General features: G+C 33.4%; 7 protein-coding genes and 1 long non-coding RNA gene across 16 annotated transcripts; 3 read left to right on the top strand and 5 right to left on the bottom strand.

Annotated features, from left to right (window-relative positions):
* The first annotated feature begins 6149 nt into the window (after positions 1-6149).
* Positions 6150-7025, top strand: LOC141711893 (NDR1/HIN1-like protein 1). The gene has a single exon (XM_074514591.1). The coding sequence runs from the start codon at positions 6340-6342 to the stop codon at positions 6967-6969; it is 630 nt and encodes a 209-aa protein (XP_074370692.1). The 5' UTR covers positions 6150-6339; the 3' UTR covers positions 6970-7025.
* Positions 7026-7761: 736 nt separating this feature from the next.
* On the bottom strand, positions 7762-10776 carry LOC141711892 (uncharacterized). The gene is made up of 4 exons (XM_074514589.1): positions 10662-10776; positions 9797-9935; positions 9387-9694; positions 7762-8159 (listed from the first exon to the last, which is right to left on the bottom strand). The coding sequence occupies exons 1-4, from the start codon at positions 10773-10775 to the stop codon at positions 8022-8024; spliced, it is 699 nt and encodes a 232-aa protein (XP_074370690.1). The 5' UTR covers position 10776; the 3' UTR covers positions 7762-8021.
* A 6346-nt stretch (positions 10777-17122) lies between these two features.
* Positions 17123-20552, bottom strand: LOC141713956 (uncharacterized). Its single transcript, XM_074517513.1, has 3 exons — positions 18061-20552; positions 17880-17982; positions 17123-17800 (listed from the first exon to the last, which is right to left on the bottom strand). Exons 1-3 carry the CDS (start codon positions 20550-20552, stop codon positions 17123-17125), a joined length of 3273 nt encoding a protein of 1090 aa, XP_074373614.1.
* Positions 20553-27893: 7341 nt separating this feature from the next.
* On the top strand, positions 27894-28850 carry LOC141711891 (NDR1/HIN1-like protein 1). Its single transcript, XM_074514588.1, has one exon. It carries the CDS (start codon positions 28051-28053, stop codon positions 28678-28680), a length of 630 nt encoding a protein of 209 aa, XP_074370689.1. The 5' UTR covers positions 27894-28050; the 3' UTR covers positions 28681-28850.
* A 6468-nt stretch (positions 28851-35318) lies between these two features.
* Positions 35319-35862, bottom strand: LOC141713955 (putative calcium-binding protein CML23). Its single transcript, XM_074517511.1, has 2 exons — positions 35553-35862; positions 35319-35473 (listed from the first exon to the last, which is right to left on the bottom strand). Exons 1-2 carry the CDS (start codon positions 35860-35862, stop codon positions 35319-35321), a joined length of 465 nt encoding a protein of 154 aa, XP_074373612.1.
* A 1046-nt stretch (positions 35863-36908) lies between these two features.
* LOC141711890 (NDR1/HIN1-like protein 3) lies at positions 36909-37897 on the bottom strand. The gene has a single exon (XM_074514587.1). It carries the CDS (start codon positions 37788-37790, stop codon positions 37077-37079), a length of 714 nt encoding a protein of 237 aa, XP_074370688.1. The 5' UTR covers positions 37791-37897; the 3' UTR covers positions 36909-37076.
* Positions 37898-40641: 2744 nt separating this feature from the next.
* On the top strand, positions 40642-51578 carry LOC141711888 (uncharacterized). Of its 9 annotated transcripts, XR_012571475.1 has the most exons (8): positions 40642-40838; positions 41861-42882; positions 43223-43306; positions 45156-45226; positions 46403-46753; positions 48177-48272; positions 48695-49006; positions 49081-49594. It is a non-coding gene; the product is annotated as an uncharacterized LOC141711888 (long non-coding RNA). The 9 variants fall into 9 exon arrangements; XR_012571476.1 differs by lacking the exons at positions 48695-49006; positions 49081-49594 and adding an exon at positions 51259-51578; XR_012571473.1 differs by lacking the exons at positions 48695-49006; positions 49081-49594 and adding an exon at positions 50828-51207.
* A 491-nt stretch (positions 51579-52069) lies between these two features.
* On the bottom strand, positions 52070-55620 carry LOC141711887 (protein SMAX1-LIKE 3). Its single transcript, XM_074514586.1, has 3 exons — positions 54191-55620; positions 53546-53774; positions 52070-53428 (listed from the first exon to the last, which is right to left on the bottom strand). Exons 1-3 carry the CDS (start codon positions 55384-55386, stop codon positions 52301-52303), a joined length of 2553 nt encoding a protein of 850 aa, XP_074370687.1. The 5' UTR covers positions 55387-55620; the 3' UTR covers positions 52070-52300.
* Positions 55621-64733: the final 9113 nt, after the last annotated feature.

Raw genomic sequence — 64733 nt, 5'->3', positions numbered from 1 at the left:
GGAAGAAAAGACTGCTGAGGATTTGACTTGGATTTGATTTGTGCGACTCTCTGTCGACCGGGCACAGTTTGGAACCGCAGTCCAGCCAATAATGAGTATCGTCACTTTCCGGCGATCGCCATGAACAGGTATGCCCGTGCATGGAATGCATTTATATGTGCTAATATTTTGCCTTCTTCACATGCACACGAGGTCACAGTTGAGAGAGCACAGTTGTTGTGGGGAATTCTGAATGAGGAATACTATGTGGACCTTGGTGAGTTTATCTACCAAGGAATTCTGAAGTTTTTGAGGGGAGCAAAGCATATGAACATCCCTTATGCATCCACGGTTACAAAGCTATGCCGAGCAGTAGGAGTGAACTGGCCGGCTCATGAGCAGTTGCAGTTGCCAGCAGCTCCGATAGATTCTGGCACTCTGAATGGGATGCAGGAGTGGACCGGTGGTGAGCCTGAGGAGCATGGGTTGGGTTATCGTCTTCCAGGAGGGCGTCCAGCACGAGGTGCTACTATGGCCAGGCCAGGGCGTGGTGAGGCTAGTTCTTCGAGAGCTCAGGAGGGTGCTGGGATGGGTGATGCCCAGTATAGGAGGCTTTCACGGCGGATGGATGTCATGTATGAGACGCATAGCAGATTTGCTCAGGAGCTCACCCTTGCGTTAGAGACTGCTTTTCGAGGCCTTGGAGCTGATATCCAGTGGTCAGTTTTTGGTGAGGACTCTGCATACCCGCCGCCTGATACTCCACCCACTGAGGGTAATGATGTGATGACTCCGAGTAGGTATACCCTGTGTTCCTTTCTACTACCTTCACTGGGGACAGTGAAGATTTTAAGTTTGGGGGTGGTAGTTAAGGAATATTTTGTGTGTATCATATAGCTGCATATTCATGATAGTTAGTTCATATAGTTGCATAATTTTTGCCATATAGTTTTTTTTTATATATAGCTTTATTTGTTTGTCATATCATATAGCTCATGTATATACCATGATCCCTTTTGCAATGATTTATCGACTGATTGTGATATTGATGCGAGTGTAGTGATAGCATTAAAGTGTTATTAAGTTGTGTAGGTTGATATGCATGCTAGAAGCACTTGTATTTTCACTAAGTCTTAGAGAATGCTTAAGGGCTAGATTGTTGTTATGATCTGATTATTTTCGAGGATAATCTATTTATTATGCTTAGAATTTGATAATAGGTTCTTAGTGGTAAGGCATGAAAAAGAAAAAAATGGAATTTGTTGCTAGTTGTGGCTAGGCGTCAAATGGCTAGTAGCCGGCTCGCATGTTATGCGAGTAGTCTAGGGTTGAGCAAGATGGAGCGAAACGCACTTGCTCAGAGAAAAAAAAAATTTGCATAATTGATCAAGAGTGGGCTCTTTGGTATTCGAGTTATTAAGTTCTTAGGGGACTTTGTGCCTAGTGACCTAAGGCTTTTAGAGTCTGGGATCCGCTAACCTAACGCTCGTTACATGGATACCATTGTATAATTTTGTGGATCTCACTCATTGCACGGTCAAATAAGCTTTTGAGTTGTAAATAAAAAGCACGATTCCGTAGTAAGCTCCAGAGTTCTTGTAGTGTTGTATATCACTTTGTGCCTAGAATTTTTATTCTTTGTATAATCGTAGGATTGCCTTGAGGATAGTCTAGTCATAGTAATTGGTCTAGTTCCAAAGCATATCTGTTAAGCATTTGCACACACCACGTTTCTGGCTGTATGTCTGTTTGCATGAGTTTATTGATCTTTAGTGTCTAACTGCATTCGTTGAGACGTGACAATTTGGTTGGTTAATTGTAGTAAGGGGGATCGTTGCATTTTCATATAGATTGCATTCATGCATATTTTTTATTTGTTTTGAGTCTGTGACGCTTGAGGACAAGCATCGATTTAAGTTTGGGGGTGTGATAAGTGGCATTTTATACCACTTAGAACGTCTTAAAATGGCTTAAATTGGTGTCTTGAAATCAAGTATTTTATGTATTTGATGCGTTTTTCTAGTGTTTATGCATTTCAGGGTATTAGTTGCATTTTGGAGGAGGAATCATCAAGAATAAGCCTTGGCATGTGTTCACCATTGAGAGAGGAAAAGAACGGGCAGATTACGGCGAAGAAGCGGAGCAAACCTGGAATTTTTCCAGTAGGGTCCTGCGCGCCCGCGCAGCAATGCTGAGCGGCCGCGCAGCAGCCTTGCGCGCCCGCGCAGAAATGCTGAGCGGGCCGCGCAGGGTTCGGGGGACAAATCTATATTATTTTAGACTTTTCTCTACATCTGGTTTGGACTTCCAACTTCTATGTAATCTGAGTTTTATGGGACTATTTATATAGGTAGATTTGAGACGTTTGTTTCACCAGAGTATTAAAGGAGATTATGTTTTAGCATGTGTTTTGCCAAGAAGCGAAGGAGATAATGGAAAGAAGACCGATTTAGTAACCGCAACGGAGAGGAAGCATATATTCTTGTGATTTCTTGTTTCGTTGTAACGTGGATGCTAGTTTTCTTGCTTTGACTTATTTACTCTTGATGACAGTACTCTGTTTTAATATAATCGTTTTAGTTATTATTTTCTTGTGTGTTTATCATGATTTCATATGAACCCATGATGGCGATAAGTTCTATTATGGGCTAATCGTGATCATGGGGTGCAACGGATTTATTATGGAATTCTTTAGTAATTGTTTAATATTTTAGTATGTGATGATTGCATGATATCTAGTATTGGTTGTGCGTATTCGTCTTATGTGCATCGCGAACATATAAGATAGGGTGTTAATCTCTTGTGAAGCGACGGTGGATCTTGAGATTTAGAACCTTGCCATGCTAGCATAGGTTCATGTACGTTGTGCATGATTAGTGGGTAACTCTAACAGTTTTATTTGCCCTATGTAATCAAAAAGGGATAACTTGTGCTTAAATCGTTGTGTTGTCAATTTCTGTAGACATATAGGAACTCAACATAATTGATGACTATTCAACTTCTATCTTAATTGTGGATGTTTGGTAGAATGGGTATTAGTACAATGAAAGTTGGCTTTTATCAGTTTCGTGTTATTCGATTAATATCATCACTGTCACATGCTAAAGGTAATAACTATGGCTATAGAAGGAAGTAATAATGAAGTTGTGATCTCATGAGTGTTTATTTATTGATAAATTGAAGTGTTAGTTAAGTGGTTTAATTAAGTAGTTAATTATAGTTAATATTTAATCAATAATTTTAAGTGTTATTATCTTAACATTGAGAAGTAGTCATACATTGGTGAGTGAGTTAAATTAGACAATAAATTAGTCTGAGTCTCTGAGGGAACGAACTAGAAAGTATTCTATATTACTTGCGAACGTGTATACTTGCGTGAATATTAGTGCGTGATTTCGCCCTAACAATGGTGAGTAAAGAAGACCATATTACTGTAAAGCAAGAACACATCGATGGTGGGTAGAACACGGTAGCGCAGTGATGGTGATAGCGAGTAGCAGCAAAGTAAAGCAGAGCATGAGTAAAAGTGAAGCAGAGGTGACTAGAGCATCAATGGAGGTGGTGGAGGTGATTTGTGGTGGAGGTGATGCAGAGAGAGAGTTTTGTGAGACCAGAGAGAGATGTGCGAGAGAGGATTTTGTGAGACTCAATTTTTTTATTTTTTTTGTTTTTTCTACTTTTTGTCCGATGAGGGTGAAAAGAATCGATACAAGGGGGGAAATTTTGAGAAGATTTCATTAAGGGGAAACAAAATGAAGGAAAGCGCGCCGAATTCTTTTAGGGAACTTTAGACATCGGTTGTTAAATAATCGATGTCTTCAAACAATAAAGACATCAGAAAAGTACGGAATGGCGTTGTTGCATGTTTTAACATCAATGACATCAGCAGCCGATGTCTAATGTGTGATTTCTATTTAACTTTTTCTTATAGTAAAAATCGTCGCGATTAATTTGTCTATATCTTGCACCACCGCAAGAAACCGCCAGATTTCCAAATCGCCACCGAATGGAAACTCCCACATCAAAATACTCTAGTCCGTCACTCCACCAAGATCCTATTGAACATGGGTTTTGATACCACTAGTTGTGCCGCGAGTGAGTATTAACTTCACATTAGTATGATTTTGTATGATTTGGACCTAGTCTGCATGGATTTGTTTTTTATTCACTCTCAAAAGACCATATACGTTATGGAGTTAATTGGCTCCTCTTTATTTATAAGAGATTTATCTCTATTTTTTTGATATTTTCAATATGATATTCGGATTGACACCGTACAACAGTACATTTAGATGTTTGAACTTTAAAGATATGTTGTAGAGTTTGTGTGAGCTTAGGAGAGGATAGTATCATGTAAATTTTGGGACTTAAAAAGATGAAGGAATTTTCTTAAAAAGTTTGTGGAGACAACTTAGGAATATCTCGACGACAACCAGGGCCACCACCATATCACATTTCCATTCCATTGCATCACGAGGTAAGGTATCCTTTAGTCGACCTTTGCCCTTGGCCTTTACGTTCAGTGGAGTAGCAAATTGCTCATCCTATCCTTCTACCTCCCGTTTTCACTTTCAACCTTTAACTTCTCCAAGTCCAATTATTTTTGTTCTTTGGTCTTTGCATGAGCCCGATCGAGTACAACCACAATTATCCATACTTTGCTTTGCTTAGTTATCAGTTTAGCATTGCAAAGAAACATGATCTGGACGGCTGTTATACAGTCCAGTGATAAGATCGTGTACAAAGAATTAAAGATTAGAGAGAAAATAAGAGTGTGAGGTAGAACATCAATTGTCATCTAACTAATTAATCAGAGACTTACACGGAGAAAGTGCCAAGAAGTTTTATCAATTGTGTCCCCCGCCATTTCTTTACTATTCTTTCATTTACAAATCTTCATTGTCATTGATGTAGTTCAGACTCTGAGTTTTGCAAATGTCACATCTCTTCTTAGCATATACCCATTTCATTCAACTTTTTTCCTTGCTTTTGTGCTATTTCATGCTAGAGTTCATAAGGTTCAATTTTGATCATGGATTCAAAAATTATAAAATGCTCATTATCTAGATTATGCAATGAAATAATTGAACCGAAGAATTTGAACTCGCCAATTATCTTGGTTTTTCAGGCACTTGTTTGCCCTTACTAATGTATAACAAGTTCTTTTTACAGCAACACAAACAAAGGGTAATTTTTATAGTCAGCGGGGGACCTACGGGTAACGCACCCAGCCTCCGTTGGGCGGAAATGGGGAGGGGAAAGGAAAAAGAAGGTTTCCAGCTTGGTGAAAATATTTGAAAGGTTGTGACTTGTGATTCGAAAGTGTCAGTGAAAGCCGCTACAACATGAATTATTTCTTCCTTGTTCGAATAAATTGAGCAGTATACTTATGAAGTTAAGTACTCTACCTATTTGATAAAATGTCCATTAGGAAAGTTTAAATATCTACATAATCTTAAGTTTTTCAAGCTGTACTCATTGTTTTTCTTTTGAGAAAAATTGACCAAAAAGCCAAAAATTCATCAAATGTCATGATATTGTTTATCACAAAGAAAATTGCGCTGGGCAATTTTTTTTTCGCGAGATCCGCCTCTGTGTATAGTACTTTCTTTTGTGGTTCATTTTACTTTGTCAGTGGTGTATAATATATATATATATATGCTGAGTTAAAATAGGGAAGGTCGGAAGGAATATCCAAGGACCCCACATTTGGCTGGGCAGAGACATGAACCTTGTTTTCATATCACTGGTGGACTGGAACCCAATTTGCAACCTACGTCCCCATTGCTTTTGGCTTTACCCTTGCTTTCTTATCCCCCTATAATCTGCTCACATTTTAATGGCCTCATTAAATATCTTTTTCTTCTTTCTGTTGCGGGTTGTATCACATATACGCAAGGGCACTAGCAATATCAGCTTACCCCCTGATTATTTAAATCAGGTCCTTTTATAACCTGCAGGATGCAACTTTTGGTGAGATTATAAATGTGAAGGTGTTATCACCGTCTTAATCAGTTCCTTGTTTTGAATTGTTAAAATTTATCACGAGTCTGTTGCGAAGATGTATTTGATTGAGGTGAATGGCAAATCAATATTACCAATTTACCATCTCGAAAAAGATGATATAACAGCTCACAATGCCCACTTGTCCTACAGTTGCATCCTTCATTCGTTTAAGTTGGCAGTAGGCATGCAACTCTCACAATTTATACATGTCTTTTTCCACTCTTGTTATACTATAATAAAGCTAAAGCTAGACGCATCATACACTCCACACTTCTTTCGCATTCACCTTTCTTTCCATGCCAAACCATTGAGCCTAATCAGTGAAATAACTACCACCCCCACCACCTATTCTCGATGTCCACAAAAGAGTGCAGCCACCACAAGGAGAAAGGCCATAATCGTATCCGCCGTCTATGCGCCTGTCTACTCGTCTTCTGCTTCATCGTTCTTCTCGTATTTCTGATCACATGGGCTATCCTACAACCCAAAAAGCCCCGTTTCATCGTCCAAGATGTCACAATTTACAACTTCAAAATCGCCTCCTCTCCAGACCTCTTCACTTCTAACTTCCAAATCACCGTCTCGTCTCGGAATCCCAATGACAATATAGGCATATACTATGACAAACTCGATGTTTATGCCTCGTATCGTGGCCAACAAATCACTTACTACACTGAGATACCGCATACCTATCAAGGGCACAAGGGCGTGAATGTTTGGTCACCATTTATATCAGGTACTAGCGTTCCGATAGCTCCTTTTATTGGTGAAGCACTGAGCGCAGAGCAGGCTAGTGGAGGCATTCAGATGACAATCAAAATTAATGGACGGGTCAGATGGAAAGTTGGGACCTTTGTTTCTGGACGTTATCATCTGCATGTTACATGTCCGGTTTATATTCCTTGTGATAGTAAAAATGATATTTTCAATGGCGAAACATCGATCAAGTTGCCGCTTTCAGCCAGCTGCAAAGTCAGTGTTTGATTCACTCAACTCTGTCTACTGATTCCTAGTTCTGAATCCACCCTCATATTCATATATCACTACAAGAAATTTGGCCATTTACGACGGTTTTTTTTGAACTGAAATCGTCGTAATTGAGCCATTTACGACGGAAAAAAATCGTCGTTTTTGGTCGAGTAGTAAGTTCGTTTTTTTCGTCACAAGTTAAAATTGCGTCGCAAGTTAGGAAGAAGGGGCCCACATACTCAATAAAATAATAAATCAACTTACGACGGAATTTATCGTCGTAAGATACTATAATACGACGGTTTTTTTGAACTGAAATCGTCGTAATTGAGCCATTTACGACGGAAAAAAATCGTCATTTTTGGTCGAGTAGTAAGTTCGTTTTTTCGTCACAAGTTAAAATTGCGTCGCAAGTTAGGAAGGCGGGGCCCACATACTCAATAAAATAGTAAATCAACTTACGACGGAATTTATCGTCGTAAGATACTATAATACGACGAATAATAACGTCGTAAGTTATATACTTACGACGGAAAAAATGTCGGATATTACTTTACGGGATAATTTTACGACGGAAGAATTCGTCGTAAGTTAGAAAGTTACGACAAAAAAACGTCGTATTTTAGAAGGTGGGGTCTACAAGCCGTGAAATGAAAATTCAAAAAAAAATATTTTTAAATATGAAAATTGATACATTACGACGGAATATATGAAGAACAACCGTCGTAAGTTTGTTTTTCCAGAAAAATTACGACGGAATGTTTGAAGAACAACCGTCGTAAGTTTCTTTTTCCAGAATAACCAAATTCTAATTTTTCAGTATCCAGCCATTTTCGGCTTCCAATTTAAATTCTAAACCTGCCAAAATCTTATGCAATCGCAAACTTAAAACAGACTCTAAACCTCACAATCAAGTCACAATACATAATTTATATTAGTTATACCGTAAATCCGTACTAATTCACAATCAAAAGTATAAATCAAACTAAAATTCAGTTTACAAACCAAATTCAGTTTACAAGCACAACTTGGTTATCTTACAAATATTCAAATACATAAAGCTAAAATTAACCCCTAATGACTGGACCACCGCGAGGGACATGATCATAAAAAGAACCGATCATGTCACGATCTTCATCAGACTCGGTACTCTCGTCATTGCTCTCACCATCATCTGAATCATCTTCGTTAGCTGGGGCCTTTCCCTATAATACACACTTTAATAAGTTAACCGTCGTATCTAATAAGAGACAAACTGCCATGCGAAGTAATAAATTACAGTAAATTGTTAAGACTAAACATGATCATATAAATAATAAATTCCTACATGATGCGAGTGGTGCTGCTAAATTTAATTCTGAATTAGAAACTTAAAATTAAAAAAATAATCAAAGTAATCACAACCTCATTGCCATCCATGCCGAATCAAATGAAAAACACTTGCCCTTGTTTTCACCAGATAGGCAGATCTGTTGGAGTCGAGGTTTGTCCCTCGAACAAGGGCCCTCACCCGCTAACCCAGGCTATTACTTAGAGTATAGACCTTGTGACACCCAGATTTGGTAGAGTTCAATCTAAGTATAATAAAACACTTATACTCTATTTTACTGAATTGTTGATGTTAATTATAGCGTACCTGAACATGAATTCAGTAATTAAATTGAGCTTGTATCTATTTATTAATTTCAATCATATGTTTGGAGTCGCGACTAAACATCAAGCAGCACCCGGATTAAGAATTACGAGTAGCATCCCAAATCATATTAAAGATGATTCACATTTTAGTATATTCAGACAATATTAAAATGAGGAATTACTATGAATTGTTTTTACACTTGTATACACTTACATAAACTTAGGGGTCGCATAATTTGGAAGGTAATAAGGTTATTTTATTTGTATGAATTCCAACTTTGGTGTAATGCAAGAAAATTTATCATCATTTTATTATGGATAAAACTAGTATCTGTACAAGAAGATCAGAATTAGGTTATGTGATTGATCACTGGTAGCGGTCCATATATAATTGTGTTAATTAAAATTTACCAACTAAGAATCCTAATTCCTACTCTCAAGTTTATATAATCATATAAATATATGATTAGGGATGTATTAGTATTTGGTTGGGGGCTAGCATGCACCAGAATTTTATAAACTTGGTATATTTCTCTTTGGGTATTTCCCCGCAAGTGTGCTTCTGGACCATATTTATGTCTGGTTTTTTACAATTTTAATTTGCATGAGGAAATGTTAATAATCAAGATATAGGAAATCAAGTTAATCTTTAGTGGGTGCTAAGCTGGCCTATTTAAGTTTTGAGTTAATTAGGTGGCCTTTATGTTTCCAGCTTCCAACAATTATTCAGGAGTGATTTCAAGTGACGAGGCATAAAAAAATTAATAAAACTAAATAAAAAATCAAATTGATCATACCTTGGCAGCTCCTGGTCCGTCAGTCTTATAGATATTATTTAGGACCTCCACCACAACCCTAACAATAGCTTGACGCGTCTCTCTGGTAATAGGATGGTTCGGAGGTAGTGAGGAGTCTCCTTCCACCACTCCCTGTGCTAAGAGACGAATCTGCTCGGGTGTTAACATATACTCTTCGGGATTGGCTCGAGCCTGGGCCAAGGTCTCATCCACGACACGCATGAACATTTCATCTTGTAAGCGAGTCAAAGCAGATCTTCCAGAGCTTCCTTCTCCTTTCCGAGGACGTGGCGGACGTGCACCAGGCTCTATAACAACATAATGTTGATATATTATCACTGGGAAGAAACTATATGTAACAACTCACGCTCACATATTTTAAACATTTAAAGTCTATAAAAGAAATATACCGTAAATATCAGAGGCTCGAACCCGTGGATGTCCAAGAATCACGTTCTTACGAACTCCACCCACCGCCTCTACCCAGCTCTGAATTTGGGTCACCTTAGGATCAACTCCTTTCTTTCCGCATATGTTAATGTAGCGCTCCTATAAATAAAATAATTAGACACTGAATCGAAAGAAAGAATAATTGTGCCGGCAATTATAAACATCAATAATACTCACAGTGGAATTGAATGGCTAGGGGTGTATTATTTTATGCAAATACACATCCATTTTAATTAATCACTTCTATGAGGCCTGAACAATTAAAAATTCTAAGAATTAAAAATTTTAGATATATAGCTATTTTTTAGATATTATTGAGGCCTGAACTATTTTATACTGAGTTTTATAATTAATTCAAAATCAAAATTCAAAATCGGAGAGTCTGTGTATAAATTAGCCTTAGCACATAATTTTGCTATAGGCAGGGCATCCATACAATACAGTAAATAATGGTGGGAATAATGGTGGGAATAATGCTCCGCCTCCCGGCTCTCCAACCAACTCAATCACATACTCTTGTCAAGATATCCAACAGGTGGTAAAACTTTGGTAAGAGATCACATAATTTTGATTTTTGAAGGCTCAGATATACTAAAGGCAGAAGGCAAGTAGACTATAACTTGACGTCTAGACCACATATGAACTAGTTAAAAAAATGAAGCACATAAAGGCACCAACTAAATTTTAGATATATAGCTATTTTTAGAGATTATTAATTTACGAAGATCAGATAATTTTGATTTTGAAGGCTCACTCTATAAATTGATATTCATTTTTTCGGAAGCTGGCACTACTATAAATTGATACTCTATAAAAAGAACTTACAATAATATTTTTGGCGTCCTCAGTAATCCAATCGCCCTTTCTCTCCTTGTCTTTCAAAGTGTGGCAGTCCTTATAAACAACAAGATGATCCAGGTTGCCATTGTGTGACTCCATATAATCCTGTTAAGAAAATTTATAACCAGTCAAATCAAAATTTTCAATTTCATGATAAATAAATGATAAATATTTATAATTTTGTGATTTTCCCCTGAACTAATTAATATAAATTTTGTAAACACTAAAAGGAAATCATTCATATTACTTTGCTGGGATAAGAGGCTGCTCATTTACATATGTGTATTATATTTAGTAAGAAATCTAAGGCTAAATTGGAAAGAGATGCAAGTCAAGAATTATGATGAAATGATATACCCGACGACGACGATCAAATGAACGGGCTCCCGAAGTGTGAGGCACTTTCACAGCTGCTTGAGCCTTCTTACCAGCATCAGACTTTTTCTTAAATTCTTCACTTACCCAATACTCCGCTAATCTGGACCAAACACCAGGCTTCATATATGGGGGCCTATGATCTGCATAAGTCCCTCCAGCTTCCGCGATCTTGTCGTCAGCCCTTTTCCTATCATCAGCAAGTGTACGACGCATGTTGTCTCGCATATGCACAAGTATGGAAGCCCTTGCCTCATCTTCAGTGGCAAATCTCGGGTCCCATGTGTAGTAGCGCTACAAAAAAAGATATAGTATAAGGCATAAGATAAAGGGGAACAACTATAAAATAAACACAATCTAATATATAAGAATATAACAAAGATGTGCAACATACCAAGAACTCCTCTATACACTTGTTCCAGAACCCAGGAGATTTCCTATCAATTTCTTTGATGCCAACACAACCATCTGGCCAAAACATGCGAATAATCGCCAATATATTTCGCAACGCCTTTGGACAATCAATCCTGAAATGGCAGCAATTTAGTCAATGATAAAGTTGAGGAACAGATAAAGATAGCTTAACTTCTCTCAGTAAATTCACCATCTCCACGATTGTATAGTCCACTAATTATTACATAGTTTGCACATTTTCAAATACTTGATATTTTGACAAATATACATCTTGTTTTCTTTCAAAAAAGGCAAAGTACCAGTCCTTTATTCAAGAGGTCAGGATATAAAGATATCAGCAATGAAAAGAAAAGAGAGATTTCGCTAGAAACATTCTGCTTAGTGATTTTTTGTTATGTAGTCATTGAATTTCTTGATGTCTGAAAGTGTATTATTAATTCCTTTATCTAAATTTAAATGCTCAATTTAATTTAGAGGTCCAGAAAGTTTGGTTTTAACATTTAAGAGTCTATATAAAGAGTTTGTCGGATATGCTCTAAGGGGATGAGTAGACTCACTTCCATGTGTTAAGATATTGATTGTTTAGTTAATTTCTTAATTCTTGATAACTCTTTTTAATTTATGATGCATCTAGTTTTATCTCGGGAACCCTTTTTCTATTTCCCTTAATCTGTTATAGTGAAATTTTTAGGTGGGCATTGTTTTTGGTGTTCTTGTTCTAGTAATTATGTTCCTTTTTCACTGATTTGCTGCATACTGTGGCCAAATTTTCACCCTTCTAAAGTTTCAGTATTAGTCCTAATAAGAAACCATTTTAAGATTCAAAAGAAATAATTAAATTTTAATTTTAATTACAATGATATACATTCTAGAATCGTTTCTAGCATAAAGATTTAAGGAGGGCCGACAACCTAACATGATATTAAGAACTCTTGTGATCGTCTCCGGTTCAAATCCTATAAATGTTATATACATCTAACATATTAAGTCCCTTCACTGAAATCTAAAGTGTTAGAAGAGTTTGATACCTTGATAAAGTTCTACATAGCAATGATATTACATGATAACCTACTGCATGTAGATATTTGTGTGAATTATTGTAATAAAAAGGGGTTTGTTTCATGCAGAATAATAATTTGGAATATTAAGATGCTAATCTGTAACTACCAGTATTTGCATAACTTAAAAGAATTTCCTAAACTTTCCTTGCTAGGCCCACTTGTGTTGTCCAAGGTTACATTACATGCTCGGGTTTGTGCAACATGCACTTTACTACAAAATTTTCTAGCTGGAATTATGTCCCTAGATCAGTTTTCTGCAGAAGATTAGGACCAAGACTAGTGGCTTAATTTTTTTATTATTTTCACATAATAGGTTCTTTATTACTATAACTAAAATAGTTGGATTAGCATTGTTACAGAGATTTTTGATAGGCATAGATTAAAATTTTATCAAAGGTTAATCTTGAGTTTCTAACTTTCTAGATGAGGAGATGTTCATAATAAAAGCTGAAATCAACAAATATTTATTACACTTAAAATATTTTCTTTGTTCCGGAGTCTAAACTTCTAGTGAGTAGTGACCTATTACTTCTGAAAACTAATAATGTGGAATATCAGGGAAGATTCCAGGGGCACAACATGCCGGTAATGGCGTATCCCCACGCTGACTTGAACTTGATTCAAGTTTGTTCCTGATCCCTGTAAACTCTATATCAAACACTATATCAATCTATATCAAGTACCACTTATCAAGCACATTTTATATAAATTGTCGCATAGGACCCAAAGAATATAATATTTTATATACCTGATAATTTTATCAGTACATTTTGAATCAGAGATGGAGGATCTCTCTTTCCCAGATCGCTTAAGTGACGTTAGATATCGACTGTGTAACATAATGTTGTTCTTTGTGTGCAATTTTTTAAAGATTAAGGATGCAACTAGAGTTTCAGGCATGCCAAAGCATATATATACATACATCTACTGATAGTTTACCACTTGCTTCCTTTTAGTCTCAACTGCTCAAGTCGTATGGAGAAAATATTTCATTTGCATAGGAATAGGATCTTGTAATTTCTGCTTATTTACGACTGAAAAATCTGTTTCTATTTTCTATTACACTATAAACCATTTCAAAAGTCTGATAGTTCGTGAAATGGAGAATTCAGTTTATTATATTTATTTCAGCATGCTTAAGAATAATCATACTCTTGGACAAAATCATAACAAGGCACACACATAAATTTCTGCGAGGAAGATGATGGGCAAAAACTTACTGGTTACCCGCAATCCGAACAACCTTCGCGACATCAGGGTATGTGCCAAATCCCCCCGGAGAGTATCCACGTGTCCTGTGATTGCGGGGATCAGAATCCACCCCAACTGGAAGAATTTGCCTCCCTTCATCATCCCAAAGAAGGCATTCGGAATTTTCTTCTTCATCTCTATGTCGACGCCGACGCCGACGTCTTCTCTTTGTACATATACCGCTACTACTCTGCCCCCTAACATCATTGTCATCTTTGCCCCCCCCCCCCGTTCATCACTATCATTATTATCCTCCTGATTACCGTTACCATCATTCCCCCCTCCCCGACCACCACTTCCACTTCCACTTCCACTTCCACTTCCACCGGTGCCATCATTCCCCCCTTCCTGACTACCACTGCCACTTCCCCCACCACCGGTTCCAAGACTTCGATTCCCATCTTGACCACTATTATTCCCCCTTTCTCGATCACCACCACTGCCACTTCCCCGACCACTCCTTCCACGACTACCACTAGAAGCCCTTCCACCTACACCCCTTCCACCTGCACCCCTACCACCTGCAGCTGTCCTCCCAGCCATCATAACTAAAACACTGAACCGCAGTACAAACAAAACAAACCATAAGAAGTAATTAATGAAAACATCAATTCTCCATAACTACATGCATATCTAGTTAAAATAAGTGCAATATTATTTTACCCAGTGAATAAATAGACACCCAGTGATTAATATCGATACCCAAAGATTAGTATAGATACCCAGTGATAGATTTACATATCCATCAACATATAGTTGGATTAAAAGTTGATTTTGAAAGGAAACAAGTAGAACCCAGTGTAAACACCTATAGGTAATACGACGATGCATATATATACATGCATGTGACCCATAGTTGAAAACTAACAACCAAATCGTAAAAGAAAATTAAGATTATACCTTGTAATGAGTACGACGACTGTTAGAATCATGATGCTTTGCAATTAGTGTGTGATATGAAGAGAAATCAAGATCACCTTTAGCTGTGAACTGATCGCACCGCAGCTTGAATATTGAGATAGAGATACTTTTACCAAAAAGTAAAAAGGGGAAAGCGGTTTATTTTAGGGTTTTAGTCGAAACAATGTCGTTTTTGCTTGTCACGACGTCGTATAGAGTATTGGGCGGTCAATTCAATTTTTCCCCAATTTTTAACCGCGAATACTTACGACGGAATCCGTCGTATGTTAATATACAATAAAAAGAATTTTAAGGGATTCGAACCCGGGTCTTTGTTGAACCATAAAGGGAGAGCAACCACTTGTGACATATAACTTTTCTAAGCATTACTGAGCATTATTTACATATACTTTAGTCATTTTCTCATTTAAAATTTTTTAAAATAATATATTTGATCACTATTTTAACGAAGAATAATTTAGTATGTTATACAAAAAATAGCTTAAATCTTTAATTTTTTTATACTTTACTAACATATGAAATTTTAAAAATAAACATAAATTTTATGATATTATATTTATTTTTGAATTATTTTAATCATAATATTATAAATATCACGATTGGACAAACAAATTTATGATAACTGAAATTTTTATTATTAAATATTAGTTAACATGTAACTAAAATATTGACTTCAATCTTGAATGTTAAAAAAATATTGAATATAATATCATCATTCACGTAATAATTAATGTGATGGCTTTTGATATTGGGTCATTAGGGTCTATTTATCGATAATTATCCAATGTCCTCTTTATAAATATTAGATTTAAATATTTGATATATATAAATCATATATTATTTTTATAAAATTATGTAAGTGAAGAATATGTTGTTGAATTGTTTTCGGGTTTAAATCGGGTTTAGAACGAATTTTAGGTTTCGGGGCGGGTATCGGTTCGATATACCTAAAATTCAAATCCACATCCATAATCTTTTGGTCTAGAAATAAGATCCAAATCAAAATTCAAATCCAAAGAATCGGGTTGGAGTAAATCCAAACGGATAGGAACGGGTCGGCCATCTATCGGGTCGGGTGAAATTGTCATCTCTAGGTTTAGTGATATGTACAATCATATAGTACTTAACACATGAATTTTTATTTGATATGATTGTAATATATGATCTGGCATAATTTTCTCATAGATCCTATTTGCTAAGTAAAATCGTAACAATAAACAACGTATGTTCATTCATGAAATAATAATTATAACATATTTCAATGTAGGATTTCTTACTTATGTTGTTAAAGTATAATTAATTATAATTTTTTTTGTATATTAAGATGATATAAATTAATATATATAATAGATTTGTCCGATAGGAAAAGGGGATTGAGGAAGCCTAAAGAACTATTTACGACGGATTAAAAATTTCGTCGTAAGTCTGGGTTTCTTACGACGAAAAAGTCGTCATAAGTAATCATTTAACTAACTTACAACGATTTTTCTAGTCGTAAGAAACCCAGGCTTACGACGAAATTTTTATTCCGTCGTAATATACCCAGAATACAGAAATTGCAGACTGTAACTTTTTCCCCTTGCTGTAATTTATTATCAAAATCTACATCACTAAACCACTTATTTCAACCTAAAAAACAGATTGTAAATCAAAATAATAAAGGAATCTTAGCAAAACACAAGTAATCACAAACCTTATATGAAAATCTTGATTGATTAATGAGAAATTCATCTTTATTCTTAAAAATTAGAAATGTGCCTATAATGATAAAATCTGTAAATGTATTTGCACAAACATATCACTTTATATATTGTTAAGATTTCCTAACCTTCAAATTGGTGAAAAATTTAGGATTACAAAAAAAGTTGAAAAAATGCAAGTAAAAAAGGAAAATTCATTTCAATTTATTTAAAATAACAAATTTACCTAGAACAATAAATCATCCAATATTTCTTTGCACAAACATATCACATTACATATTGTTAAGATTTTCAAATCTTCAATTTAGTGAAAAAATTAGGATAATGAAAGAAGTTGAAAAAATGCAAATAAACGGCAAATTCATTTTAATTCATTTAAAATTAAGAAATTTTCCAAGAATGATAAATCATCCAATTTTTTTGCACCAACACATCATATTATATATTTATAAGATTTCCAAAATGTCAATTGGTTAAAAAGATTGAATAGCAAGAAAAGTTAGTTGAAAATAGTGTTGGTGAGCCGAAAATCCATTTTAATTCATTTAAAATTAGGAAAGTGTCGTTAATGATAAAATTTCCAATTTTTTTGTACGAACACATCATATTATATATTTAAAATATTTTCAAACCGTCTAATTCATTAAAAAGTTGAAATTGTGAGAAATTGTGAGAAAACCGTCTAATTCATTAATAATTTGCCTAAAATGATAAAGTACATTTCTTACTCATCTTCACTTTCAACGTCAATACTATCATAACCATCTTCTTCTTCTTCTTCTTCACCTTGCCTTGCATTTTCTTCCTCTTCTTCACTTTCCACTTGTTTTGGTTGCTCTTGTTCTTCTTCTTGATCTTCTTCCATTTCATAGTGCGAAAAGTCAACAAATAACGACCTCGAGGAAAAATCTAACGCAATGGTATTTGAGACTTCTTCTTGAAGGGGTTTCACATCAACATCCCATGTTCTTTCACTGAACAATTGAGGTCTACATGTGATGATTGTGTGAATATTACTATCGGGATTCTTGACACTAGGAGCATAGTACACTTGTGTGGCTTGACTTGCTAGAATGTAAACATCATTTCCTTTTAGTTTTGAATTAAGATCAATTAAGAGCACTCCATTTTTGTGTTTCTTTACACCCCTAACATGATCATACCAATGACATCTAAATAAAATCACTTGATTTCCGCCACCATATGTTAGTTTGATAATCTCTTGCAAAGTCCCGTAGTAATTGCTTCCACTATCACCATAACAACTACCCTTCACAAGTACCCCAGAGCTTGATTTTCCTAGGTTGAATGAGTATCCGTTGACCTTGCATCTTTTGTAAGAAAGCACAAACGAAGCTGGGCCTTGCAATAGGTATTGAAATTTTTTGTAGTTGTTTTGTACCTGAAATGGAATAATCACATAAAAACAAGTATATAAATATATTTTTATAATTATATAATTTGTGTATTTTATGAAATACCTTATTTTGAAACCATGTTGCGAAATGTGCCTTTAGCATTGTATCCATCTCAGTATCACTCAATATCAATGTATGATGCTTGCGAACCTCTTCTTCGAACATACTGAAAAAAGTAATCATACCATGTTAGTGAAGAATGTTTCAAAGTTTTAATTATGAATGAAAATATTTTATTACTTACGTGATGTAGAATGCCACTTCACGCATGTTAGTAAGAACATAATGTGCTGCAACATGTAGGGAATCCACATCTAAATGGTAACCTGTATATGCTCCGAGGAGCTCTACCGGATATGTAAACGCCTCGAGTTTATGTGGATCCCGTGAGCGATCATCAACCACATTACGACCTAGCAAGTTGTGCGCTGTCTCAACTCCTGACTCAAAGTACATGGAACAGAAATGTGTCAACTCTTCATGTACATATTTTTCTGCAATGGAACCTTCAACTCGTGCTTTGTTCCCTACTTTTTGTTTCATTCTGCGTTGTAGTCTTTCAATATTATACATCCATCGTGATGGGACAGGGCCTCCGAGTCTGCACTCTTCGGGTAGATGAACGGGAAGATGCTCCATTGGATCAAACAAAGCTGGAAAGAATTTAGTCTCCAAAGTACAAATGATCCCAGCTATGTTTTTTTCCAACTGCCTAATATTTGATGCGAGTAGTGTAGTTGAGCACAAGTCCTTGAAAAAATTTGAAAGATCACAAAGTACTTTGTGTATGTCATCCGGAAGAAGTTCACGAAATGCAGAAGATAATAACTTTTGCATAAATACGTGACAATCATGTGACTTCATGCCTTGAAATTTCAACTGAGCTATCTTACAACATCTCTTCAAGTTTGATGAGCAACCATCTGGGAGTTTCAATCGATGTACCCATTTACATAACAATTTCAGCTGATCTCGGGTGAGTTCGTATCTAGCTCTAGGCCTGTGTCTACCATTCATCCATAACTCTTGCATGATGCCCATTGCCTTCAAATTTTCTCTTGATTTTGTGGTATCATTCGTTTTGGCACTACATAAAATAGTATGAAATATATTGTCAAACACATTTTTCTCTGTGTGCATAACATCGATACAATGACGTAGACGCAATGAATCCCAATATGGTAGATCAAAGAAGCTAGTAATATGTGTCCAATTGTGTGAATCCCCGAAGCCATCTGCCCTTTCTTTGCTATGTGGTTTCCCTGGTGGTGGAAATGTGATTCCAGCACACATGTTATGGACAATTCGACCTTTTCGTCGACTTCTTCGGCGTTTGTCTAGAAACCCCATATGTAACCCATAAAAGCTGGACTTCCTGCTGTGTGGTAGTTGCTTGGCTTTAACTTCACCCATACATACATGACAAGCCATCTTTCCGTGGGTTGACCATCCGCTAACCATACCCAACCCGGGAAAGTCACTGATAGTCCATAACAAGGCAGCCCGCATCATGAAATTGGTCTTCGTAGAAGCATCATATGTCTGCACACCAACCTGCCATAAACTAATAAGTTCATCAATTAAAGGCCTAAGATAGACATTCAGATTCCTCCCAGGATCATTCGGCCCGGGTACTAGTAGTGTCATAAACATGTTTGGATCCTTCATGGACATGGTATGTGGAAGGTTGTACACAAGTAATACTACAGGCCATACTGAGTATACAGTAGAAGTAGCATTACTGTACGGGGGAAATCCATCAGTTGCAAGACCAAGCCTTACATTACGAATATCCGCTGCAAAATCCGGATAGTTCTTGTCAAATTCTTTCCATTCTTCTCCATCTGCAGGGTGACTAAGAACCCATTCAGTCACAATTCTGTTCTTGTGATACTTCATATGTTGGGCTGTATGGGTAGACATGTACAAACGCTGTAGACGAGGAGTGATCTTAAAATATCTTAAGATCTTCCTCGGAATGGTATCACTCCCACCATTAATTGAATCTTTGTATCGGCTTAACTCACAGTACTTACAGTTTTCCAAATCTTTATCATCACTGTAGAACAACATACAATCATTCTCACATGCATGTATTTTTTCGTATCCCAAGTTCAGCTTCTTGACCATCTTCTTGACACCATAATAATTAAAAGGAAGTTTATGCCCTTCCGGAAACACATCTCCAAGTAAGAGGAGTAACTCATCAAAGGCCTTATCACTACATTTATTATGATTCTTCCAATGTAGTAATCTAGTGACAAATTTCAATTGTGTGTACTTGATGTTGCCCGGATATATTGGTTCTCCGACATTACTCACATTGTATAAGAATTTAGATGCTTGCTCGTTCGGCTCCTCGTGGACACTATTGACATATCCAAAATCTTCCCCTCTAAAGGCATCCCCCAACATCTCATATTCATCAAATACATCTTCGCGATCATTCATTTCTTCATTTCGTGAGCCACATTCTTTTTCATGATAATGCCATATGGTGTAAGTCTCAAGAAAACCGACCGCATATAAGTGAAACTCGACATCGGAAATGAGTTGAAAGAGTTGATTGTTACATGTATTACACGGACATCTAATCAAAAGTTCCGGATCATTCGGTTCCTTGCTATTTTTTATTGCAAATGCCAAGAAATCTTTAACCCCTTTATTAAATTCTTCCGTAAAACCATAACCACCGGGAATAATTCGTTTAGTGATCCAACTAGTATCATAAGACATCTACAAATGAAAATAAAATGCTACGTGAATAACATATAAGCACCCATATATATATTACATATAAATATAAAAATTTAAATCACACATTTAAATGCATATAAACAATATAAAATAAGATTAAAATTTAATACATACATTGAAGATTGTAAAATTCGTTGTTGTTATGTCATCATGTATTTTGAATGATATGAAGATATATTTTTGTGAGAAAAAATAAGTGAAAAGAGTGAACTTTAAAAAGAGACAGCAATATTTTGCAAATATTTACGACGGAAATAAATTTCCGTCGTAAGTTTTAATAAAAAAATATTATTTTTGAACAGCTAGCCGGTGACATTTAATGTGAAAGGTCGGAAACTTACGACGGAAACAGTTCCGTCGTAAATACTACTTACGACGACTTGATTTCCGTCATAATTTATAATTAAACGACGTTGTTATTATAATTAAATTTTAATTATCATTTTTTGTAAATAAATTTAATAATAGAATAATAATAAATATTTTTACTTACGACGAAATATAAATTCCGTCGTAAAGTATATTTCATAAAATAATATTTTTTTATTAAAACTTACGACGGAAACAGTTCCGTCGTAAATACTACTTACGACGACTTGATTTCTGTCATAATTTATAATTAAACGACGTCGTTATTATAATTAAATTTTAATTATCCTTTTTTGTAAATAAATTTAATAATAGAATAATAAAGAAATATTTCAACTTACGACGAAATATAAATTCCGTCGTAAATTATATTTCATAGTTGACTGATTGCACAGTTGACCGTAAGTTTAATAATAAAATAATATACTTACGACGGATTTGTTCTGTCGTCGTAAAAATTTACGACGGAATTTAAATTTCCGTCGTAAGAAAGGCGCGCACTTTTTTCCGTCGTAAGTTAACCGTCGTAAATAGCCAGTTTTGTTGTAGTGTATATATAAAGGTATAAATATTTTTAGCTTTCAATTTCGTAATACCTTCGCCAATCTGTAAATCTAAATAAGGAATCATAACATGTACCTACTACAACTGCAAAAGGAGAAATATACTTTATCGAGATTAGGCTGTATTTAATTCTCGTAAAAATTACTCCAAATCGATGTCACAGTATTGTCACCATACCTCTAAATTGATGTCACAATCTTGTTACTGGCTCATCTGTGCCATTTATTAAATGTTACTATCTGTTGAGATATTTGACTGACATTTTAAAATTACATTTTCATTTTTTTAATCTTAAAAAACTAAGTACAATTGGGAATATTTCATTTTAAAAATTATGATATTTAAACCTTCTAACACTATAAAGTCAGTTTCAAATCATGAAATACAAACAAGTAAATATATTACGATATTCAATTTAATAGTGGATACAATTTGGATAATAAATTTATATCTAACAAGAATCAATATTTCCTCTGTTTTAAAAAAAGAATAATTATTTTGAAATGGAGAGAGTAGAATATGTATAAATTTCAGTAAACCAGTACAGAGAATTGAGTTAGAAATTAGATTTCAAAATTGTAAAAACTAAAATGGCGCAGAAGTAGAAAAGAATGATGAATGTACAGTTACTAAAAGGCAAGGGGACAATCTTGGAACACTGCAAAAGCAATCACAATTCACAACCTTAGTGCACAATTTTCGATGTACATTCTAAAGTAGTACCGAGTAGATCCCCATATACAGGTTGTCAGTGAATGTTAACTCCAGTAGTATATAATAATAGGTCCACCAATTGGTGCATGTGTTGTATAGGTGGCATTACATTTTTATTATAAGATGCAGGTACCGCCGTGTAACACAGTTTGGAAAAAGATGGTATATAATTCATATATTAGGAACCGTCTTTGACTATATTATTATTATATTAAATTCACTCAATCATCGATTCACAATAGTGATCATTAACGTGACAACTTTTCAACTCTGCCCCTTGTTTTTGGCCCTATATTTCTTCCGTAAAATCCCTCTGTTTGAAATTTTTGGATTTTGCAATTTTTTGATGAGACCTCTGCATACTCGCTTGCTATCCATTTCTCTATTCTTCTACACACAATACATCAATTATTACATGATATATACACAACACGCAATTCCTTTGATGGTAAAACTAAATTTGTTATGTATGATTATATACTATTGTTAGCTTTACTGCTTGGTGCCTTGAACTTGTGTTGTTAGGTACACTATTGACTGGCCATGCCAGTTCACATGACTTTCACACCTAAAGACAGTTTTACATAGGAAAATTGTGTGGATTCAGAGTATCCTAAATTAGCTAAGCCTAAATAGCCGCCTGGTGCGTGTTAGAATATAATCTAAACTTGTTTTATTTATTTATTGCTTATTTACTATATCTGCAAATAAATTGCTGTCACTGATTTATTTGAGGCAGCAAGTTTAGGTCGTGGTTGTTAGCGTTGATTTAGGAGTTGATACAGGAGTGGAGTTAAAATAGGAGAGTTCCTGATTTGTCTCAATCACTGCTGTATGTTTAGCTATTTAGTTCCTTTCTACACTCATATGATAATTGAGTGGTTTCACATTGTAAGCAAGCATTTTATTCAATAAATACAAAAACCGAGCTTTGGCTCATCTGTATGTGTGTTGATTATTCCGCAGACTTACAATATACATTTGAGTAAAACGTTTCTGGGCTCTACAAAGTGGTATCAGAGCTTGGGAGCCAATACTCGATCTGGTGTATTAAAGACAGCTACAATGGATGGTAATAAACTCAAGGGAGGGTCTGTTGGTTTGAGTTATCCAACGTTGACAAGGGAGAACTATACTGCTTGGTCCATGAAAATGAGGGTGTTTATGCAAGCACATGGGGTGTGGGACACTATTGAATCTAGTGATCCCAAGATCAAATTTGAGGACAAGATTGACAAGGTGGCACTTGCTATGATTTATCAAGGGGTGCCTGAGGATGTATTGTTGTCCTTGGCTGACAAAAGGACGGCAAAGGAAGCCTGGGTTGCAATCAAGACCTTGTGTCAAGGTGCAGATCGAGTAAAGAAAGCTCGGATCCAAACCTTGAAAGCGGAGTTCGAAGCTATGAGTATGAAGGACAGTGATCCGCTTGATGATTTCTACATGAAGATGAATGGGCTCGTGTCAAATATCCGTGCTTTGGGAGAAGAGGTGAGTGAATCTTACATTGTGAAGAAATTACTTCGTGCAGTCCCATCGAAGTTCTTACAAATTGCGTCCACGATAGAGCAATTTGGAGATCTTGAGAAAATGTCTGTAGAAGAGGCAGTTGGATCTCTCAAAGCGCACGAGGAGCGGCTGAAAGGGCAAACTGATAAAAGGAGCGATCAACTGCTATTGACAAAAGAAGAATGGTTGAAGAGCGAAAGAAATGAGGAGAAACTCTTGCTGACTAAGGAAGAATGGCAAAAACGTTCTAATAGAGGAGGAACAGATGGATCTGCAAACCCACGGGGTCGCTGGGGACGTGACAAAAGTCGTATAAAGTGCTATAATTGTCACGTATATGGTCACTATATGGCAGAGTGTCGAAAGCCAAAACGAGAAAAAGAACCAAAAATGGAAGCTAACTTATCACAGGTGGATACTGATGGTGAAGAACTCACATTACTCTTGGCTGAGTCTGGAGAGGAGGATACACAGAGCATGATGTTGTTGAACGAAGAAAATATTGTACCGAAATTAAAGCAGGACAAAGGTAGATATGCTGATTCTAATGTTTGGTATCTCGATAATGGAGCAAGTAATCACATGACGGGCCAACGGTCTAAGTTTAGCAAATTGGATGAAAGCGTGACAGGAGAAGTAAGGTTTGGAGATGGTTCTAAAGTGACAATCAAAGGAAGAGGTTTGATACCCCTCAAGTGCAAAAATGGTGAAATAAGGTATCTACAAGAGGTATATTACATCCCATCACTTTGCAACAATATTATTAGCTTAGGACAACTATCAGAGGAGGGAAACAAGATTGTAATGAAAGGAGAGTTTTTGTGGGTTAATGATAAGCTGGGACAGTTGCTAATGAAAGTAAGGCGGACTGCAAATCGACTGTACAAGATTGAGATTGAAGAAGAAGGGGTGACTTGTTTGTTAACAAAAATGGAGGAAACTACGTGGTTGTGGCATTCTCGTCTCGGGCATGTGAATTTTCCCGCACTTGTACTCATGTCCAGGGAAGAGATGGCCTATGGATTGCCAAAACTAATTCAACCCAAAGGAATATGTGAAGGTTGTTTGATGTCCAAACAAGTCAGGAAGCCTTTCCCATCACAAGCCAATTTCAGTGCCAAAACGGCTCTTCAACTGATACATGGAGATATTTGTGGCCCGTTTACTCCACCAACACCTGCAGGTAACAAGTATTTTTTCCTATTGGTTGATGATTGCAGTCGTTATATGTGGATTTATTTGTTAAAAACCAAGGATGAGGCGTTTGAAGTTTTTAAAAAATTCAGAAATTTAGTTGAGAACATTCCTGAGTTGAAAATAAAAGTTTTTAGAACAGATCGAGGAGGAGAATTCTGTTCAAATAACTTCAAAAATTATTGTGATGAGGCTGGCATTCAGAGACATTACACAGCCCCATACTCACCGCAGCAGAATGGAGTTGTGGAACGTCGAAATAGAACCGTCGTGGCCATGACAAGAAGCTTTCTTAAAGGAATGAAAATGCCTTCGAGTTTCTGGGGAGAAGCCGTAAGACATTCTGTTTATATACTGAATATGTTGCCGACAAGAGTACTTACAGGAAGAACACCTTATGAAGCTTGGAAGGGAAAGAAGCCAAATCTTCAGCATATCAAAGTGTTTGGATGTGTTGCTCACATGAAAGTACCAGGAGTGTATACAAAAAAATTAGATGATCGTAGTAAAGTTGTTGTTTATTTAGGAAATGAGCCAGGAACAAAAGCTCATCGCTTGTATGATCCAAAAGATGGCTCTGTACTTGTGAGTCGGGATGTTATATTCGAAGAAAGTAGAGGCTGGACTTGGGAACAGCAACCACCAAGCACCGTAAACACGACTAGTACACTTACACTGACGGATATGAGATTAGATGACCTTGAAACAACAGAAACGAAAGAAAATGTAGGGGGCGAGTATTCAGAATCAACAGATGTAAACCATAGTCATTCTGACAGTCAAACACCTAAAGCCGGGACTCCTCATACTGAAAGGAACTCCAGCACTGCAAGATCATTTTTAGAAGAGTCTGGAAACTCGAGTTCGGGAAGCTCAAGTGGTGAATCGAACAGTGGACCTGTAAGGATGAGACTTTTAAGTGATGTGTATGATGATACTTCAGAAATTGATTTACCAGATGATGAACTTATGATGCTGAGCATTGATGAACCCACTTCGTACAAACAGGCTGCAGAGGAGGACGAGTGGAAAAAGGCAATGACAACAGAGATAGAGGCTATTGAGCAGAACAACACATGGGATCTAACTGAGTTGCCTCAAGGGTGTAAAGCGATTGGTTTGAAATGGGTTTACAAATTAAAGAAAGATGCTGATGGCAGAGTTATAAAACATAAAGCACGATTAGTCGCGAAAGGCTACGTACAACAAAAGGGCATTGATTATGAAGAGGTGTTTGCTCCTGTCACTAGAATAGAAACTGTGAGGCTGCTACTTGCACTTGCAGCAAAAAATTCCTGGGAAGTACACCACTTGGACGTTAAATCTGCATTTTTGAATGGAGAATTACAGGAAGAAGTTTATGTAGTGCAGCCGGAAGGATTTGTAAAGAAAGGACAGGAGTACAAAGTTTATAAGTTATTGAAGGCGTTGTATGGTTTGCGTCAGGCGCCTAGAGCTTGGTATGCTCGTCTCAGCAAGTGTTTAGAGGATCTAGGATTTGTTAAATGCCCATATGAACATGCCGTTTATACGAGACGTGAGGGGGAAGAAGTGCTAGTAGTTGCAGTTTACGTAGATGATTTGCTAATCAGCGGGACTAGTATAGCAAATATAAGAAAGTTTAAAAAGGAGATGAGCAATGTATTTGAGATGAGCGACATGGGTAAGTTGTCATACTACTTGGGCATGGAAGTTGAACAAAGAGATGGTCATATTGAAATTAAGCAGACTGCATACGCAAAGAAAGTAGTGGAGAAGGCTGGAATGAAAGGATGTAACTCAGTAAGGTATCCGATGGATCCAATGGTGAAACTAGACAAAGATGAACGGGGAAAGGCAGTTAACACAACACAGTTTAAGAGCATGGTTGGAGGGCTCAGGTATCTTGTTTTTACCAGGCCGGATATAGCTTTTTCCGTTGGTGTAATAAGTAGATTCATGGAGAGACCCACAACATTGCATTTGGCTGCAGCAAAACGTATTTTGCGGTACGTGAACGGAACTCTTGACTACGGGCTGATCTACACCAAAGGTGAAGGAAACTACTTATTGTCAGGCTACTCAGATAGTGATCTAGCGGGCAACGTGGATGACAGGAAGTCTACAGGAGGTATGGTTTTTTATTTGAACGAGAATCTTATTACTTGGGTGTCTCAGAAACAAAAATGTGTGGCGTTATCTTCCTGTGAGTCCGAATTTATGGCAGCAACAGCCGCTGCTTGTCAGGGAATATGGTTGTACAAATTGCTGAGGCAGATAACGGATATAAAGGCTGGACCAGTGGTGCTCTATATCGATAACAAGTCAGCAATAGATTTAGCAAAAAACCCAGTATTCCACGGGAGGAGTAAGCATATAGACATTCGTTACCACTTCATACGTGAGTGCGTAGAACGGGGAGAAATCATTCTTAAGCATGTCAACACAAATGAACAGCGAGCTGATGTGTTAACCAAGGCATTATCCAGAGTTAAATTTGAAGGAATGCGTGAGTTGATGGGCGTGAAGAACTTGCAACCGAGTTTAGATTAGGGGGAGCTTGTTAGAATATAATCTAAACTTGTTTTATTTATTTATTGCTTATTTACTATATCTGCAAATAAATTGCTGTCACTGATTTATTTGAGGCAGCAAGTTTAGGTCGTGGTTGTTAGCGTTGATTTAGGAGTTGATACAGGAGTGGAGTTAAAATAGGAGAGTTCCTGATTTGTCTCAATCACTGCTGTATGTTTAGCTATTTAGTTCCTTTCTACACTCATATGATAATTGAGTGGTTTCACATTGTAAGCAAGCATTTTATTCAATAAATACAAAAACCGAGCTTTGGCTCATCTGTATGTGTGTTGATTATTCCGCAGACTTACAATATACATTTGAGTAAAACGTTTCTGGGCTCTACAGTGCGGGGCAGTACGTATAGCCCCCATGTTAAAATTAACAACACACCTAAACAACTTGAACTACTACTCTTTATACCTCATTATTTAAAGACTATTGGTCTACTGCTACCCTGGCATTTCTATATATCTACTCACTCACATTACTCTTCCTTCTTCACATCCCCCTCTCTCTCACACATTAAAAACATCTTCTCCTCCTAGATAACTTTGTCCAAACTAAAGTTGTGATGTCTACAAAACAGTGTAGCCACCACAAAGACAAACGGAAGAAAATCATCCGCCGTGTGTGCTCCGTCATCCTCGTCTTCCTCTTCATCCTCCTAGTCACGTTTCTCATCATCTGGGCTGTGCTGCAACCCAAAAAACCACGGTTCATCCTCCAAGACGCCACCATCTATGCTTTTAACGTCACCCCCGTTCCCAATCTCCTCACCTCTAATTTCCAGGTCACTGTAAATTCTCGAAATCCCAACAGTAAAATCGGAATTTACTACGATAAACTCGACATCTTTGCCACTTACAGGAGCCAACAAATCACTTACTATACCACAATACTCCCGACTTACCAGGGTCACAAAGACACAAACGTTTGGTCACCTTTTATTTATGGGACCAACGTCCCTGTGGCGCCTTACAATGGTGCAGCCTTGAGCCAGGATCAATCCAGTGGGGACATATGGTTGATGATCAAGATTAATGGACGGGTTAGATGGAAAGTTGGATCATTCACTTCAGGTCGCTATCATATTCATGTTACCTGTCCAGCTTATATCCCGTTTGGTAATCGTAACAGTGGGATTGCTGTCGGTAGCGCCGTTAAGTATCAGCTCTCCATCAAGTGCAAAGTTAGTGTCTAAAATTTTCAAAAGTGTGAACCAACTTGACGCCTGTTAAGTCCTCTCTCTCTCTTATACCGTTATTATAGAACTTTAATTAATTTGTATATCTTGGTGAATTGTAAATTTTGCTAAATAATAGACAATAAGGATTTTTCCTCTAGCAAAATTACATAACTGATTAAATATTAGTTATTGATGTACAATTATGATTGGTATAGATATATAAATTAAGTTGTTAGAGAACTTTGCTAAAAAAAATTTGGATCTCAGAAAGAAAAGTCAAAAGATGGTATGAGCTTGTAGTGTCATTTTCTTAATTTTTTAAATATGCTTACTAGTTACTTCTCGTTTACTCATAAATTCCTTGTGTATAATATTTTAATCGTTAAGGATAAAAATAGGGGAAACATCAATATCAAGTGGTACATGTATTCCTTTTGAGTCAACCCTTCAAGTTTTGAAGTTTCTATTATATGGTTGATCCAAAGTTACTTTTCATATGTTCGTTCATTTTTTGTTAGAAGTGTAACAATGGAGAGACATGCCATGTGGGAGGATGACCAATTTATTGCTACTTACTCTTTCATTGATATCTATATCTTACTTTTCGGCACGCTTTTTAATGTTCATTTAAAACATAACTGCACAATATTTTTTTTTCCTGATTAAAATTTTTATTCAAAAAAAAAATTAAAAAAAATGTTATCGAACTATACTTTATAGAAGTCTCGACATATATACAAATAGTGAAGGTATACAATTCAATGGGACGGAGGTAGTGCATGTTTATTATGTTTATGCTTATGATAAACACTTCTTCAATATATTTGAATAATATTTTAAGAAAGTACCTCAATATTATAATATTATAAGGAAGTGCCTAATTCACCCTGCATATTCCAATCACATAGAAAAAAAATGTGCTTTATATATTATTTTACCACCTAGTAGGAACGAGAGGCACACATCCGTTGAGAAAGGGGAGGTAATCACAAAATTGCAAAAAATAAAATTTAGAAAGATTTGGGGGTGAACAAAGTAGAACTCTCCAGAGCCAAGCTAGAAACCAATAGAAACAGTAGTAAGTTGTCCATATATCCTTTGTTTTTCTTTTGTTTATAATAGTAATTATTTGAATTTAAAAACAATTATGGGCCGTTGGCATTATTTATAGAAAACAGAAACAGTTCTACTTTATCCTTTATGTATAAATAAACAAAATTAATTCAATAAAGATACAAACCTGACCTAATATCACAACTATAAAATGGACAAAGAATGTATTCTCTCACTACTCATAATTGGTGTTGAATTGATATTTTTCAAAAATAAACTTCTTCCCAATCATTTATTTTAACATCCCTCTAGTTTCTTAATTTCGGGTGCCCTGAAAGAAAAGATTGGGGAAAGGAATTCTCGTTTCTTAATCAGGCCTGCTCTAAAGATAGGATTAAGTGAAATATAGAGTAGTAGATAGTTAATCATTATATAAGTATATATATATATATATTCTAGTTATTTCTTTCACATCAATAAAAAACTTAAAATTATGAATATGAAAATATAAAACTTAAAAAATTTCAATGTTGATCTAATATATTAGCCAACATATATATATAAACACTATTTCATACTCATCATATTTACACACGCAATATTAATCATATGCCTCTCCTGCAATATAAATGATTACCCTTCATGTAATATTAATAATTACAATTATTAATTAGTCTGCTAATAAATTGTACTTTTTTAAAATAAATCGTACTTAATTTATACATTATTACATTATTGACAAAGTGGGGCCGGTTCTTTTTTGTTTCTTTTTCATAAAAAAACCTGAGATTTAGATAATAATATTGGTGGTCCATACCATTTCCCTTTACACTTTACACTATGTTTACCCCTTTGCACCACTTCCCTTTAATTATATATATATATATATATATATATATATATATATATATAATGGTCGTAAATAAGTAATAAGATATGTACCAAAAAAAATATTAATTTAGCAAATTTATTATTTTATCTGAAATAAAAATACATTTTATCCATAATGTTGGAACCGGAGAAAAATATTATTTTAACTGATTTATTAATTTATCGATTTACTTCATGGAGATTTAACTCTAGTATTACATTTTTTTTAATCAATTTATAGCATGTCCAATCATGATGATCTATAATTTAAAAAGTCTAGTTGGCACTATAATATGTATATTAATTAAAAATATAGCCCTCCAATCATGATACATGTTAACAATATTTTTATAATCATTAGCTAAGAACATACATGTCAACTTGCTGCCTAATAATTTAATGCTAAAACTAACTCTACACATTAATACATACAAATATTTATATTACATTTAATATATATTTTTAAATTCTTATTTTATATTTAATATTTTTAACTTTACTAATCATTTCAATATACATTACATACTTATATAAATATTAATAATTCTAATATAAAATATAATTTAATCTACCATAAATCTATACTATTATATTAAATACGAAACAATAAAAGTTTGGTTGGTAGTCGGTCTGGTCACCGCAATTATAGTATTATTTAAAATAAAACACTTTCATATATAGATAAATATTCATAACAGAATTATAATATGTCTAATGATTTTCGTTAAAACAAAATAATATATATTAAATTCTCCCGGTCGGGCTAAACAAAATTATACCATTGATCCAATTTTAAATAAAAAATTAAAAAATTACACATGGTTAGTTGGATTTGAAGAATCGGACTAAAATAATATAATAAAAGTAATTGATCCTGCTTAAAATATTATATTGTTAGACCGGACTATAACAAAATAAAAACTTTAAAGAAAATTTGTGAAGTCGATATAATGTCATCAAACTAAAACAAAATAATACATATTATCCATTCGGTCTAAATAAAATAATAATCACCCCAGACTAATATAAAATTAAACAAAATATTAAGTATAATTAATTGAATTTGGTTAATATAACGGGTATCAATCTAACATAAATTTTTTGCCATTGACACATAAAATTTTACCATTAATTCAGGTTTAAACATATTAAACTAATATAAATCTGAATATAGTTAGTCGGATTTGATCGATTAACAGACTAATGACAATGATAATTTGTATACTATTGATCTCACCTAAAATTAATGTTTTAATTAAATATAATAATTTTTTGTTAACAAACCTATAAATATCAATAAAACATAAATTTTAATCATTACATTATTTTTTAAAACTAGAGTATGAGTAACTTATATACCTATGTGTATATTAATAAGGATTATCAAATTCTATTTTTAAAATTTCAAATAAATAAGTTTCATAACATATAATTTTACTTTAAATTAAATTCAAAAAAAATATTTTATATTAAAAAAAATCTGTGCATCGCACGGGTTTTAGGCTAGTATCTATTTTATAATAGATATATAAGAAATGTTTTTTTAAAAATAATTCAATAATAAAAATACATACGGCATCTACGCATATAATCAAAATTAAAAAAATGCATAATCATATCGTCGTTGAATCATTTCTTCTTTGATAGGCAACCAAACGATTTTGAAGAAAAATCAAAACAAAAACCAAAATCTCGTGAAGGAGAGATCAAACAAAACCCAAATAAATTGGAAACTTATACAATTTCGTCAAATCAAACTTCTGCTGAAAATTTCGTCAAACATGTAAAGCTCATAAACAAAAATAATATAATTATCACATGTTTAAGAACTTTTACCTGATTTGGTTGAACCGCAATGAATTTTGGGTTCCTAATAATTGTTCTCAGCCGTAATCGTACTTATACAATTGACAAAATATGAAAAACATAATCAAATACACATAATGAAAAAAATTATGATATATTTATCAACAATCCATACTAATCGAATCAAGAACCATAAGTTTACAAAGAAATCACATACATATATATACACATAAATACATATACATGCTCTAATGTATAGATTCATAGACATATAATAACGAAGAAAAAAAAAGATGAGGATGAAATTACATATTCAATTTTAAAATAAATGCGGGTAATCAAAGATATAAAAAATGTAAATTAGTTAAGGATTTGAAGGTTGAAGAAGAGATTGATTATGATTTTTGAATTTGATTCAATCTGATGATGATGATGTATACAATATGAAGAAAATAATGATTATCAAAGAAAAGTAGTAATGACTTTTGAATTTGAATTACTTAAATCATGAATTGTGGATCTATAATTGATTTGGTATAATAAGAGATCTATTTTAATAATATGTTTGATCTTTTTAATATTGAAAAGTGATTTTTTTAATAATTATAAATACCATTTAAGATGTGGATAGTCTGTAGATCTTTGCATATTTGTATAGTAATTAGTTGATTTATGAATAAGGGTCGACCCACTGGTCAAATTTCAAAAATATGGGTCAAATTATTTACAAAAATGTCATTCTTAGTACTAATTTGAGGGACTCTTCACTAGTGCTCATTAAGATATAATAGATAAGCGTATGAGACTTCTTATACAAAATTTTGGTAGTCTAATGCTAAAATAATCTCAACCGTTGATCTGATATATTTAAAAATGGACGGTTAAGATTATATTTTATTAAAACAAATATATTCTAGATACAATGATAAATAAAAAATGATTGAATTGTTCTAATTCTATTCAAACACCTAATACAATTCTAAATAGAATATTATTAGAGATTGCATTCTTCTACGACTATTTAAACACAAAAATATGATGAAATTATACAACAATAGATAGAATATGATTAGATATTGTATTATACATAGTTGTAATTCAATTCATCATCCGTATATTTCTCAATATATGCATATTTTTACAACAAACTATCAAAATAAAAATAATATTGCTACAACGTCAGAAATAACGATATATGTATATTAAAAAAATTAAAAATAAGCTTAGAAAAAAAATTAAAAAATGTAAAACTGTAAAACAATTTTTAAAACCGTGCATCGCACGGGTTATAAGCTAATTAGCAATAATAGAAATAATAGAGTTCAAGTATAAATTATTTGTTTAATCTACCTCCGTCCCCCTTATTTCTTTACATTTCTTTTTTCACTACTCGACACGCATCTTTACGCGTATATAAAGTATAGTTCCTTAACTTATTTTTAAAATTTTATTTTTCTCAATAAAAATTTAAGCATTAAATTTTTATTCAGAATAACTTTTTTTAAAAATAATTTATGAAATTATACTTTATAGGAGTCTTAAAATGCGTGTCGAACCATCTCTCTCAAATATAAAGAACTAAGAGGGACGGGGGAGTAAATTTCAACAAAATAATTAAAAAAAGCTTTAATAATTAACCACATCATATAAAAATTTGCATTTGTCCTTTTGTTAGGGGTAGTTTTAAAACGAATTAATAAAAATTGGTGAGCCAAACCCGAATTTGACTATAAGTCGCCGAGTACTCGGAATCACACTCGAATTTTGACCAATTTTTTACAAAATCGTTCTTGGACTGGATTACTCGAAACTCAGATCAAATGAGGGGTTGAAAACGAGTACTTGACTGAGTACTCGGCCGAGTTACTGATTTTTACGATGAAACAATGGAGTGGTTGATGAGTGTACAAGAGGGTGAATGTGTGTGATGTAAGGATAGACAGTGGGTCACTTCGGGGTCGGGGAGTCTAATCCCCGCCCCCGATCCCCGAACCCTAACTCATTTCCCGAACCCACCCCGATCCCCGAACGGAGATTATTTTACTCCCCGATCCCCACCCACTAACGGGGAATGGGATCCCCGAACGGAGACTATTTTACTCCAGATCCCCACCCCTAACGCGGAACAGGGATCCCTGCGGGTTCGAGGATTCTAATATTTTTTAATTAAATAATATAATATATACTTTTAACTCATTTTCAATAAAAATAATCTAATAAATCATGACATATAAATATGTTTTAAATTTCATATCATATTTTAAATAGCAATTTGAATTGAAATATATTTATAATAAAGATAACATTAAAATTATTTTTATTGAATCATATTCTACTTTAAAATTCATATAAAAAAATAAATTTAAAAATGTATGTACATTATTTTTATTCATATTTTAATATTTATTTATAATATTTTAATTAATACACATGTAATTTATCATTTATTTATATTAAATATAATAAACGGGGTTCAGGATCGGGAAACGGGACATGAATACCCTAGTCCTCGACCCTGCCTCAATCCCCAAATTTTTTAAATAATTTTTCCCGTTCCCCGTTTCGAACCCGAAAAATTTCTAGAATCCTCAACCCGTTCGGGGCGGAGATCGGGCAGGGGAGGGGCGGGGTGGAATACCTATCCTATCTTAGAGATGTACATGGTTGATAAGGAAAAATGAACAAAGATATAATTTTATTTCATGGTCAAAATTAATTTTAAACAAGGGTTTTTTTCATAAATACCCAAGTTTTATAAACTTTTTGTAAAAATACTGTCATTTTTAAAACAAATTGCAAAAAAACTATCTTTAAAAAAATATTTGCAAAAATACGGAGTTTGCATTTGTAACCATATCCGCAACTGCTAAAAACCATATATACAACCACAAATGCAAATTTGAAAAAATCTTTTGAAAATTACATTAGTTGCAAATTAAGTTGTACAGGTGGTTGCAAATGGTGAAAAATGAATGCCTCTCCGAGACCAATACTAATACCACGAAAACAACCATGAAATCAACTAAAAAACAACCAAAATCCATTTCTTTAATCTTCCTCCTCTTCCCATGACCAATAACTAACATACAAACATACAATAATGATTTCACAATTTTCATATCAAATTTCAGTTTACCAATAATTCTCATATCACATACTCTTCAACGTGTAATGCAATTTACTCACCGAGATGAATCCGTTCTTATCACGCTCATACATGTCGAAAGCGTCACGTAACTCCTTGTTAACAGCACAGTCATCCCCGGAGTTCGCGAGATGAAAAGCAGCGAACTTTTTGAGTTCGATGAAACCGTCGCCATCGGAATCAATTTCCGACATTATGCTAGCGATCTCCTCGGGGGAAGCGTCGGTGCTGAGAGTGAGGAGAATTAAATGGAGCTCTGACACGTCGATTTTGCCGTCACCGTTAGAATCGAAGTCGTTGAATACCTTCTTAACGTCTTCCATGTCTATTGCGTGTATTAATGTGTGTAATTGAGAGAGTTGTGTGCGTTGATTTGATATGTAATAAATGCAGTGTTTGGTTGAAATTGTTCTAAGTGAATTTTATCTTCGAAGTAAAAATATTTAATTTGTTAAAAGAAAAAAATTAGCGATCGATTATTTTTCTAATTTGTTAAAAGAAAAAATTAGCTCCGGCGCAGGTGCCGTCAGCGGAGATGGCGGTGGTGGTGTGGGAGGTTGTGGTTATAAAGGAAGAGGAGAGGGTTGAGGAGAAGGTTGTGGTGGAGGAAGATGAAATGAGGAAGGATGAGGATGATAAAGAGGGCAGAGTGATGATATTTTTGTAATTTAATTATTTGTATGTTTAAAAAAATAGTAAATTTGCAAAATTTTAAGTAAGATATGAGAGTTGCAAATAAATATCCAACTTTTGATATATTTATCAAATTCCCTTTAAACAATGTGAAAAATGAAACTTTTTATTTTGCAAAGTTTTGGAAAGCTGAAATGTTGAAACTTGGTCTGAGCTTTCATTTTAATCTAACTTCTCACCGGAAATTTTTCCATAATACAATTATATTATAATTTTTTATACTGAGATTCTCTTTACTTCAATCCACGGACCACAACTCCTTGAAAAGTTAGGGTTGAGCTTCTTGAATTCTAAAGTTTACAGCTGGCTGCTAAATCGAGCAAATCTTGATTTTTTTTATTGTAGGAAATCGGCACTGGGAACAAATCTTAATATTATGCATATATATTTTTAATTAAATTTGAATAACATACATTTTTATAAATTATTTTAAATCAGTAAAAGACAAAAATGTCAATAATAAAAATATACAGGGGCCATGGTCGCTTTAGCCCATATCAGGTCTATTTAAATTTTCAATTTCGATATTAGTATCTTTAGATTTTCTGCACACATTATGATAACGACGCGCTCTACTGGGTGAAAGTATAAAACTGTAAAAGCTACACATTACAGGTCAAACAACCCCACCAGGCCAGAGAACATGACATGAGATTCAAAATTTGAATTTCAAATATAACAATAAAACAAAAATATCATATTAAAATATAATATGCAGGTCATATTATCCGCTACTATACTACTACGGGAGCCTGAACTAAACAGTACTCAAAGGAACAAAACAAAGAGTAAATCAAACTCAAGGAAATTACACGACTATACGAATTAAATCTAGATTCATCAATCAATGCCTCCAATCGAAATCGCACTTGGTAGCCGTAAAATTACCCGAAACCTTGCCTTTAGTATCCAACGGAACCTTCAAATTACACTCAATCTTAGGCTTGAACTTCATAGTCTTGAACAGAGCCAACTTAAACCTAACCCTGAGGAACAGCTTAACATCAATCGAATACATCCCGGAGTCCTTTTCCGAATTAAATTTCGATAAATCTTTCTTTTCGAGAACCAGTAAATTCTGTCCTTTAAACACAGGACTCAAATAATCAGTCTTCTTATGTCCCTGATAAAACCTCGTCAAGTTAGTAACGGCAAATCTCTGGTCCTCGTACAAACCTCGAACCTCGATCTGATCGTAATAAATTCCAATGCGCTTGTTCGGGTTTCGAACAGTCATGTTGAGAGCCAGATTGTAATAGAGAGTATTGTTTGGAGAGAGATCGAATTGAGTTAACGAAGCCTCGGTGACGTGGAATTTAACAGGATTGGGGCGAAAAATCAGCCAGAAAATAAACAAGATAATTCCAGCAATGAGTAAAATTGTGAAGAGGATCTGGAAGATGAGATTGAAAAGACAGCTACAGAGACAGCCACAGCAGCAGTTAAAAAAGCCGCAACCGCCGCCGCCACGGCGGCCGGGACGGTGGTAGGATTTCTCAGGCGGGATTGATGGGCCGTAGAAGGCGCCGTTGAGGTGAGGTTGTGGTGTTTCTTTCATTGTGTTTGTTGGGAAGGTGTGGGATGTGTGTGTGTAACGAATTGTGTGTGGGTGGGTTTGTATGTTAATATAGGGGGGGGGGGTTGTGTTTGGGATGTAACGTAATTGGAATGGGAATAGGTTTGGGATTGTATTGGGGACGTTCGTGGTGATTAGAGCGTGTTTAGTTTGGTTGATTCGAGATTAATTATGTAACGGGCACGAGAAATGTCCTTTTAACTTCTGAATTCTAACGTATTAGTGATTTTCTGATTTTTCTACTTTTTCCCATTTTTTTGAAAAATATATGAGTGTCGAATGGATGTTACGGTCTGTTTTTTCAAGAAAAAATAGACTCTTAAATTTGATATCTTATATACTCTAAAATAAAATAATAATAGGTATTATGTATCAGGGTTCTCATATATTTGCTTATGAAAAAGTTTAGTTATTAATAATTTTTCATGATTAATCAAACTAGTTATATAAACCGGTAAAAGGAGGTATTTTATGATAATATAAAAAATATAACATACAATCAAATGTTGAGAGATGATCATTTGTTGAAGCGAAGCTCTGCACCTCGTATCTATGCGAGAAATGCTCCTTATCTCAAATTATTTTCCCAATTTTTTTTCTAAATGATATGTGTCATGTATTAATATAATAATTTATACTATACTATTGATTTTATTTGATCGGTTCCTAGAAGTATGTTAACACCTTCCAAAATAAAGTTTAAACAAATATAATTTAATAAAAAAGAATAAATTATGTATCTAATATAACTACAAATTATTATTCAACTTAATTTTTAATTGCACCCAACTCTTTTTTTTACCTGTTTTGCAGGAAACCAAACACTTCCAAAATTATATTTAGCAATTCAAATTAAAATATAGCAAAAAAATTAATAAATTAAGAAAAAAATAAAAAAATAATATTAAAAAAAACAATATCAAATCATCCACATTCACCGCTGATATTCAAAACTTCCTCCTTCCTATAGGTTCTGTATCCGCGCAACGAAGAACCTTTTAAGATTTTAACTATCTAAATTTTGAATTTTCAATAATATAATACATACAAAATAAATATTTTCAACTTTATTAATCTCAATAATATTTTATTATTATTTTTATAATTTATTTTTATAAAATAATTAAAGGGATGTTCTTTATGGTAGTATAATTGATTTTCCCCATTGATACCATCAATTTATTGGTTCTATCCGTGATAATCCTGTACATTTCATTTTTCATTTCGGAAACAAGTGATAAGTAACACGTAATAGAATTGATTTCAAAATGAAAAATAAATCATATATTTGAAATCTTTGCAAAAAAAAGCATGTAATGGACCTTTAAACCATTTAATTGGAATTTAAATGAATGAGATATATTTAAATTTTATAACCAAATTTTGATCATTAATAGGCCTGTTTGGCCACCACATAATAATTAGCTTATTGGCTTATAAGCGCGTAAGTACTTATCGATGAGTGTTTGTCGACCCAACTTATAAGTTGAATTTACAACTTATAAGCTAATAAGTTGAATGTTAGTAACGACGTATTTTTTCACAACTTATTTTGATTTTTAATTTTTTTATTAATTTTAGTTTTGAAATTTATGTTTTTAAATGTTAAGTTAATTTAAAAGTCATGAATTAAGATAATAATATTTAAAAATATTTATTTTAGTTCATTTAAATTAAAAAAAATCCGACTTATAAGTAAATTAACCAAAAACTTAACTAACTTATAACCATCTTATAAGTATTATATACTTATCACTTTTAAGCCACTTATTTATTTTAAGTTATAAGTTACTTATTTTTAAGATTTTTCAAACGTGCACAATATTTCACGCATATTTATTACATTTTACATGATTTAAGAATCCATTTTATGTATTTTTTCACAAATAATTCAAATATACAATTTATTTTATAAATCGAAATTAATTCTATTACAATTTACTTAACCCAGATGTATTCGAAGTGAAAAATCAAATGTACAAGATAATCACGAGTAGAAGCCAATAAATTAATAATATCACTAGTAAAAGTCAATTCTACAATCCTAACAAAAAAAATGTTATAATCATAGAATTAATTCAATTCTGTGAGTACAAACGTTAGAATTACTCCGTACATCACACGGATTATATGCTAATATTCTTTAATAATAATATGGGATCAGATTTGTGTAAATATGCGTCCCAAATTAAAAATATTTGGAAACTTAGTATTGCTCTATCTATATTTTAAAAAAATTATCTTAAATTCAGATGGATTATCTCTAAAAAAATTAGAATCCGAACCAAATGCTATGAGAATTCCTAAAATTGTTTGATTTTTTGGCTGCTAAAATTTAAATATTTTTTTAAAATTCATTAAGTAGCCCGACCTCTTTCAAAAAAAACTAATAAAAAACAGATAAAATCGAAAAAATGACAAAAATACCTCTTTTTTCAGAGTTTGTGACAAAAATACCTCTTTTTAAAATTTTGGCCAAAAATACCCGTCTAATACGTATTTTCAGTTGGGTATACTAATACGCATTTTAAAAATGGGTAATTTGTATTAAAAAAAATTGGAAAAAAATAAAAAAAATAAAAAATAAAATAAAATACGCATTCACAAAATGCCTATCACCCATTTGATTCTGGTGATACGCATTTGTGACACGCGTATCATATGTTCTTTTTTTTTTTTTTTTTATGTAATACCCTTTTTTCAGATACGTAATAGATTTACCCATTTCTAAAATGCATATTAGAAGGGTATTTTTGGCCATAAACTCCAAAAAGTGGTATTCTTGTTACAACTTCTAAAAAAAAAAGATATTTTTGGCCATCACCCGATAAAATCTGGATTCAGTACACAGGAGTGTGCGAATGCGACCCTGTATAATTCGGTGAAGAGCGAGACCTGGGTGATGATTTCCGATCCGTTTTTAGAACCCAATAAGTGGGGCTAGGTTCCAAGAGTCCTACTAACTCCTATCTGTTCGCTGGTTTACACTGGGGGTCTCTAACTGTGCACTCTCGATGCCCATATCTTATGGTAATGTTCATTTGCTCTGTTTTACTTTTCGATGCCCATATCTTATGACTTATGGTAATGTTCATTTGCTCTGTTCTACTTTTCGAACTTCGTTTTCCATTAATTCTTTAAAAGACATGTATGATGCCATTTGTTGTTAAAATTACTATATCAAATCAACTGTACTGCTTTGATTACATAGAACAAAATTATATTCCGAGAAAGCAAATCATGTACGCCTGTGTTATTTTTGGGAGAAATGCATGTCCACTTTAAGAACTCAGAACTCATGTATATTGCATTGTATTTTTGCAGTTTACCTGTTCGCTTATTCATTATCACCTTATGTATATTGTTTTTACCATAGTGAAGATTTAGCATCATAGCTTAATCTTGTGTGGAGTTCTCTGTTGACAGACGAAAAGGAAGTAAATTGTGTCATATTTAATTGTTTGTCGACATGTAATTAAAATATGAACTTTTCTTTGGCGTTCAGGTAATTGTATGTGTATAGGTTACCTTCGCATATTGTAATGTAAAGAGACATACAAATCGAATTTGATTTTACTAATGTCTAAACTTAAATTTATTTTTGTTAGAAGTTTATTTCACTGTTATTTGTGAATGAGCGGTCGAGACTTGTTGCTCTTACTTTCAGTTGTATATTTGTTTTATGTATGTGCAAAATAAAGATCTCTGTCTTTTCAACAAGCATATAGTAATAACTAAGTGCATCATCTGTACCGAATCCAACTAAGCGTATACCTAAAGCAAGCTCTGTATCTGGACCAAGCAAGCAGTTCAATCTTATGATCAGTGATAAGAATGGCTGAAATTATATGTCATATTAAGCTTACAGAGGTATCACATGGACATCCAATTTAGTATTCCAAGGTGTCAAATGGAAGAACATACATGCTACATACAGCATGAAACTATTTGTGTTTGGTTTGAACCTGCTGGTTTTATTGCATCTTTTTGGTGGTATTAATCCATGACATATTTCTGCAGTACGAATACTAACTTCTTTACTAAATGATCAGCATGAAAGCGGTTGTGTTGCGGTGCTAGAAAGCAAAGGAAGTAAAGAGCATGTAAAAGTTCATGGAAAGATTATTAAGAAGGGTGTACTGGTACTTCAAATTTCGGGGAGGAGTAGGTTTTTGACAATCATCATGCTTATGCATAGTATTCTTTCATCATCATCTTAAGGTATAAAATTTTGCTTACTTGCTTGGTCAATGTGAAATTTCTTTACATTCTACGGATAGACTTTCCAAAAGAAGGATGCAACAGTTAATAAATCTGTTAGGACATGTTCATTAATTAGCGGAATGGGCCTCAACTTGCTTCATGCCGAAAGACGGGCAGGAAGCTGTTTTGCGGTAGTCGGTGCCTCTATTTTGTCATCTCATTCAAATTTCATATAAGATTTTATCATGCCTGAACATTACAGTCCAGTGGTAGAATCCACCAGGTGACTAATATGTCTCCTTTGGCTCCTGTTTATGAAGATAAGTTTGACATATTTGAAGTGAGTTCAATGGCACATGTTGAGAGTGACAATGCCGCTTATTCTGCAGCAACTAGTAAAATCCTTTCTCATGATTGCAAGTTTGCAACCTATATTCTGTCATAGAGGCAGGCAATTTAATATTTGGTGCCCCTGTGCGATTAAAATCTCATGTATGGTTCTGGAACGGAGATTCTTTGAATTGAATGACGACAAAATGGATGTCAGCTCTAACCAAAGGAAATTATGCAGAAGCTTTACCGAATTATTATGAACTTATGCGACTAGAAATTTTGACCCCTATAATCGAGGTTATATACTTTTTGTGGCTTGAATTAATTTAAGCCTTTGTTGATAGTACCTCTGCTTTTCTGAGAAAAACAAATTGCATTACGGCATACAAATAGTGGATGAAAGAGCTTCATATTCACCATCATTTGTTTCACCTTGGACATCTCTGAAATGTGCGGTATTCTGAAGAAGAAAGTTACAAAGGGATTCTCAATTGTAGTGACTTAAAGTTTCATTCGATGTGCTCCTTTACTATTCAAGGTACGTGTTTCCTCTAGTACATGTGCTTCCGTTGTGATATAAATACATTAAAACTTTATCAAAGACTCTTAGTGTACTACATGGTATAAAAAAATACTAGTTACAGATCTGTAGATGCTATTAATAGCAAGGTCCCTGTGTAGCGTTAACAAAATGTCTAAATTATGGATGTGACAAAATTTCTCTGTTAGAATCTGTTTTAAATGCCACAGTTTCAATCATCAGGAAGCCATTCAAAATTCTTTTTCAATTGCAGTTATGTTAATATTGAGTTGTCTGTGGGTACATATTTCTTTGAACGCAGATTGTAAACTAATTTAATTAATATCTTGGTGTGCAGGTTGGTGGTATTAGCAGAGTGGGTCTCCAGAACGGTGTGCATCTTATAGGGCATCCAACTAGAGCTTAAAATAAAGCGTAAAAGGTAAGTGTCTCATTCCGCAGTTTCTGTTATCAACTAATTATAAACACATGATCCACTTCAACTGTGGGACAGAGTTGTTTCATTCCAGTAATTGGGATTTCTTTAGATTAAGCGATCTATTCAGATTTGGTGGTTTTTCATTATGCACTTCTGTGTAATTGACTTGTTCATTTTTGGTTCAAGGTGTGTTTTAGATCTGTAATATTTTATGTTTCTGGGTTCGATTATTAAAAAGGAAAAATAGGATCCAATAAGCTTCTTCCTAATTCATTTTTTAGAGAAGTACTTGGAATCAAGTAACCAATATTAAATATTGAAGCATGAGAAAGCTTATTGGTCCCAAAATCTGTTTTTAGAATTGAACTAAAAAAATATAGCATATTACATATTTAAAACCAAACTTGTAGTTGGAAATGTTCCGTCAGTTGGACAAATGCACAAGTAGAAATCTACAAATGAAGAACCTGTCGTTTTATCAAAACAAATCAGAACTTGTCCATAAGTTCAACGTATGACAACTACTAAAATGGAACCAAAATTTCTGCAGAACATTTGATGTGAATCAAATGTATATTGGCTAATTAAACAACTCACATTGAGGCACTTAACTTTTAATTTTTTGCCTTGGCGAAGTCATAAATAACATTGGATAAGATGATGAGGATGGAGTAGGGAGTCTCGAGGGGAACTGGTGGAAGAGACTTTCAGGGAAGAGATTGAACAAGTGAGTAGCGAGAATGAATTAAATTCAAGGGTTAGAACGGGTAAGGGTAGAGATAGAAATGTGCTGCCTGATATTCGAGAGCTAGTCCGTAAATAATAATTGCTGCAAAAAATTTAAATTATTAAAGTTTATTATAGAAATTCTGGTTCATTTTGTTCTAACCGAATTATCTTATTAAGAAACTGAATCGAACCTAAAAAATTACGATTTATAAAAAGTATAAGCATACTGCGAACCAAACTTGATATGTCAAGACCCATAGCAAATCACGCAGTTCATTCACTCCTATCATGATGTAATACTTACAGCCTTACAGGTAACAATACATTCTTGGGTACAATTATTGCAAAGCTGATTCCTTGCTTCTCACTTAATTATCTTGACAATCTACATCAATTTGGGAAATGAATTCATTAGTCTATGTATTGGTAAATATTTTAGTCGCCCGGGCATATAATAATCTTTTATATTTTCTTGGGATGATTGGAGCTAAACCAGTATGAAACTTCTGTCCACCTACTACAATCACTAGCTATAAAGAATATCCAACAGATCCTTCGTTTCTGTATCCCAAACATATTGGTTGTACATTCTACCTTGGATTAGAAATCATCCTTTGGTCCGACAGTCCCACTGGCACTCAAGTCTAAAACATTCAAGAGGACTATTCATAATGGCCTTTTTTTAACAATGTAGCCCCTTAGCTCTTCATGCCTTTAGCGACAACAACTAGGGCAGTGCAGTGATGCCTTGAGTGGCCAATCTGCAAGTGCTTCTGTAATCTACCTGACCGAGAAGTAAATTCCTAGTAATCTGCTTGACAAAAGACTTTTGTCTCTTCTGCTTTGGAAGTGGAATACGCGCTCTGGATCCCCCCCCCAGGGGGATCGATTCTTAGCAACAACATTGGTTCAATTTTTATCCAGAACTATGGCTAGTTCTGTATTTTGTTGGAACATAATATCTAACTATTTCATTCATCAGGTGGCCTTATACACCATAATTTTTGTTAGCTTTATTTATAATAAAGATCAGCTTGATTACAAGCTTATTCCACTATAATGACAGTCCTTACTGCATTACAAATAATAATAATATTGGTGTTGTGGCGCTTCCATCTTGCAGGGAGTATTACGGATGATCTACTCAACATTACCAAATCAACAAGAAGCTGCAACCTCATATGCAGATTGCAGGTAGGTATACAAAATTTATGTTATATATCGTATTAATTATCACATGAATCTCTTTCAATATAATGGGCCATATTCATCATCATATTATATATGTACTCCAAAAAACTTTTCCTGTAATGTGAACTCATTTGATGTATCCAATATGGTGAAATACTGAAATACATACTACCAATTTTACCTATTGCCAGTGTTAATTCATTCATTATGTTTAGTAAAAAGTATAGAAGATTTCGAGGAATTAATACAAGGGCAAAGGTTATCTCCTTCCCAAACTCAGTGCGACTTTCGTCATGGTTTAAATCTTAATTCCTGTACAGTTAAAAGCTTACACACATTACACATCATCTCACTTATGTTGTTTCAAAACTTAACTAGTAATAGCCAATGAAATATTAAATTTACATTCCTGGAAGTAGTCATGTGTCTGATGAAGAACATAACTAGTACAAATTAGTAGTAGCACATAAATCAATTTAACTACATAAGTAAGGACAAGGATGTAATGTTAGCATTGGCACCAAACTGATTCTCTAGGAGGACCACACAACCATCAGAAAAAGCTGATTAACACAAACATCTCCCTCCCCCTTCATTCTTATTTAAATTATTGTACCGAGTGTTTATAAACCGTGCGTTATAGATATATGTACAAGAATTTACATCTTTTCTGCTTACAGAGTATCATATCAATTTAAAGTGACCGAATAAACACGGATTCAATGTTTAAAGTCGCATTTTAAATACGGATTCAATGTTTTAAATTCGCATTTTATACTATATTATTTGTGCATAAAGTAGAATCCAAGTCTTATGCTTTGAAGTATTCTCTTGGCATATATAAATATTATTAATTTTGTTTTTCATTTTATAGCTGACATTTGAATTTTTGTGGTAGATAAAAGTATAATACACACTAAAACGTGTCTATTTTAGCACATATGTTTCCATTTTTTTTAAGCTTATCATGCTTCTACTGTCTTTTTCTACTATAACTTAATTTCAGCTAATTTATATATTTGATCATTAAAAAGCATATATTAATATTTAATTAGTATTTATTACTATTATAGTATTATATATTCTGCATATGAAGAGAGTTAAATTTCCGTATGGCTCTGTGCATATGCATGTGCTCCTAAGTCATTCTTAACATTGAAAACTGAAACTTGAATTCAGGAGACGGACCGGAGAATTAACTTTGGAAATGAGAATGTCCATTGCTTACTTTAGAGAAGGGCAGCCGATAGTGACTGGGCCGGCCTAATTAAATCAGAAAGAGAGCAATCCACTCCTCCTTTTCCTAAAGTCTGAAAAGCCCTAAGCTGCTGTGGAATTCTTGTCTCCATGCTCCATTAACTCTTGTCTTTCTTTAATTCCCACAATTCCATAATAATTTTTTTTGTACTTATTGTTATTTTAGCATTATTTTATATATCTTTTGTATTCAACGCTTTAAAATGTGCGCAGTTCAGAGAAAAGGCAGAGATGCAAACCCTCCCTTGCAAACATTCTCCACTCTTTTCCCAGGTACAACATTCTACTTTTCTCATTTTACAGTTTAATTATAACTTAGTAACAAACACTATAATTGAAGTTCAAAAGATTGTATCCTTTTGTTAATTTCTTGGTGTTTTTGGAAAGAATAATATTTTTTATGCTATCTCTTAATTTTCGGTTAAAGACCCGTCAGTAATTGTGTAATTATTATATTTCTGAATTTCTGAATTATATGTGTGTGATGCAGCTGAATGTATATAAGTAATAAAGTATATTGTAAAGTGATTGCCGAACTTTGTCTAATATAGCATTTTGGTGGCTGGATCTCAAATTTACAATTTGGTGGACCAAACTTTGGTTTTGTCTTTCAAAACAAATGGCTAACAAGCATTTTTGTGAAAAAATAAAGCGAAATTTTGCCACTATTTTAAAAGGCAAATATAATATATGGCCACCAAATTGCAATTTTGTAAATTTGGCCATTAAAATGCTACATTAGTTAAATAAGACTTCAGATTATTAATTTTATAGATTGTTGATAGCTTTAAATTATTAATTCTGTAAATTAAAAAACAAATAAGACTTCAGATAAAACGCATGTATTAGGAGTGCCCTTTTAGCTAGCTTTGGGTGTGATTGTCTTTGATTAAGTAATGCGGTTCTTCTTGAATCTGAAGGTTTGTTTGTAATCACGTATATCATCAAGTAAATTAGCGAGGTGATGACGCTAGTTTGTTACTGTAATTTGTCGAGCAGCCACCTTTCTAACTTCGATTTTACTTCGATGAGATAAGCCTCTCTTTACTTGAGGTTTCTTGTAGTTCTCTGGTTCTTTTACTGAAAGCATTGCTCAATACAAGTTTGTACTGTATCAATTATCATGATTATTTTGGTGAGCTAAATTTTGATATATCAATTTTGTTCTCATCATTAAAATTTAAAAAGCAGGTAAGCTGCAAATCCTATCATTACTTTTATTTAGAATGGCTCTCATCATTCATTATCTTGTGCTATTATATTTATACAAAATCCCATCGTAGACACGTAACATTGATCCCAAACGATAATGGGCTTTTTTGCAGAGTGATTGTTTGGACTTTGGACCCATATAAACAATTTAACCCACCAAACATTCCACTTTCCAAAAAGTTATTTCCGGCCTAGAATTACATCATAGATTACATGCAAGAAGCAATAACAACTTAGTTATATATATTATCTGTATATTGTACCACATGTATTGTGTTATAGAAAGTGAAACAACTTATTTAAATTAACACCCTGTGATAAATTAACGAGAAATTTAACTCTCAAAATCGATCATGGATGATAAAATGAGGTTGATTAGGCCTAACCTATTTATATCTGAATTCTCAAGTACTAATTAGTAATTTTCTTGTAATCTTCTATCATTCGTTGATTAGAGACTTTGCTTTCTTTTTGCTAATTACAGTGAATATACCGGTACATGCTTGTAATTGAACTACGGCGAGCTGACGTTCAGAGGTACAAAAAGGTGCTTGGAATGAAGAAAGATCACAGAGGAAAGGTAAAATAGATATTAGCCATAAGGAGTGAATAAAAGTGATCAACTTTAGTTTAAAAAGCAGTGTACTTTCTGCGTTTCATGAAAACTTATTAAGCATAAACAATAATCATGGAGTATCTTCCTACCACCTTTTAAGGGTAAATTAGATTCCAATGACATGCATATTTATCACATTAAGATAAAGTCACTTAGTTTCTAGTGGTGGTGGGTAGATCATGCATGCAATCAGTTATAGATGTAGTACATCATTACTATTTTTTTTAATTATCTGTTATTATAAGGTAAACTTACTGATGATACACAAATATGTGACCAGCCACTAAGTTCCCACTACATTTATATAATTTATGTCTAAACAGATATTATTAAAAAGATGAATTCTTAATCGCAAACTTCTAACCTATCTGAGTGATCCCTTGCAGAATGCAGATAATGTTCATTTTGAGCATTTTCAACGAGAGAAGTCATTGACAAAAAGATCCTACAATATTATACATAATTCGTATAAAAAATGAAACTCATGCAAAATTCTCAGATAAAATCATAACAAAATGATGGTGGTTTTCTCTGGATAGGTGAAATCTCTTTTTTTTCTATATTATAAGTAGGGCGTTGTGATTATTTTTGTGTCAAAGAGTATGCCTTTCTCTCTTCTTCTTTCTTTTTTTTTAAAAATCTATTTTCCGTTGCCCGGTGTCCTAACTAATCCTAGAGTGATGACTGCTGGGAGGTAGGTGGACACAGATTTTTTTAATCTATTTTGCCCGGTGTCCTAACTAATTCTAGAGTGATGACTGCTGGGAGGTAGGTGGGCACGGAGAGGAGGTAGCAGATGACAGGGTGTGTGGGTGAGAGACTACGTGACTAGATATACTTACATTATGTGGCTTTGCTATTATAGATGTGTGTGCTTACCGCTTATGGTCGCAAGAAGTGGTTAGAAAAAGCCATAGAGCCTTCACATAGCATGTAAAAGCCATAGGGCCTTCACATTGCGTGAAAAAGCCATAGGGCCTTCACATTGCGTGAAAAAGCCATAGGGCCTTCATTTTCTGTAGGGTTTGAATTCCGTAGATGATAGAATTTGAAAGTTATCAAAAAACTTTTCACATTTGGTAGATTTGTCGAATCTCTTATTATTATTTTCGATCTCATTGGAGCAAATCCCATATTAATTTGGTAAATTTTAGCCAATCATTATTATTATTTGAGTCACATTGAAGTTTTAAGTAAATTAAAAATTATGAGGAGCTTAATAAATTTAAACTAAGTATTAGTATATACTAAAAATACGTATTCGAACTTGAGGATCGTCGATCCCTTGAAAACAGATGGCGGCAAATCAAATATTTATGATATCTAAACTCTTGAAGATAAATGATAACCTTTTAGATTCCAAAAACTAAAAGCAATATTAAGATTTAAAAGAAAAGATGCTTACATACATGTTTAATTTATATTGAGTGGAGTAGTTTATTTTGAATCCCTATGCTCAACTTTTTGATGCTTTTCAAAGATGAGAATGTTGGTAATACGATTTACAGAAAACAAAGGCACGAAAGTTATTCGTTTGCAAAACGAATCACCAAGCATAAAAAGTAGTGCTCTTTAAATAGATATATGTTTGAAGGAAGATTTCTCTTTTTTCTTCTAAAGTAGAAAAGCTACCTCTACTTTGCACAACTCTTACGTTATTGGATTATACCTGATTATAATTCACTTATTTCCTTCACTGCAGTAATTCTGATTCTTTTTTACCTGCATCTTCAGGTGTAAAAACAATAATGTTTGATTTATATATAAAATTGTTGTAATATTTTAATACAGTAAAAATTACGCTTAATTACCTTAATATGCATTTAAAAAAATTAAGTAACTGCTTAAGTGGAAATAAAAATCTTACCATGTCTTTGTTATATTTTAGTTTCCTTATACAAAAACTCCTATGTATGTATTTATAGAGTAGAATCTTAATAAATGAATATTGCATTCAATCAAAAATATTATTGAGGTGGGATTTAAGATTACAATTTTCTTGAAAACCAAATATTAAATTACAAAGACAGGAGTTTTATATTTATTTAGGGATGTTATCATTGTAAATGAAATTACTTTAAAGAAGTTTTACAGTACACTGTGATCCTCTTATTCAAAAAATGTTTAGCATGTTTTTTTTAAAATATAATCACTTCTACTGCAAATTGCAACTGTATTAAGTTTGTCCACTTTAAATAGGACAAGAAGCAAAAAAAACACTCAAAAGGGAGGAGGAATTAGCAAATATCACAACCTTTCATCATAGTAACCTATTCTTTCTGATATTATCATGTACAATTTTAGATTCTTGCTACATTTATTTCCCTCGCATTCCATGAAAATTTTGGTGGATTTTATAAATTTGAAACCCATCACTTATCTAAGAGATTTCGGCATCATTAATCTCAGAGACAAAGTAAAAGCAATTAGCTATACTTTCATCTTTGAACATATTCTTCTTTACTTTGGTTTTCTATTTAGCAACGCAATACAATTATTGTAGATTTTCCTTTCTGCAGCCTATATGTATGGATGATCTACCGAAAAGCTAGAGCATTGTGCTTCTCTTTAATATGACACACAAAGTTAGGACATATGGAATATACCTTGGATTAAGTTTGATGCATAAAAAATCCTAAAATCATGTGGGATTGTGTCATATGCCCCGATTGTACAATACTACAGCTATTTCTCCTACAACCATTAACTTAAACTCTTAAAGCTTTATCCAATTTTAGACAAATTACAGCGAGAATTAAGAATAGGATATGAAATGACAGAGAATAAATGTTTATAGTGTAAACTGGATCACACACTTGTGAAAAGACATATATTAGTTTTTGGACATTTTTGTAAGTTGTGTAACCCAAAGATGCAGATTCATATGTTTTTTAAGTTACATAGTATAACATTGTTGAGGTGCATATAATTCCGGCCGGTCTTATTTCAGTTAGTTCTCAGTCGAAAAAAAGACGGGCCAATTTCAACATGCAGACCAACAGAGAAGGCTCTCCGGTAGTTTTATGTTGGGGTAAAGAATATTAATTAGGGAGGATGAAAAAATTAAAGATGAAAAATGAAAAGGTGTCACATTCAAAAGAGAAAGGACAGACACATTTCAATTATCATCAAATTACAAAGAGAGAAAGAGAACGACGACCAAAGACGCTAATGAGTAGTTCTTTATTGAAAAACTGGCAACAAGGAAGATGACGATTGACGTCATCTTTTTTCTCTTTTCTCTAAAGGGTGTTCGAACTTTAAAAGACTGATGAACTTGTTCAAGATCATACATTTATCAGTAATGAGTAATACCCCCTAATTAATTATGTCATAATATATCCAGTTCTTTTCACTTGATATTTTTGAAGATGAACAATCCCTTCATTCAAGTAAAAATATTGATGGTAAAACTGGGAAAACACAATGCTTATACAGAAACAAGTATTTGAAGAACTATACATCTTATACAAGAAAAAACACCGATTTTAAGATTTCAGCTACATGTTTTGCTCAACAAGAAAAAAGAGGAAGAACTCGTTTTTTATTGTTTGGATCATGGATTACAACGAAAATGTGGATGAGAAATGTATTGAAATCTCATTCGTATTCCCGTTACGAGTTTGAATCTATGATCCGGACAAAACTCAAATTATGCAGTCCCTTTTCACTTGTAAGAATTTACAAAAATAAAAATGTAATGGATGAAGTTGTATACTTAACTAGTTTTCAACAATATAGACATGTAGAAACACTCGAAATAAAATTAGAACATGTACTGTATATGGAATCAAAGCCATACGATGATATGATGCACTAATAGACTCTAGTTAGTACTTCTACATACCCTTTTCAATCTGGATACTAGCTAGGTAGGTATTTTTAGAGAGGATGAAGATAATCGATCTAAACAAAATAACTAGCTAGCTAGGAGAGAATTACAGATGGTCGTCCTGATAACTTATCATATTCCTACATTGGAATATATTGTATTACAACTCCTGGATTTTGAAGACAATAAGCCTGTCTACAGATTCAAGAAGTCCTATATCATCAATCGACATGTCTGCAGCACCCTCATCATCAACGTCATCAGCAAATGACATGTTTAAATCCAAAGACATACAAGGACTCGTTGTCTGATCCTCGGATTCAACAACTTTAATCTCTTCTTCTACTTCATTTGTTTTTTGCTTGATCGGAGGAGAGCATGCCCTTGACCTAGAACTGAAGCTTTCACAGCTCAAAATCACAATAGAATCTCCAAGGCTAACTTCTTCCCCGCTTGAATTTCTTATCCGTCCACTCTCAATTGCCCTCTTCATTCCCATCTTTGAGCAATAATCAGCTTGCTCAATATCTTCAACGAAGAATACTCTATGAGGATTGACAGATACTGCTTCTGCAAATCTCTCAATGTAAGAGCAACTTTGTTCATCTCTTGATCTCTTGTTCCTCAAGTCTTCAGTTGAATCAGCTCTAGTAGACGAGAAGCTACTTATCGCAATGGTTACAAAGTTAGTATGCGAGGAACCAAAAACAACCCTAGCCAACTCTCTAGCAACCTTCTCTTTAGCATGTGCATCTACGCCCTGGAAAAAAAACCAAGTCTCTTCTTTTGTCTGATCAATACAACTCTTCTCTTTCCTTCTCAACATTCCGGACCTGCATTGTAATATTGTGCCAGCTATTTCGTGAATAATGTCTTTTTGCCATGGCACCTTTTTCTCCAATGCATTGCATATGGTGTTAAGATTCTCGGTATTGAACTCTTTGAACCTTGTCACGTATTCCATTTCCATAATGTCACTTGAAGAAGCAGAATTTGGAGTTGAATTAGGGGTAGAAAACCTGCCATTCTCAGGAATGTACAGTCTCAAACATTGATGGTCCAGAAACTGAGACTGTTTGGGTTCATACACTGGCCAATTCTTTTGAGAAGTGTTGTGTAAATTAGGGTTTTGTCGGTCATAGGAAAAGCAAGATGTCGAAGAGGAAGGTGATATTGCAGAGGAATTATATGTTAGGATTTTCTCATTAAATGGCTGAAGCTGTTTGTGGTATGTGCTGCAAAATATGTTCCATTTTTTGCACAACTCTTTAACTGATAAGGCAGAGTCCTGAATGAGAAAAAGGAATTACATATACAAGAAAAAGTCAGGTCTCAACTCATATACTTTATCTTAGAAAGTGGTAGCTAGATGTATAAGTATAAAAGCTGAGAATGAGATAATAACCTGATCATGACTATTAAGTCTTTTACTTTCATCCCTGAGCCATGACGGGAGGCTAGAGGATGTAGACTCTCCATGACATGTTGTAGTATTTCTCGAGTTGCGGGCTTCAATTTCAAATTGTGCTGTACAATCTGCACAGCAAGTAAGCTGCTTTTCCTCTCCACCTTGAGAAAGAAGCCATTTTGATCCATTTTCAGATTTCTTGCTTTCACAGTCTTTCTGTGCATCACTGATAAAATGTGGAAAAGAAAAATAAGCGTGAGAAGGAAGTACTACACCAAGGAAGTCACTGATGTAAACATGCACCACCAAAGTAAACTAATATTAAGAGATAAATCAGATTGAAAAGTAGTTGCTTAGTGATCATATACAACTATACTTAATTAAATCCATAAAGTAAGATCGAAAGATGGAAAAAGAAGAAAGAAGCACTTAACACATGATCACTTTTTGGAGAAATTTGAATCAAACAAGTAAGCATATACATGAAGAACCAACATTAAAGTGTTTCACTTGATCAGGATAGAATCTGATCAGGTGCTTTTGTACAAAGTAAGAGAAAGTTTAGAAAACTTTGTATACAGCACCTGGAAATTAACAATTAAAAATCTGAAATTAATTCAATAGCGGTTAAAATAATTTTACCTGTCCGGAATAAGGCTTAAAGCCAACGCGGCAGCCGGAACAGTAAGAGGATGCAGCCTCCAAACACTTTCTAATGAAGGGTAACCAGTCTTACATTTCATGTAAGTTTGAAATGATGCAATTCCGATAAACCAAAATTTTCCACTTTCTCCGATTCCATGAGCCAATCTCCCTAGCTCAATAATCATATGCTCCACCGGACAATAGTAGTTTCTTCCTTGACCCCCGAAATAACTTTCTCGATACTCAGTAATCCACTTGAGATCTCCTAGGTACAAAACTAGGCCTTTGTCGACAAAGCTCTTCATACTTCTCAAGTCTTCAAGCTTCTGCTCAACCTTTCCTCTAGACAGGTTTTCGAAAGAGAATAGAGGGAGACTTATAAACTTTACTTGTCTTAAAGCCTCAGGAACATCTCCTTTGTCGACCTTGTCTTTCACCTCTCTCACGACACCTTCTACATTCGTTACATTTTCTCCAACGATCACCAGAGATTTTCTTCTTTTGTTCATCAAGCTCTCTATCACACTCATCACATCTTCATCCCTAACTTGATCATGATGATTTCCTCGCTCTTTGCCAGCTTTTGCCCCTTCAGACTCCTGAGAAAGGACTAAAAGGTTATTATTATCGTTAGACGACTTGTTAGTAGCTTCCTGGTTTTGAGAGCACAATTCTAAAGAGACAGTCTGTTCTACATTGGTTTTGACTAGAGTACTTGAAAATCCAGCTTCACGCATGACTCTGCTTACACTAGGATCATCTAATATAGATATAATGAGCTGTTCAAGCTCGATTTTGACAGCTAAGAGGGGTTGTTGCTGGTTTTCAATAGAGCCGCGCCTTTGATGGGCTTGGGCACGCTTGAAGGCTGCAACGAGAGCATTGGATATGGAAGGGTGGTGTGAATGAGGAGGACTAGTTAACATGGGGCTTGAAGAAGAAGCAGGAAGACGGTTAAGAGCGACGTTGAAACAAAGCTCAAGGGCTTTGCACTGAAGAGGATGAGAGTGAGATTGAGATTGAAGACAGGCTGTTCGGAGTAAGCCAGTGGGAGAGGATAGCATGGTGCTTGCGACATGAAGAGGCGTGACTTGAGCATGGCCGCGCCTTCTAGCAAGCGTTACTGCTTGCTTTATCACACTTGCGGCCTCGGTTGTTAGTGCTTGTTGCACTGTGAACCCACCAGCCCTCATCTTTAATTAACTAACTAACTGGATTTCTTACAACTACAAACAAGACTACAGATCACAAGTACAATTGATTTAGGCTAGGTTTATCCAGGTGGAGGTATTAGTTAGAGATAGTAGGAGTTGGGGAGTGTTGGGTATTATGTGGAAGTAATCGAAGTAGGATAGATTGTTATGAGTAGGAGTTTGGGAGTTTTTGATCGAGAGAGATGAGACGAAAGGGATTGAAATATAAGGGGGGGGGGGGGAAGGAGGGAGGGGGTGTGCCTTGCTTGTAGGTGAGGTTAATTTTGGGGTCCAAAGTCGATTTTGTAGTGGAAAGTGGAATGCATGTGCTGACAAGCAGGACGAATGCACCAGTACCAAGGCCAACTCAGCTTTCCCCCTATTCCGCTTTCTCCTCATTTATTCGCTTAATTCTACTAACCCTATCTATCACATATATTTAAATGATCCTGAGTTAGCGATAATTATAATTATACATATCATTTATCTCATGTTGATCCTGAGTATTAGCTAATATATTTGAATCACATACACCTCACTTTTGTTCCATATATTTATATATACATGTATACATATTTATATTTATATTATATTTAATACATGTGACTAATTTTTTTACTTTTTATTTAACATTTTTAGCTTATATAATATTAAGTATAAAAATATTATTTTCTTATTAACCAAATTTATTAATTATTTTGACATACAATTGCATATTTATAAATAATAGTAATAAATCCAATATTATAAAAAATAATATAACTATATATTTTATAAGATATAGAAAATTTTATTAATTATATTTTTGTCATATTTAAATGTGTTATATATTTTGAGTTTTAATACTTATTAAATTGCAATTATATTCAACATCTTTTCATTAAATTTATATCTTATTTACACTTTTATTAGAGTAAATATTAAATAAATTTATTTTATCATTTAAAATATGTATATGAGAACTTGAAAAATATGAATAAAATACCATTTTTGAATATAGCTAAGATTATAGTTAATACTATTGAAGTACATGTCCTATATATTTAACAAAATTTTAAATAATCATGATTTGACTAACCATTTTAGGTTGGAGGCTCTAGCAACCAAACCATATTTTGTATTTCCCAGCTATTATAATTCCGCTTCCTGCTTCCAACTAAACGAGCACTAATTGACTATAACTTACTTTTGGAAGTGATAAAACCGTGAATGCGAAAGAAGATAAAGTAGATGAACCCTATTGGACACTTGGCCATTAAGGCAATGCTACATTGCTTCTATTAATTAAAAATTAAGTAGAGAGGAAAGGATGATGAAGAAACAATTAAAAATTAAGTAGAGAAAAAAGGGATAAAAAATGAATCTGAATTTATAATACAAAGATATGTGGGATGTTATTCAAGGAAGAAATTCATATTAGTAGTAGTATTGAGAGAGAGAGGGGGGGGGGGGGGGGTGGGTGGGGGGGGGGGAGGGAGGTCCGGTGTTGCACAAAAGAAGAGGAGCTGAAAAGAAAAGTAAGGTGGAGGGAGGATGAGGACTGTCTGTCTCAAAGGAATCGGGAACTGTGTACGATTTCTTCCCGACTTATAGACAACGAATAAAGGGGTTCGATATATATACTACTCCATATTATTATGAGTATTTGCTTTCATGTGGATATGTATGTGTATATATATCCCTATAGGCTTCAATCCCCTTTTTGCATGGGGATTAAGAACTCCCAAAAACATTCCACATTCCCTCCCCCCCTCTCCTCTCTCTATCAATTATTTCATAAAGTTGGAGCTTTTACACATTCTGCTTCATTCAAAAATTTAACAACCAAATCATTAATCCAAAATTTTTTTGATGAGGTGATGACGAACTCCCAGTGCATTTTCACCCACTTGGCCTCTGGGTTCTTTTTATATATGGTACCTACTTTTAAAAGTATTTCACCAAAGCATTCAACCATTTATAGACAGTAAGGAAGCAGATCTCAGAGAGCTACAATTTATTATATTAGGATATCTGTACATTAAGATATCTTGTTTTAACATAATAATTTGCGGTTAAGAGTTTATGATACTTTTTAATGGAAAAACAATATATTTTTCAGAGTATTTTTTGAGCTAGCATATGTACACAATGGATCTCTCTACGCGTACTGCAAGGTTTTCAGACAAACTTCTCGTGGAAGACTCAAAATATTACTTAGCTTCTTTCCCTTTAGCCTAGCTAGATCACCCGCTAATCAGAGCTGCAATCACTTCATTGATCAAGCTTGAAATCCGACGCAGTGCATGGATCTATTATATACATGATTCGCAAGTAACAGCCAAGCCTTATTGGCCAAGAACTTCTCAATCTTAAAGCGGCGGACACATTTTGCCTACATATCGATATTGGAAGGTCACCAACCAAATTTAAAAATTTTGTCGCAAATGGTTAATACTTATTTAAAGAATAAATAAAATCAATGCTTATAGCTCCTTTATGAGTAACCTATAATATAATTTATGCACCTCTACAATTTTTAGGCTCTATCCCAGAATTTGAAAATTGAGAGAAGAGAAGAAATGAAAAAATATAATTTTAAAAAAAAAATCCTTCCAAAATGGGTTTCCGAGTTTTTTGACGAGAAAAGAAACAAAACTTTTTTTTGTAAAAATGCCAATAAGATTTGGACAGATACTCTCCTTCTACCTTCTTTTTATCATTTTCTTTCCCTTTTCATAAACTCTTGATTTTTTTTTTAGTATTTCCCTTTTTATTTCTTCTTCTCATGTATGTTCTCTTCTGTTCTTTCCCAAAAAATCTTAGAAGCACAAGGTCACAACTTAAATTTCAAACTAAGAGATGCAGAGTACATTTAAAGTTTGTACAAATAAAAAATCGTAGAGTTTGCATTCCAATTTGAACATTCTTGCCCATGCCGAAAATTCCACTGAGATCGAGACTTAAAAGGTTAATTATCTTAAGTTTTTAGATTTAGTTTCTAGGTAGTGAATGCTAAAATTTAAAATAAAGGATTATGACGGTTAAATGGCATGCTAGTTTTTTAAGAAGTATTCAAATTACGCTTAAACTTACCTGGTTCTCAAAAAGATTTTGAACTTTCTTAGCCTTAATTAAAGTGATCACCCTATATAGATTGAAATTATCTTGTTTCGGTTTGCTCGTATTTGTTCCATAACATGTTGGTGTGCGCTTAACGAAATGTACTGGTTGCATATGTTCGAAATCTTAATTCAAACTAGAAACGACCACACATTTCTTATAAATTTACTCCTGTTCATATCGCGATATTATTGCACCACAAGAAAAACGGTTAAATTTGACCGAAAATTTTCGGTCATATTTAGCTAAATTTGACCGCTGGCGGTTATATTTAGTTAAATTTGACCGAATTGTGTCGGTCTTTTTTAAACTGGTCAGATTTAGCAAAATCGGTTAAATTTAACATAAATTTGACCGATCAAATTTGACTGCCTAAAATTGACCGATTAAATTTGACCAAAATTTTGAAAATTTTGAAATTTGTTTTTTTTTTTAAATTGGTGCCTAAAATTTGAATTTTTTTGAATTTTGCCGCTAAAAAATTTAAAATTTGAAAAATTGTGAATTTGCCGTCTAACGTAAAGCAAATTTGACCGAATTCCGTCAAATTTATAAATTTGACTGAAAGCAGTCAAAAATATAAAATTGACCGAAGCAAGTCAAATTTAACTGTAACCCATATTTGTCAAATGCAGTAACTTCCTCGTACATTTTGTTAAGTTTCTGCCAAAAATCTACGACAACACATAATTTTTATTATTATAATTTTGTGTCACTAATCAATATATAATTTATGTTATGTAAATAATTAACACAACAAAATAGTTAAATATCATATTTCATAATTATTAATATTATTTTCATTACAAACTTACTCATAAAACTTAACTAAAACTTTCAAATCGAATTCTAAAACACTACTTTTTCTTTATTTAGTTTGACGGAAATGGTCACCGGACATTGTTCGGTTGATGAATATGATCCCTTCACCGGAATAACTTCGATTATTGGAAACGCTTTTTTCACCAAATTTTCACAAGTTAGAATTTGTTATTGTTAATGTTATATGAAACAAAGTTTGTAAGAGATTAGTTTAACATGTATGAATATCTAAGTGTTTGTATATGTATGTATATATATTTTTGTATATTTGTGTTTATGATGTGTGGGAGAAAGTTGAGAGAGGTGGATGTGTGGGAAAGAGGATGAAGAGAGGTGGAGAGGAAAAGATGAAAGAGATAAGGGAGGAATTAGAATGTACATGTATGTATATAATGTGTTTATATGTAAAAGGGAGTTGATGTGAAGAATCTGGACTAACTACCCATAATAGAAATAAATTCTGAAAATTTTACTTTTAAAATTCATGGAAAAATGTGTAGTAAAATGTCTAAAATTTAAAAGTGCAGTTTATATAGTAAAAAGTGGAGGTTATTTAACAATTTCCTAAATATATATAAATAATGAATTTGTAATCATATAATCATTTTATTTTTTTACATACACTCTTAAAGTCTAAGAAAGTTAAAATTTATACGGCTGGATTGTTTAAATTCTAATTTAGATAACACAAAACTACTAACCATTGTATGTGCAATCCGTAAATTTAAACTTCAAATCATATATATCAAGGAATATTTTAAATTATGCTTGATTTTTTTACTCGGTCACTGTTATCGTCTTTTAAAATTTTTTTAGTATATACAATATGTTGTTACACTACATCTTTAAATACTTTTATTTTTTCTAAAATTCATTATTATTAAATAATCTAACATCAACGTTTTTAGTGATTTCTCAATTTGATATGATATGTGCCTAAAATAAATTTATAAATTTATAAAATGATTAAGCATTTCAATTTTAATTTTTGATTTTTTTATTTTACTAGGATTTGTTCAGGCAACAAGTTGATATGGTCCACCTATCTTTTGAGGTCACTAGTTTACACTTTCACCAACCTTTTCCATATCGTTTTTATGAGCAAGGGAAAAATGCTAGAGAGTAATCAAACTACTGATAATTGGACAGTACCCCTTCCATCGTAGGATATATTTAATGATTTTCTGTATACTCTTCAAAATTATGAAATTTCATGAACACCCATACAGTAGGTTCGTTTAAATTATAGACTAAAAATCATGAAACCAGCAAATAAGGTTGTTCATCAAACCTCCCATACAATACCGAAATTGCGATTTTTAATTTTCTTAGTGTAGTTGTAGTTTGATTTTTTCACAAACCGCGACGATTCATGTGGCAGTATGAGTTAATGATATAGTCGTACGAACCGCTCGCATTAGAATTTTATAAAATAATATTTATACTTTAATAATTATATAATTTTATTAAAATAATATTTTATATGTTATATTTTTATTAAAAGTTTCATGTTCTATTATTAAATTATATGAATCGATAGTTGTATTGGACTAACACATTTAAACTTATTATACGAAAAATTAGCATAATAACTTGGGAGGCACGGATCATTTCCTAGCATTAAATGACACTCACATATTATATTTGCATGGCCCCTTAAACCAACCTGCACCATACGCATTTTTGCGGCGTAAAGTTTAAGATTCATGCAGTGTGATTGACTAAAAGAAAAACGAGTAAATACGACCGGATAAAAATCGGTTGTATGTAGTTAAATTCGACCATTTACGGTCGTGTTTAACTAAATACGACCGGTTTTTGGACCGATCGCATTCGCTCGATTCATATTTAGTAAATCGGACGTATTTAGTATACGAGCGACTAAATTCGACCGCTTAAACTACATGTTGACTGTTAAAATAGCAAAACAAATACATTTATTTTTTTCTAAATTTTTTGTCATATAACTAAAATATATAGATGTTGACATCCGTACAATTAGATCATTCATAAAAAATTTAAAAAAATTGAAACATCAATATAGGACTAAACACTAGTAAGAAGTATTGGTCAAACTATTGGTTGACTGTTTAAATAATAAACCAAATACGTATATTTTTTTCTAAAATTGTTATCATAGTACTAAAATATATAGATCTTGACATCCGTACGGTTGGATCACTTATAAATATTTTCAAAAAAATCGATACATTAATATGGGACTAAACACCAGTAAGAAGTACTCGTCAAACTACTTGCTAACTGTTAAAATAACAAGCCAAATACATTTAATTTTTCTAAAACATTTATCATATCACTAAAATATATAGATGTTGAAATCTGTACGATTAGATCATTCGTAAATAGTTTTTAAAAAAAACAAAAAATCAATATGGGACTAAACACTATTAAGAAGTATTTGTCAAACTATTGGTTGACTGTTTAAATAGCAAACCAAATATGTATATTTTTTTCTAAATTGTTATCATATTACTAAATATATAAATATTGACGTTCATACGGTTGGATCATTCATAAATATTTTTAGAAAAATCAAAATATTAATATGGGACTAAACACTAGTAAGAAATACTCGTCAAACTACTGGTTGACTGCTAAAATAACAAATCAAATACATTTATTTTTTTCTAAACTTTTTATCATATCACTAAAATATATCGATATTGACATCTGTAAGGTTGGATTATTCATAAATATTTTTAGAAAAATCAAAACATTAATATGGGAGTAAACATTAGTAAGAAATACTCTTCAAAGTAATAGTTGATTGTTAAAATATCAAACCAAATACATTAATTTTTTTCTAAATTTTTTATTATATTACTTAAATTGACTACTCGCAGACACATTTATAAACATGACTGCCGGCAGTCAAATTTGATTTTAATAATATTCGTTTATCTTGGGCGGGAAATTTAGCGCCAAAATATAAATTTGACCGCCCTTAAATATGACTGTTTGCGGTCAAATTTACGGTTAACAAATTTTGTTCACTTGGCGGGAAATTTCCATTTTTTTTAGGACTCAAAAAATAAATATGACCGAACAAATTTGATTGCCGCTAGTCAAAATTAAATATTGACCATTAGTAAATAAATGTTTGACCTCAAATTTGACTGTGTTCGGTCAAATATAAGTCTGACCAGTTATAAATAAAAGTTAACCGTAAATATGACGGTCGTTGGTCAAATTTAGCCGCAGTCATATTTAGGTAGTCAAATTTACTCTTGTTGTTTTGTAGTGTTGTCAAAAAATATCATATCACGATACGTGCATATCTGCTACTATAAACTTGTTAGACGCAAATCTAAATTAATTTTCGTCGAACTCCTAAAATATATAATATAACTTATGTTCTAAATATTACCGATTTACTGATTAATTAATCATCCGATTAATCGTTTTAAGATAAATTGCCGATTTGATTTTATAATCCGATAATCACTGAATTTTTTCTTAAATTAATATATTTAGTTTAATAAATTAAGTATTTATGTATTTTATTAAATACATCCAATTAGTATTCTAATTAAATATTATGATTAATCACTAATTATTCAATTAATCACCATAATATATCTTTACCGACTAGTTCTGATTGCACTAACTAATTAAGCTTTCATTAAGCGAAAAAGAATAAGCTTTTGTATGGTGTTCACGTGCAATTCTAACGAGCTTGCAAATATAATGCACAAGCAAACAAAATGATGCAAATACTGAAACCCATGAACTAAAAAACATTGCACTAGTTCCGAGATACTGGAAGCTGCCTGCAGTATAATGCCGACGAAATCCTGTGCAGGGATCGATCGCAATAAATTTCAGGGAACAGCTAGCACCAGTTTCAGAGCAAGGACGACCTAGCTAGGTTTGCCAAAAACACACTTGAGTCTAACAGTGCACTATTTGATGTTACCAGTTATATACTACTACAATTTAGGAAAATGACGTAGTTAAACCTGAAAACATGGTGAATTGAAGTTGCATGCAACAGAGATATCAGTTAAATGTTACTATAATAAAATAGAATAGGACGTATTATAATTGGAGTTCTGATATGGTCTCGGGTGGGCTTGTGGGGCGAGTTAATTTGCTTTGGTTTATGCCCCCATTTTTGTTAGTAGTCTCAATCCTAAGCGTGCGATTGCATGGAAAGAAGAGATATCTCACTCGCTATCCTACACATTATCGTCTCCTAGTAGAGATATCTCACTACTTCTTTCTTGAATTGAATGATTTATGTACATTATACATACATGCCAACAGATATTCTTTTACACGTCCAACGAGAGATCTTCCTTTCATTCCTCAATCATATTCGACTTTAAGTTGTTCCCCAAGTTATCCTAGCCTTCCTAGGTAGTATAATGTTTCATTTTCAAAACTTCACTATTCAATCTTACTTAAATATTATAATGGGAGGAACTACAAATTTCCATCTCATGGATTTCCCAGTTTTCGTCTCATTTAACCTACATAGGATAGGACGAACCTAGTCAATTGCATTCATCAATTAGTTTACTATGGTAATTATATGTTTTTATGTAACATTTATTCCGATCCGGTAATTTTATGTTTGTTAATTATGTAACATTCATTTCGATTATAAATTTTTGATGATATTGACATATGATTTTGAAAAATTTATAAATTGTTAACTTAATATGATATCATGACACCGATATCATAATAAGTTCGATTACTTCCCAACCCTCAATATTTTCATTAATTTGATGAATCAAATATGTTTAGAACAGTGACATATATATATATATGGTGCCGAGGTACTCGATCAAATATGTTGGGTTCAAAATTTTTGTATTTTTAAATTTTGAGAAATACTATTCTTCTCGGTTCTCTCTTCTCTCCTAAAATAATTTCACGGTGCTTTATTTTCTCAACCAATCTCCCCACTTTCCCAATTTTAACCTCTTTTTCAATCTACAGATTGAGATTAATCATATCATATTCTATAATTTGGATATTTTATATTTCATATAATTTTTCACTTATTGTGATGTTGTCCTAAATTAAATTTTATATCATATTTGTTTGTTTGGTGCACTATACACATGAAATTTGAAAGTATTTATGTGTTTGATACTTTGAGCTCAATTTAGTATGCTGATGACTTTAAAATTTGTTGTCCATTTAAGTTTGTATTTTCGTCGCAATTCAGCTGTTTGATTAAATGTCTCTATAAAATTTTATTATATATTTTTTTGGCATTTGATTTAATGGTAACTCCTTTTTTCTATGATAAAATGAAAAGATATTTTCCTAAAAGAAAGCACGTAGTAGTATACTTCATTTTGAAAATTAATACATACAATATATTTGCTCCCCTAGAACTAAATCAGGGATTCGCCAATGGCTCAGAACCAAGACTGGGAGGTCCAACA

The sequence above is a fragment of the Apium graveolens genome, chromosome 3 (assembly GCF_009905375.1).
Source record: "Apium graveolens cultivar Ventura chromosome 3, ASM990537v1, whole genome shotgun sequence".
Classification (NCBI taxonomy): domain Eukaryota; kingdom Viridiplantae; phylum Streptophyta; class Magnoliopsida; order Apiales; family Apiaceae; genus Apium; species Apium graveolens.
The sequence above is the reverse complement of the archived record's forward strand: the minus strand, read 5'-3'. Positions and strand labels throughout refer to the sequence as shown.

Bases quoted from the DNA above. Each gene is read 5' to 3' on its own strand.
- LOC141711893 (XM_074514591.1), top strand. From the start codon at position 6,340: ATGTCCACAAAAGAGTGCAGCCACCACAAGGAGAAAGGCCATAATCGT.
- LOC141711892 (XM_074514589.1), bottom strand. From the start codon at position 10,775: ATGGAGTCACACAATGGCAACCTGGATCATCTTGTTGTTTATAAGGAC. The intron at 9,936-10,661 runs GTAAGTTCTTTT...TTTTATTTATAG, and splicing joins AGGACGCCAAAAATATTATT to GAGCGCTACATTAACATATG. The intron at 9,695-9,796 runs GTATATTTCTTT...ATGTTGTTATAG, and splicing joins TCGAGCCTCTGATATTTACG to AGCCTGGTGCACGTCCGCCA.
- LOC141713956 (XM_074517513.1), bottom strand. From the start codon at position 20,552: ATGTCTTATGATACTAGTTGGATCACTAAACGAATTATTCCCGGTGGT. The intron at 17,983-18,060 runs GTAAGTAATAAA...TACTTTTTTCAG, and splicing joins GAAGTGGCATTCTACATCAC to TATGTTCGAAGAAGAGGTTC. The intron at 17,801-17,879 runs GTATTTCATAAA...ATTCCATTTCAG, and splicing joins CAACATGGTTTCAAAATAAG to GTACAAAACAACTACAAAAA.
- LOC141711891 (XM_074514588.1), top strand. From the start codon at position 28,051: ATGTCTACAAAACAGTGTAGCCACCACAAAGACAAACGGAAGAAAATC.
- LOC141713955 (XM_074517511.1), bottom strand. From the start codon at position 35,862: ATGGAAGACGTTAAGAAGGTATTCAACGACTTCGATTCTAACGGTGAC. The intron at 35,474-35,552 runs GTATGTGATATG...TTTGTATGTTAG, and splicing joins ATTGCATTACACGTTGAAGA to TTATTGGTCATGGGAAGAGG.
- LOC141711890 (XM_074514587.1), bottom strand. From the start codon at position 37,790: ATGAAAGAAACACCACAACCTCACCTCAACGGCGCCTTCTACGGCCCA.
- LOC141711887 (XM_074514586.1), bottom strand. From the start codon at position 55,386: ATGAGGGCTGGTGGGTTCACAGTGCAACAAGCACTAACAACCGAGGCC. The intron at 53,775-54,190 runs GTAAAATTATTT...ACATTTTATCAG, and splicing joins TTAAGCCTTATTCCGGACAG to TGATGCACAGAAAGACTGTG. The intron at 53,429-53,545 runs GTTATTATCTCA...TTTCTCATTCAG, and splicing joins GACTTAATAGTCATGATCAG to GACTCTGCCTTATCAGTTAA.